Source organism: Gordionus sp. m RMFG-2023, chromosome 1 (genome assembly GCF_954871325.1).
Source record: "Gordionus sp. m RMFG-2023 chromosome 1, tfGorSpeb1-WG-v2, whole genome shotgun sequence".
NCBI classification, from domain to species: domain Eukaryota; kingdom Metazoa; phylum Nematomorpha; class Gordioida; order Chordodea; family Parachordodidae; genus Gordionus; species Gordionus sp. m RMFG-2023.
Genome location: NC_088775.1, coordinates 23,980,897 through 24,034,152, shown reverse-complemented (window position 1 = coordinate 24,034,152; position 53,256 = coordinate 23,980,897). Strand labels below are relative to the sequence as shown.

Here is a 53,256-nt window from a genome sequence, read left to right as displayed (position 1 = left end):
CGGGCTTCAAGTGAACTTTCTCTTGTCTGACCATTTTGATTTTGTAAGAGTAAGTTGATTCGAGGTCTTTTTTCGTTGTCGAGATTACCTTCTCGAGGTCATTCTCTACGTTACCCCCTAAGAACGTTTTTAATATGTTGTTGAAGGCGTGGAGCCACATACGCCCTAGCAGGGGGATCTTGTCACAATCCACCACTATGGCCACCAGCTATTTGTGAGTTACCTTCATACTTAACGTTCACATTATCAAGACCTAATATCTTGATGGCGCTGCCGTCATAACCAGTGAGTTTCATATCCGTCTTACGTATCGTGGTTATGCCTATAGTGTTAGCTGTCAGCTTCGGAAGTATAGTGTATATCATACCGGTGTCAACTTGCATCAGCGTGGGTATGTCGTTGATGCTCACCGTTACGTTGTATGCGTCATATCTGGTATCGTAAACCCTCAGATTGCACACTTCCAAATTCTGCAGATTATATTATTTAAGGTCTGTGTTTGAGTCGTCATCATCATCAATTACTTCGATGTTCATAGCATGGTTCGTATTCAATTGACAATCACGATCTTTGTAATCAGAAGATCTATTGTAAGTATTATTGTCATTTTTTTACTGGTTGGGCCTCGACGAATATTTCAGAAAACCATTAATATTTGAGGGTTGTGTCTGTGCTGACCACGACGGGGATAGTTGATTCGGTTATCACCTCTATAGCAGTCATCCCGTCAATCAGGGCTTTGATGATGGTCACAATGATAGTCTTGGCGATTGCCATGGACGTTGTAACCCCTAATGTTGTATCGATCGTCGTAGTAGTTATCGTTGCGATTATCGAAACGGTTGCGGTTATAGTAACAATTATCATAGCTTTGATCAAAACGATTGTCGTGGCAGTTTTTGTGCCGTCCATCGAATAGTTTGTCGTGGCCGATGTCGTAGCGTATCTTGTAACGTTCATCAAATCGTTTGTCGCGGCAATAGTCGCAGCGTACATCGTAACGTTCATCGAAATATTGTCCGGGGCGATTGTCATTAATGAACAGGGGTTACTTAAGAGATTTACCATGTGCGTGAGAGTCCTGAATGGGTTTTGTTATTACGTAACTATTTTTGACTCTGCCCACGTGATTAACCTCTTGTATTCTAGGTGATTCATCTAAATGAAACAATTTCATCACGCCCTTGATGTCACTTGGCTCAGTGGTGTCTTTCTCTAGACCTAGATTGGAAATATCTTCTATAGTCATAGAGCTCCTGACCGCTTTCCTAAAATCTTTGGACTTCGAAGCAACTCTCACTTTCTCAATAATGCGCTGAATGCCATTGAATTTGCATTCTTTATTGAGTCGTGCTACATGTGTGACTTAACCGAGAAGGTCTCCTCCTTACCTTGAGTGGCAGCATAAAATAATGACAGTTTGGCGTTCTCACTCTTCGATGGAAGTTGTAGCTTGAATTTGCCAAGCAGGGCAATTGGGTTTTAGGAGTCTGCCTCAGTGCAGATCGCTCCAATGTTATTGAATTTGTCATCTGGAAGACTTCGGAGAAACAAAGCGGCCTTTTCTCCGTTGGAGACCTTGCTGGTGTCGAATAAATTCTGCAATTTCTCTATGTAGACACTGTCATCGCTACTAAATTTGGGGAAATCCAGCTTGAGAAATTCAGTCATATATGTGGAATGTTCAAAGCATCCATCATAAGAGAATTATAATCGATAAAGGCCTAAAATAGAATAGATATACATTGCAAAATCAAGATCGAATTTTGATATAATACTTACGCAAAGTTCGGACGTAATTTGACCTCCATGTAAAAATTGTGTTAAATCCTCGTTCATATTTTATTTTGATTATAATTACATTTTATTTTATTTAAAATTATATTTTATTTAAAATTATATTTTATTTAAAATTATATTTTATTTGTAATCATAATTTACATTTTATTTTAAATGATAAATTACATTTTTTTTATCACCTTTCAACAAAAACAATTTCTCTTTATATATCTTCTTTTAAACAATAAAAAAAAATAACTAATTGTGTGAAATACAAATTGATATTAAAAAAAATGTAATGTTAAAATGATATAAAAAAAATGTTTATATAAAATTTTCACCGATTAAATTTAAATACAAAGTGAATAAAAAAAATGTCACATTAAAATGATATATAAAAAAATGTTAATATAAAATTTTGAACGAAAGGCATAATCACAATTATTCAACAGTAATCGATAAAATTATTGTAAGATATTAAATTTAAAAAGATTATCTTCCATTTTTAATGGTATATAAACGACTATACAGTTGATAATTATTGCATATCTAAAATATGCAATCATATGCTCTCAGCAGCTGTAGTAATAATCTTAAATTACATAGCCTCACAAATAATAGATGCTGGTTAATTTACAGTCATAGCCATGACACTCACGATGGTAACCCATATCAGAATTTATTATGTTAGAATTGATGAAACAAAAACAATAATAATCTTTAGAAGAAATTATGCAAATATATTGAAGCCTTGAGTTATTTACACGGCAAGGATGACATATTAAAATGAAACATTTTTTAACTATAAAATAAGAACCGTGATATCATGAAAGCAATTAAAATTTTATATATTGTCGCACCATCTCTAGTTGGTATATTATATCTTTAAATAATAGTAGTTTGTATTTGCAATAATATCTAAAATATATTCGTATTAAAAATTTAATGCAAAACTGTCTTAAAAATTAGCTTTCCTAAAAACACATAAAAAAAGAGAAGAAAAGATATTTAATTTATTACTTCCATTGTGGGATGAATAATAAGATGTTTAATTATAATATTATTTTAATTAAATAGATGGCGTTAAATAGTTGAATGCAAATTGTTACTTATATTTATTATCAAAAGCATTGATTAGTAAAATTTTAAAAATATTAACTGTAATATATTATATAACTGTCAAATACGTCTGCAAAAGTGGCATTTTACCTAATATTTTATAAATAATTAAATATAATAGAGGAGTATAAACTATATGTCTACTTACTTTTTATTAATAAATCTCTTATACTTATTTGGATTTGGACATTGAAAATAATTTTAGAAAGAGACATGATAATTAAATTTAAAAATCAATAATATAGTTGATTAGTGATGTTGAACTCGGCTAATTACAATTAAATTTGTTAATTTTCAAATAATAAATGATTATATTAATTTAATTAGGGTTATATAATTATTTAAACTAGTAGATACCGTCAAAAATGACGGAGAATGAGAATTTTATTCGTTTTTTTAAGAAAGATGTTACCTTTTATTTAAAAATCATATCCAATTTATATTATTTTTAAACCCCCCCCCTCCCCATTTAGGTCAAGTCCAACCAATGTCATTGAGTCCAACCCATTAGGACTAAGAGTGAAAACTTTGAGTCAAAATATATTTAAATGATCTTGTACCCAATTCAAAATTCTTTGTAAATATATTATTGATTACATAAGACTAGTGTTGCGTAATCGGCTAAAAACTAGGTTAATGATGCTTGGTACCTTAAGGTACCATCTATCAAATTTGAATTTTGTTCATTTTTCATTTGGATAGGCACTACCAAATATATTTATAATGTATATTTGAAAAATCGTGATTTTTGGAAAGCCTCTATGGCCTAGTAGGCAAGAACTTGGTTTACTTATCCCATGCTCCCGGGTTCGAATCCCAGGAATGATCATGTTTTTTTTCTTATTCTAACTTGGTGGTTCCATCCTTGGGGGGATAATATATAGTAGGCCGAACTCGACCACGTGATTCCGTATTAATATATTAAATAATAAGGATCTTATTACATTTTAGTAAATTTTGGTCGGTATTTAGCAAATTAGGTTGGCATTTAGAATATTTCCATACATTCACTTGGTAGTAAGCATCATTAACCTAAAAACTACGCCTAAGCCTAATAAGGCTAAGCCTAAAAATCGGCTAAGCCTATTAGCCTAAGCCTAAAAATCGGCTAAGCCTAATTAGGTAAGCCTAAAAATCGGCTAAAACTAAAAATCGGCTAAGCCTAATTAGGTTAAGCCTAAAAATCGGCTAAGCCTATATAAATCTGCTAAAAATTAGTCAAAATTCTGCATCGATGCTTAGTATTAATTATTATTTATTTTAGTAAAATAATTTATTTTAGTAAAATAATTTATTTTATTTATATTTAATGTAAATATTTTATTATTATCAACAAATAAACATGATATGATTTAATATTTTTTATTTATATTATTATATTTTCAAATGAAAATAAATTTATTTATTTGATGTTATTTTAATAAAAAAAATAATATGCTGCTATATTGTAAAATTGTAATATTCTTTTTAATATAATTTATTAGTGATTTTCACAATCTTCTTTATAAATACATCTGTTATTGAGGAATTATATTGTAAATTTTATTAGATAAATAAACAATCTTTTAGGTGAAATCTTTTATAATTTTTTTATCATTTTTTTTAAATTATCTTTTTTATTAAATGAGGTGGATTTTATGAAACTTTTTTGATGATTTTATATGATCTTTTTAAGGATAATATTTTAATGTGACAATTGTCATAATCGTTATTTTAGGCCATGACTAAAATACGAATTGCTATAAACTACGAATTGCCAGGTAAATTGCGAATTGCCATGTCTAAACTACGAATTGCGTAAATTAATGTTAAATTTAGATAAAATTATGGAAGATTGGATGACTAAACTACGAATTGCCGTATATAATGTTAAATTAAATAGAATAAACTACGAATTGCCGTATTTTATGTTAAATTAAAATGACTAAACTGCGAATTGCCGTATTTAATGTTAAAATAAAATGACTAAACTACGAATTGCCGTATCTAATCTTAAAATAAAGTGACTAAACTACGAATTGCCCTATCTAATCTTAAAATAAAGAGACTAAACTACGAATTGCCGTATTTAATATTAAAATAAAGTGACTAAACTACGAATTGCCGTATTTTATGTTAAATTAAAATGACTAAACTGCGAATTGCCGTTATATAATGTTAAATTAAAATGACTAAACCACGAATTGCCGTAATTAATGTTAAATTAAATTTTCTAAACAGTATATTATGTTAAATTAAAATGACTAAACTACGAATTGCGGTTTATAATGTTAAATTAAATTAAGTAAACTACGAATTGCCGTATTTAATGTTAAATTAAAATGACTAAACTACGAATTGCCGTAATTAATGTTAAATTAAATTTTCTAAACAGTATATGATGTTAAATTAAAATGACTAAACTGCGAATAGCCGTATTATATGTTAAATAAAAATGACTAAACTACGAATTGCGGTTGTTAATGTTAAATTAAAATTAGTAAACTACGAATTGCCATATTTAATGTTAAATTAAATAAACTACGAATTGCCGTAATTAATGTTAAATTTTCTAAACAGTATTTAATGATTAATTATAATGACTAAACTGCGAATTGCCGTTATATAATGTTAAATTAAAATGACTAAACTACTAATTGCCGTAATTAATGTTAAATTATATTTTCTAAACAGTATATGATGTTAAATTAAAATGACTAAACTGCCAATTGCCGTATTTAATGTTTAATTATAATGACTAAACTACGAATTGAGGTTGTTGATGTTAAATTATAATGAGTAAACTACGAATTGCCATATTTAATGTTAAATTAAAATGACTAAACTACGCATTGCCGTAATTAATGTTAAATTAAATTTTCTAAACAGTATATTATGTTAAATTAAAATGACTAATCTACGAATTGCGGTTTATAATGTTAAATTAAATTAAGTAAACTACGAATTGCCGTATTTAATGTTAAATTAAAATGTCTAAACAGTATATGATGTTAAAATAAAATGACTAAACTGCGAATTGCCGTTATATAATGTTAAATTATAATGACTAAACTACCAATTGCGGTTGTTAATGTTAAATTATAATGACTAAACAACGAATTGCTGTAATTAATGTTAAATTAAAATGACTAAACTACGAATTGCCGTATTTAATGTTAAAATAAAATGAATAAACTGCGAATTGCCGTATTTAATGATAAATTAAAATGAGTAAACTACGAATTGCCATATATAATGTTTAAATATAATGAATAAACTACGAATTGCGGTATTTAATGTTAAATTAAAATGAATAAATTACGAATTGCCGTATTTTATGTTAAATTAAAATGACTAAACTGCGAATTGCCGTATTTAATGTTAAAATAAAATGACTAAACTGCGAATTGCCGTATTTAATGTTAAAATAAAATGCCTAAACTGCGAATTGCCGTTATATAATGTTAAATTAAAATGACTAAACAACGAATTGCCGTAATTAATGTTAAATTAAATTTTCTAAACAGTATATTATGTTAAATTAAAATGACTAAACTACGAATTGCCATATTTAATGTTAAATTATAATGACTAAACTACGAATTGCGGTTTATAATCTTAAATTAAATTAAGTAAACTACGAATTGCCGTATTTATTGTTAAATTAAATTGTCTAAACAGTATATTATGTTAAATTAAAATGACTAAACTACGAATTGCGGTTTATAATGTTAAATTATATACACTAAACTACTAATTGTGATTGTTAATGTTAAATTATAATGACTAAACTACGAATTGCCGTATATAATGCTAAATTAAATTTTCTAAACAGTATATGATGTTAAATTAAAATGACTAAACTGCGAATTGCCGTATATAATGTTAAATTAAAATGACTAAACTACGAATTGCCGTAATTAATGTTAAATTATATTTTCTAAACAGTATATGATGTTAAATTAAAATGACTAAACTGCCAATTGCCGTATTTAATGTTTAATTATAATGACTAAACTACGAATTGCGGTTGTTGATGTTAAATTATAATGAGTAAACTACGAATTGCCATATTTAATGTTAAATTAAAATGACTAAGCTACGCATTGCCGTAATTAATGTTAAATTAAATTTTCTAAACAGTATATTATGTTAAATTAAAATGACTAATCTACGAATTGCGGTTTATAATGTTAAATTAAATTAAGTAAACTACGAATTGCCGTATTTAATGTTAAATTAAAATGTCTAAACAGTATATGATGTTAAAATAAAATGACTAAACTGCGAATTGCCGTTATATAATGTTAAATTATAATGACTAAACTACCAATTGCGGTTGTTAATGTTAAATTATAATGACTAAACTACGAATTGCTGTAATTAATGTTAAATTAAAATGACTAAACTACGAATTGCCGTATTTAATGTTAAAATAAAATGAATAAACTGCGAATTGCCGTATTTAATGATAAATTAAAATGAGTAAACTACGAATTGCCATATATAATGTTTAAATATAATGAATAAACTACGAATTGCGGTATTTAATGTTAAATTAAAATGAATAAATTACGAATTGCCGTATTTTATGTTAAATTAAAATGACTAAACTGCGAATTGCCGTATTTAATGTTAAAATAAAATGACTAAACTGCGAATTGCCGTATTTAATGTTAAAATAAAATGCCTAAACTGCGAATTGCAGCATTTAATGATAAATTAAAATTAGTAAACTACGAATTGCCGTTATATAATGTTAAATTAAAATGACTAAACAACGAATTGCCGTAATTAATGTTAAATTAAATTTTCTAAACAGTATATTATGTTAAATTAAAATGACTAAACTACGAATTGCCATATTTAATGTTAAATTATAATGACTAAACTACGAATTGCGGTTTATAATCTTAAATTAAATTAAGTAAACTACGAATTGCCGTATTTAATGTTAAATTAAATTGTCTAAACAGTATATGATGTTAAAATAAAATGACTAAACTGCGAATTGCCGTTATATAATGTTTAATTATATACACTAAACTACTAATTGCGATTGTTAATGTTAAATTATAATGACTAAACTACGAATTGCCGTATATAATGTTAAATTAAATTTTCTAAACAGTATATGATGTTAAATTAAAATGACTAAACTGCGAATTGCCGTATATAATGTTAAATTAAAATGACTAAACTACGAATTGCCGTAATTAATGTTAAATTAAATTTTCTAAACAGTATATAATGTTAAATTAAAATGACTAAACTGCGAATTGCCGTATTATATGTTAAATAAAAATGACTAAACTACGAATTGCGGTTGTTAATGTTAAATTAAAATTAGTAAACTTTGCCATATTTAATGTTAAATTAAAATAACTAAACTAAGAATTGCCGTATATAAGGTAAAATTAAAATAACTAAACTAAGAATTGCCGTAATTAACGTTATATTATGATAACTTAACTGTGATATAAACAAAATGATGATAATAAATAAACTTGGGCAATCAAATTAGATTTTATCAACTATTTTACCATACATTTACACTATATTTCCCTGAAAACAAAATTTAAACATTAACACCTATTATAATATATCATTTATAGACATAATCCTCTCTATATATCAAAAAAAGAGACTATTTAGATATTAATTAGGTTATTTATTTTACAATTTCAAAATATAAGAATAAAAAAAATGTAAATATATATTTAGAAAATAACATAATTATTGACCCATTATTTTTTAAATATATATATTTATTATAAATAATTAATTTAGTTCATAAATTTACAAAATATACATTCATTAATTTTCAAAAAATTACATAACTAAAATAGTAAAATATTTAATAAGTTGTTTTGATCATCATGCTGGGAACCTTTTTAACTCCATACGAAATTTTCATACGAGGCTTTTATGAATGCATTTTATAAAATATATATTTTGTGTCATAATTTTAAAATGAAAATGAGTTATACCATAAATCCTTTTGTCTTATTCGAAGCTCGGGTAGGTAGATCCGAATTACGCTTAGATTCATATATCAATTCCCTCTAATATTCTTTGTCGATCATTCTAATAACATATTAAAATGTCATATTTTTAAAATAAAATTAGTGAGTGGTATGCCATGGCTAAAAGAATCTCAATATTTCTAAATTTATTAATTCCCCTCTTATTTATCTTGTACACTATGTGTATTTTAATATAAATTAATATCTATAAACCTGAAAAATTATCTCAAATTATTAAAATATTTTACAAATATATTTTGCATTTAACATTAATTCAATTATATAGAGATAACAGAAATGTTAAAATAAATTTAATTCGGTGAGCGGGTCAAGTCATATTATTCAAAATTAGAACATATATAAATAAACAAATAATTATTTTATATTATAGGCGTGGTAGGACAATTTTTTAATGAGCAAATTTTTAAAACAAAAGACGTGGTAGCCGATTTTATTTAGAAATTATCTCAATGAAGACCTCTAATCTTCGATCATAATAAATCTCACTATATTCATATTATATATTATATCATATATTTATAAAGAAAAATAAATATAATACAAAAAATTAATTTACCATCATCGTTAGTACCATATTAATTTATCAGTGCTACATAACTATCTACGGTGGCCTTTTTCCCCTCATAATTTTTTTCACATTCAAATCACTTATTTTATGTCCCTATGACTTTTATCGGTATGGACATATATATCGTGCCTTCATCACATTTCTCATCATGGAAAATATAAATATTATCATCTGTAATCTTATATATAATTATATTAATATCTTGATACCTAACAAATTATCTCAAATTATTATAAATTAAACTTTGAATCTAATATTAAATCAATCAAATAATTATAGAGGTATATTACGGGCAGGTTACAATATATTTAAATATTTAGTAGGCGTCATATATATTTAAAAAATTCCCCATTAAGCCCTATAAACCTTGCTATATTGTTTTTGTTTATTCAATAAAATTATAAATAAATAAGAATATAATTTACCAAGATTTAATTGCCATAATGCCAGGGTCAATCGACAGATATCGAAACTATGTAAATCTTTGTCTCCTCATAGTTTTTATCCCCAATAAAAGCATTAATTTGGTGTCCCATATTCGATCTCGTCATAGAATACATTTTAGTGCTTTAATGACCTTTCTCGCCATAAATTATTTATTTTATCTCCTCATGATCTATCACGCCATCAAAAGCACATATGTTTTTCGTGATCCTTCACGCCATATTATTTAATAAACTTTATAATTTTTTTTTAAATTTTCTAGATCTTCTAAATTGAGATAGTTTTTTCGAACCTTTAGGTCTCATCAGCGTTATTTTACCATATGACGATGTAATATATTTAGAGATTGTTGTTGATTTATGATTATTTGAACCTACTTCAGCTGTAGATTCCTTTATAAATTTTAAAAGGGATACCCTATCATGTTTACTTAAATCAGAATCGATATAATAATCTCCTAGTCCAATTACTGCTCGTTCTAATTCTTTTTCATAGTAAAAGACTTGGTCGGATATAATGGTTATTAATGTATGCAAAGGAACAACCTTTTTTATCATCATCTTTAGGACACTATTCATTGATTCACTGTTGTTATTAGTATAAACTTGTGATATAAACTTGTTCTTTAAAGGTATATACACGTATTCATAAAGTTTTTTTTCGAAACTTTTAAACATATTCTTAAGAAATTTATCATATTTATTAACTATGCAAATATTTCGAAATTTTAACATTTTTTTTCTAAACATAATGTCATCAGTGGAATATATTATTCCATTTTCACCAAAAATCATATTACTTATATATTCTCTTAATCTCATAGGGACCCCTTGACTATTTTTCAAAGAGATTGACAAATTTCTCCTCATGTGAAGTGTGCATAATAAATGTTTGGAAGTATTAAAATTTTTACGTAAAGCCGAAACCATGGCAAATTCTTCGTCGGATCCGAAAATAATATTATCCACATTAATTTGGTGCTTTTTAAAAACACCCTGTAGCTCAGAAAAAAATATATTATATGTCCGGTAATCTGAATTACCGTGCAAAAATATTGGACCGAAAAATAATGGATGTACTTTATCTTTCAACCCCGTTTTACAAAGAGCTATATGCTTGAACACAGTAGGCGTCACAAAGAGTTCGCTTAAATTGTAGGTTTTATCAACGCTAAGAATACTTCGTTGCTTTCCCGTACAACAAAATTTTATATTTTCAAGCATTAAACGAGTATAAAGTACTATAGCTATAACTTTATCAGGTCTTATACATATATTTTTGATTATCGGATAATCATTTATATTATTTAAAATTAACAGAACTTGATCTGCGAAATTGCTACTATAATCGGTATCATTTTTGTGCAATTCGTTATATTTTAAGTTTCTTATTTGTTTTGTATTTCTTGGTATATTATATATATCTTTTGAAACTATAAATTCCTTGTAAATTTTTCTTGTAGGTTTATCTATAACAACCTTTTTAATTTTCTTTATAACGCTAGGAGGCGTACGAATATATATAATATTCTCATATTTCCTATTCCCATGCCTCAGTTTACCAGGATATATTCCTATGTATTCTACTAAGAAAGTAGGTTCTATTTTCAAAGAACTTTCATCTTGCAATATCTTCAAATATGATATTTTTTTCTATATTTTAGATCCTTTTTTAATGTACAACTATATTGACATAAGCAAACTACATTATTTAAATTAGGTTGAGGGTTTATAGTACATCTATGATTGGAATTATGTATTTTTCTTAATATGTAAAATACTTTATCTATCATTATATATGGACCTTTTCTTTCGCCATTTTCTAAATCAAAATAACGGTTACTACCACCCGTTTTTTTACCTGTCCATGCTCCACAATCATCGGGGAAACAACTTTTTAAACCATCCTTATTCATTTTTAAATTAATACTATTGTTTACAATAAAAAAAGTATTATTTTTAGTCCCTTGTGGAATTGATTCTAGAATATTTTCTGGTTTCAATAACATATTCAATAATTCATTGTATGTAAATCCTTTACAATGATTCTTAGTGTATATTACACTATCAATACAGTTATCATCTAGGGAATCATGCTTTATTAGCTTATTAACCTTCATATCTTCAAAAGACTTATTTAATAATTCTTCTTTTTTATGTAAACCTTTAGAAAGGATATCTGAATATTTCACAAGATCTTCATTTAAAATATCGGATATATTAGCGGTAAAAGCCACTAAATTTTTATCTTTTATAGGCGTGGAATGTATTATTCTTTTATTATTCCACAATCTTGGTGACGGCAATTCATAATCATAGTCATCGTATATCCTTTCCGATTTAATATCCTTTATATCTGTCAAATCGACTTTATATGGATATATTGGAACAATATCTATATACTTCACAGATTGTTCAAGTGAAATATATGATATATAATATATATCTAATATATCTGTTTTTATTATTTTCAATAAATCCTCATCTGAAATATCTGAGTAATCTTTTAATATTTCTTCATTAAATTCATTTGCTTGTGATGTTTTCAAATTATGGGTAATATTATATGGTATCGATTTAACCACGGTTTTATTATCATTTTTTTTAAATGGATATATACCTAAGAAATCAAATTCTTCGCTCGAAATATATGAACCATCATCAGAGAGTGTTGGTGGAGACTTTTGAAAATCATAATAAGTATGGTCATATATATATTTATCACATTCGATATCCAAAATATCTTTATCATCATTCTTTACCCTATATGTCTTACATACAGGTTGCAGATATATTATATGATTACATAGCATTATCCCTATTGAGGTTTTTGTCCATAAAATATTAATGCCCACTGGTTGCCATATAGGTACAGATCTTCCATAAACCTCACGATTATATGGATTATTATCTTTGGTTTCATGAGCAACAATCATTTCATTTAGGTGATAGGACCCAATTCCTATCTGTAAAGCTGCGCTTGCAGCATATAAATGAGCCATCTCGGCCCACCCTTCAATCGGCGTCAAAACGTCCTTTAATAATTGATCATAAATAGTGTCCCAAATATTTAGGTCATTGTATTTTTTGCTTAATATATATAGGGCAGAATTTATATCGTATGTTGACTTATAAAGTATCATTTCTATGGCAGTTACGCATCTTATATATAAATGATGAATTTCATCACCATAAATTGCCAATGAAAGCGCTCTATAGCAGCAGTTTCCATCTCCTATGCAAGACCTAGGTGAATACCTTTTAAGTAGTTCCGGGCGAAAAGCTTCAAGCAATTTTTTAGAAATTTTATCTAATTTCCCTACATATTGATTATCATTTTCACGAGAGGGATGCTTGTAGTACATGCTAATTAAGGCTAATTCATTGTTAGACGTTGATACATCAGGGGATATTTTTAATCTCATAAATGAGTCTTCTATTTTATAACAATATCTGCAAAAATATGGTGCTTGTAATAAAGCCCAAGTTCTATAAGATTTATCAGGTACACTGAGGCAACACTTATGAACCCATGTATCACAGGTCTTGCAAATACATGCGTCAGAATTGATAACTTTTTTACATTCTTTGCAGAGTAATTTCCTATTTAAATATAAAAATTGTTTATATTAATTGTATTTATATTTAAATCAGAGATGTAGGCCCAAGCCTAAGTCCGGTCCGGGTACACGAGTCGGGCCTTATTTTATTTTTTGTAATATACAAGGACAGCGCCTTAAATTTTTTTTAAATATTCAGGCCGGGGTTATATTTATCCAAAATTAATATGTTATTTTCAATAATTCAATATTTATAAAGGTTTCATTTATATTGATCATTTATTATAAGGTTAAATATTCCTGTTATTATACAATCAGAAGAACCAATTTCTAATGTGAATCATACGTTTATTGTATATAAACATAAGCAAAGAATCATACATTCATCTAATTGTGCTACGTAAAACGATATTATAATGAATAAAGAACAATAAAGGTATTTTTTATTTTCCCCTTTAAATTTCCTAATTTATATGGTTCCATGTCAGTTTGGCCCATAGTCATCACTTTAGCGCGGCGACAATTCGGCGCTTATATATTACAGTTGCAATTTATTATAAATTTATTGGTATAAAAAAAGGATCATTAAATAGAAGTCATTTTAAATGTTGGTCCTATTAATTATTTCTTCATTTTTTTTACAAATAACTTTTACTTACTAAATGTGTGATATCAATTAAAAATTTAATAATATTTTAAAAAAATTAATAACCAATATTTATAACCACTTCCTTGCTGGACCAATTTACCACATTATAAGGTATTTTGATTATTAGCCAATATTATGTAAGCCTGAATATTTTGCGCAGTAGGAAAATTTTGGACTTCCATCTCGAATCTTACATATTATTATGGCCAAAATCTTAATCGACCGTTTTTAAAAGTAGACCCAAATCGGCCGTTTAAGAACACTAATGTTGATCCAATAAAATTAAAATTAAGACTGACTCATTTTAGATTTATTAAAAATCTAAAAAATATTTCTATTAATCATTTAAAAAAATATAAAGTATGCTTAGGCTAATTTTTCCTATTATAAAATAATAAAAAACGAATTTACCAACATTTTTTTATTTTTATATAAATCAACTATAGAAAATATAAATATACTATATAAAACATGCTAAATAATTAACATTAATTGCAAATTAAAATTATATGCGATCCCCCTTAAATAATCATTAATCGGCGATTTAAATAGTCAGATACAATTAATATAATATTTTAAGCTATATCCCGATACACCTAGCTTGATCTCGGGTGGGATATTAGAAATATATGTTGTCTAAAATTAGACGGGAAAAGGGGGATTTAATATTAAACATAATGTTGGTTTACTATCTTATCGTTTTTATCAAAGGGGTATAATGTTTTTTTAAACTTTTATAATATCATTTTCAATTAGTAAATTTATAATTTCAACAGCCATAATATAAATAAATTGCGCGTTAATTCGTTTTTATAATATAAAAAATTGGTCTTGGCACCGGGCCGATTTGGGTCTATTTTTAAAAACGGTTGATTAAAATTTTAGCCAAAATATTTTGTTTGATAGAGGTCCAAACCTTTCTTACAACTATCCGCATCCAGGCTTATATAATAATGGCTACAAATCATAATAGATTAGACTGGGGTTATATAAATCCCGGGGCTTGGCATACCACTTAATAAGGTTAAAATTGTATCCTTATATAGTTTTTATTAGTTTACATCTATAGACAATAAATCTGTTGAAATATTTTATTTATTACCAAATTTATATAAAAAATAAAATATTTATGAATTTTTCAAAAACTTTTTACATGACAGAATTTTAATTTCAATTAAAATATATAATCATTTTTATGTAAATTAATTCTTAGCAAAGTTTAAATACTCTACTATAATTTGGGAAAGTTTTATGAGTATTTATTATATCTAGATATTACTTCAACCATGATTAGTCAATTTAGAGCTAGACCGGCTTGCTAAACCATACACGTCTCTTATGGCAGTTAATAAAAAAAATTCAAAAATCATAATCTCTCCTTAAGAGTCCATTTTCCATAATGCATAGTGTATTTGGAACAATCAATCTTTAAAAATAGCACTCTCAAGATATTTACTCAGTAAAATTTGTTAAACAGTGAATATGGAAGGGATATAAATATTGGAATGTCCTAACGTTCCCCTGTCCTAAGAATACCCCACCCCGGTCTCCCCTATTATTCTTAAAGAAAAGGAAAATAATTATACGCCCCCCCCCCGCACCATCTTTAAAAAGTTTTATTGCTTTCCATAATTAAAATAAAATATTTGTTTATTAATCTTTATATTAATTAATTAATTTTTTACATATTATTTTCTATTATTTATAAGCATATTAATTCAAAAAATTTCAAGAAAGCCCTTTAATTTTTTTTAAATATACCCGGGCCGTGCCGGACCTAAAAAAATATTTTTTTAATATATAACCAGGCCTAAAATTTTTAAATCCCGGCCGGGCCTGGTCATAGTGATGGTATAAATCGAAAATGGCGTCCAAGATAGAGATATTCACGGTATTATATAGGGTAGTATAAAATTACAGCTAGTTTTTTTAAAAACTGATAATAAAACCTTCTTAAAAGATGGAGGAATCATTTGTTGAACACCAAAAGTATATTGGTCTTAATGGGTCAAGATAAAGAACTGGTACTAATAAACTAATATCATTGTTCCTAAATAGAATAATAAAACTAAAATAATAAATTCCCCATTCGAATCATCGAAAATGATTTTATTTTCCTGAACATAGTTGGGCAATTACAATATTTTGAGCTATTTAAGCCAATTTTTAGCCGAAGGTTTACCTCAGGGGTTTTCTTATAAATATAGACCCCATCACCTAGACTCGTCCTTTACGGGGAGAGATTGCCCTTTAGTTGAATATATCTTTAGATTAGCTATCGATTGATACCCTATGTGAGACATAACCTATTTCATAAGGCCAATAAAACAACATTAATAAAATTATAAAGAAATAAAAAGAAACGCGCGTAAAACGCTTTTAAATATAAGATTCCTATTTATCACGGTTCAAACGTGATAATACCGTATAGTCCCGAATAGTTATGATCCCTTTAAAAATTACGACATATATATAACCTTCTTGTGTATTTAATTTTAAAATGAAATGAGGTGGTTTGCCAAAAGATTTACCATACCCCAGTCTCCCCTGCAGGTACTAATAATACCTAAGCATTTTAAATTGAACAAATACTAAATTTTCTCTAATTATAAAAGATAAATTTTGCAAAAATATCTAAAATTAGTCATATATCACACGATTCTCATATGATAAACACTATATTTATTTATAAATTTTGAAATAAAATATCATATATATTATTAATTTTATAATAAATATAAATTAATTTTTCATATTAATATCATGAGATGTCGTAGCTTCTGATTTATTTTCTTTTTTATTCCATGGAGCATTCGGGAGGGTGCGGCATTTTGTCACGTAATGTTGTTTTCCACAATACCAGCAATCTGGTATTGTGGATCTTAGTCTTTTAGTTGTAGGTTTATACTTATTATAATGTATAGATGTCTGGTGCCTTTATATATTTTTTTAAAAAATTTTATTATAATATATCGTTAAATTATAATATTACCTAGGCTTAGATTGAACCTCTTGAAGTTTCGTTTTAGTAATTGTATAGAGGCATCCATCTAGGATAAAAGTGGTGGTCGACGAGTTTCTGTTCACTACATATATTTGATGTAATTAAAAATAGGTTATAAGTAGGTGCGGGGATTTTTTTTTACTAAGAAATATGAAACTAGTAAGAATTATCACGAATTATTTAAATAAAATAAAATTTAAAAATAAGGGTTACATGTCAATACCGCGAAAATTTTAAGATATAATTTGTCAATGAACATAAACAAATACAAATTAGGATTTATATTTTAATTAGGATTCATATTTTAATTAGGATTTATATTTTAATTAGGATTTATATTTTAATTAGTATTTATATTTTATTTTGGGACAAGAAAAAATCTTTTTTTATTTTTAAAATTTTATCATATTATTTTATCGCCCAGCGTTGAATAATTTTTTTTAAGATTATTTTATCCATTTTTTTATTCAAGGGTATTCCGAGAATTTACATGACGGCACCTGGCTTCTTATTTGTTTTAAACTTAAAGCTATAAAATAAATGATTTTGACGATTACAATAGATTTAATAAGATGGAGGTCTAATCAATTCAATGTTCCCCTTCATCTTAGCTTATTTAAAAATTTCTATGCCTCCAGATATGTATGAAGATGGGAAGGGGGGTGTGGGGGGGGGTGGTTGTATCTATATGAACCATTTATTTTTTAAAAAATATTTTTGAAAAATTTTAATTATATTATATTTATAGATAAAAAAAAACTTTTTACTATAATAAAAAGAAAAAATTATCAACATGTTTTTTTCGCGCTGGATAGGGTTAATCATATGATTAACTAGAGGCTATTTGAATCAAGGCTAGCTGAATCAATTAAATTATGCTTAAAATTATGATATAATAATTATTCATTGGCTACTATTATAGCTTTAAATTAATTTTATATGATAATTATTATAATTATAAAAAAAATTTAAAAATAAATTAAAAACTTAAACATTTTTTAAAATTAATAAAATGTCATATTTTGACATTTTCATATAAATTATTTAGATGCAAATGATGTATTATATCAATAAAACATAGTCCATTAAAAATAGAAGAATAATAATTATAATCATCTATGTTAGAGACTTACTAAATCAATGGAATCTACAAGCCCCGGTTTTGGGGCTTGTTGGAGAAAAATTTTACTTTTATTAGAATCAATAAAATATTAAAAATATTTATTAATGTATAACTTTAGGTAAATGTTTGCTGGGCTATATCATAGTATTCTATAAATTCAAATGCTACAATTATTTTCAGGCTTATGATGATTTTGACAAAAACGCGAATAGCCCTAGTCCCTACTGTTGGAAGAAAGTTGATTATGAGATCAAAAATAGATTATTTACCGGTTGACTAAAATACTTTACTTTTTTAAATCTTTATAACTCTAAAACGCGTCATCGTTCTTTTTATGAAATCTATTTTATTGTGTATCTTAATAATCTCAAAATATTTTAAAAATGTAGTAGGGACACTCATCTTTTTAAAAATTTCTCCTAAATCATAAACTATAACATAAAAATTTTTCCGTATTATAAAAGAAATCTCATTATTAAATGCCACTAACAATAAGCATTTACGGTAATTTGTAAATTAATTATTTTATCAAGAGAAGATCTGATAATGATAAAATTATGCCGTAGGGCCTAATATTTTTAAAAAAAATTATGGCTGGGTCGGGCTGTTATCATATAATTATATATTTTAAAAATATTCCAAGAAATAAGACGCAATATTTTTTATTTGTATATTTTTTGACAGACTTTTAAAATATTTATAAAATTCCTTCTTTATTTATTTCAAAATAATTATATAAAAATTTACAAATGCTAGAAAAATAAAATAATGCAGCTCACTATTTTTAAGAAAAAAAAATGAGATCGTTTATAACCCAAATAAATGAATTTTTAATATATCATGCAGCACTTACATCTGCAAATATTACTTCCACAAAAGACTTCCCAACCTTTTTCAGATGGTGATAGAAAAAAAAATTTGTTAGATTTTTATTATGAAGATGTTAAAGTATCTTATGATGCCTTAATAGGAATAACTATGTTTATAAGATTAACTATAGTTGATATAGTCCCCAAAAATGCTATGGATGCTCTGCATTATTTCAAACACATTTTAGATTAAATTCCCAATGTATTAAAAGGGTTTATAAACTCTTCCCATTAGTAAACTAATGAGAGAACACTAATAAAATCAAATTTATAAAATTTTACATTGGATTTTTTTCCTATATATATGATGATTTAGGGGTAGTGTTGTTAAACTACCTAACTTTAGTCAACTATAAAATAGTGTAGCCATGTTTTTATTCAAAAATATTAGAATCAATCTTCAAGTTGAGACTTAACTTAGAGACTTTTAATTCTACTTTTTAGTCTAAAAGCTCGACTAAGTCATGATAGAGATGGTGAAAGTTAGGTAATTTAACAACACTATTTTGGGGTGGCAAAAAATTATATTAATTTTTATCTTTCATAATTTGTAAAGGATTAAAACGTTACTTTTGCAGGTACGAATCATAAATATTTCAACTGTCCGATAGAAATAAATATTTAGGCCGTATAAGCATTATATAATTATAAAGTTTAAGTAAAAAAAATATCCCTTAAATTCATATAATCTAGAAAAAAAAAATAGGAAAAATATTTATAAAATTACTTTTTTGATGAATATTTTCGGATAAAATTACACAAGAAAAAAAATTAAAATATAAAAAAAATTTATTCTATTAAATTTTATAATAAATTTATTTATAAACAACTTTAAAATAAAAACTTTTATTAATTAAAGTGTATTAAACAAAATTACAACCTCAACCAGGCATCCACTACCCTCTCTCCCTTTTCATTTTATTTTAACAACATTTTACATTCCCTTTTACGGCCTGGCTGAGAATACATGGACCATTATAATATACACTGGGAAAAAAACGAAAGGGGAAAAAAACGAAAGGGGAAAAAAATCAAACGTACCGCAAGAAAATCAAACGTACCACAAAAAAATCAAACGTACCGCAAGAAAAATTATTTCTTATCTTATAACACATAAAAACTTACACAAAAATAACTCTCCTTTTTACAATAAGCATTTTACCGTTCATTCCACTTTTTCTTTTAAATTTTAATGTACCACAACAGCGGTATTACTTTTCTTTCTGTTATATAAAATCATTTAAAACAATTCACAATCTTTGCAAATAAAAAAACAATAAAATTGCAAAGTCATGTAACTAATAACTGACATTGAAAGCAGTCTTGATTGTTATGCTTGATATAATTTATTTGTATAAATAGCCCCAGTAGCACCACTTTGATTAAGATCATATTTTGAAGTATTTATATTATCAATTTTGTTCGGGTAAATTGTTATTCTATAAAATAGGATTTTTTCTTTTATATAAGATGATTTTTGTGTGGTAAAATTGTATATTAATCTTTTTTTAAAAAATAGAAAAAGTGTAAAAAGTTACTTTTGAAGGTATACCATTTGTTAAATTTAAAAATAATAAGATTTTATGTTTTAAAGCTATAAAATTAATAATTTTGACGATTACAAAAGATTTAATAAGATAGAGGTCTCAATCCAATGTTCCCCTTCATCTAATCATATTTAAAAATTTTTAAAAATTATCAACATATTTTTTTAGCGCTGGAAAGGGTTAATCATATCAGTAACTATGAGCTAGTAGAATTAGGTCGAATTAATTATATTATGCTTAAAAATATGATATAATAAGTATTCATTGGCTATTATACCTTTAAATTCTATTTTTTTCCCTTTAACTTTCACCTTTTCTGGTGGTTGATTTTCAAAAGAATTAGAAAAAAAAATTAAAAAATTCTTTAAAACTTAAACATTTTTTAAAATAAAATATCACATTTTGAAATTTTTTATGAATTATTTATATATAAATGGTGTATTATTGATAATAACAATTATCCTATAGACTTAATAAACCAATATAATCTACAAGCCTGGGGTTTGGGGCTTATTGGGGCAAAAATTAACTTTTACTAGAATCAATCTTAAAATATAAAATATTAAAATATTTATTAATAGGGTCTTTTGTAAAAAACGACTTAATCTAATCGTTAAAAAAATTGAGTATACCAAATTCCACATATTTTTTAATAAAATACGAATTTCATAAATAACAAGTGACGTGTTTTAGAGGTAAATAATTTTAAAACGCTACTTTAAATAAATATAGACAATTAAGCTGGTTCTCTGGTTTTTTGGAACTTAATAAATGGGTTAAATATAATTTGTCAAATATAAATCACTATTTCATTGTGATAATGTTAATTGTAATGCATTCGCGATATTGCATTCGCTGTAATGTATTCGCTCTAATACATTCGCGATAATGTATTCGCGGTATTACATTCGCTCTAATGCATTCGCTATAATTCATTTGCTATAATACATTCGCTATAATGCATTCGCGATAATGCATTTGCGATAATTCATTCGCTATAATGCATTCGCGATAATATTTTCGCGGTAATGCATTCGCGCTAATATATTCCCTATGATACATTCGCGGTAATGCATTCGCTATAATATCTTTTCGCGGTAATCGACATTCGCGATAACATTCGCGATAATACATTTCGCGCTAAAAGTTTTGCGGTATTGACGTGATACGATTATTTATACCCATATCGATATTTTGTTTTAATAAAAATATTCATGACCCCCAGACCTAGACACGCCCAGGAAGAGTTTGACCTCCTGTTGAGCTGATTTTTTTATTAGCTCTCAATTGATATCCTTAGACGTTTTTAGGAGAAACTGTACGTATACGACCAATAACCTTATAACCATTATAGAGAGGTTTCCGTGATAAGATATTATATATCCGTATTTGGGAAAAAATTATCAAAATTTTTATGGATTGGACTGGACTCGGAAAATATTCCTCAAAATATAGACTTGGATCTTGCTTGGGAAAATCCTTTAAAAACCATTATGGGCTGTGCTAGGAAAAAATTTTCAAAATTATTATGGGTTTAGCTGGGCTTGAGAAATTTTTTTTTTTAAATTATAAGGTTAGGGACCCTTATAATTTTTTTCTAAATATTGTGACCTAGTAAATCGCGATTCATCTCATATTAATATTTTGAATATATAGATAAAGATGTCATATTTTTTATCTAGTATAAAATAATGCGATAAAATGAACTAGTTATTTTAATAAAAATCTCGCTGTCAATCAAAAATTTGATGATACGTGAGAATAATATATTTTAAAAATTATAGCTTTTCAAATTTTTTAAATATGTTAAAATTTTATCAAGGGCAATTTTTTTTTCTTGTATTTTTTTAAATATCGATCGATAAGGCCTTTTTCAATTTATAGTCAACAGTTGTTATTATTTTTTTTTTGAAATTTATAAAATATTTTTTTAAAAAGAATTTCAAAAATATATAATCATCGAAGTAATTTGACTATAATAAACATTTACATTTATTAAAATAGTGCAGAGCAGATCCGGGTCAAATGAATTTATGCCGAGCCAAAATAAAAAATCTGAGCTGTTCATAATATTTTGCATAGTATCAAAGACACTAGGTATTCGATTCGTTTATTTTATAAATATTGCTTTGTTTAATTATCACTAAACCTGGGTTCAGGATAAGTTTATAAGATTATACATTATATTTAATTTTGAAATTTTTTAGGTGTTGATATGAACTTTAACTATTACAGGGAAAAGAAAATAAAGATATAACATCTTAATTATATTATATATATATATATATATCTTAAAATCCTTATTAATATTATATTGAATTTACCTTAGATAAATATAGATTTAATTATTGTTAATTTTATTCTATATAAAATTATTAATAATTTTTATCATAATCCTGATATGGGGGCATTAAATAATTTCGCGATCATTGTTATTTTAATGGAGGAATATTGGATGCGGTTATTATCAATTTCTTCTTGGAATATAGTAGGAAATACTAAATGTAATTTATAAATGCTAAGCTTGAGATATACACAAAATCATAAATATCCTTTTATTAAATTCTTATTACCATGAAGAAATACATATAAATCTATTTTAAACTGGGTTAAGTTCTAATTAGATGTTTTTGACAAATACATTTTGTCAGGTCTACGTGAAAATAATGGTAAGAAAAAAAATTCAAAATTAAATTATATCATGAAAAATGTTGGTCATAACGTGCCAAATTCTAATATTCTAACAATTTGAAAATAACTCAAGACTTATTTTCTGAAATATACAATGATCCCTATATTCGAATGCATATATTATTGCAGTTGGATTTTTTTATTGGAGATATTCTTTATCATATTATTTTACAATGCTATCATTAATCATATATCTCGATTCCACATCATTTATTATCTATTTTAATCTTTTCCATATTCCTAAACATTACATTTGGAGGCATGCGAGGTTTATAAAAGGAGTTCGAAAGCTGATAAACTTTAAAATGTTGCAGTTCGTTTATTATCCATATATTCATTGGTTATAATTAGAATCTTAATTTATTTGATCGGCGAAATTTTGTAGGTGTAATGTAAAGTTGCTACGCTTTAATAAACATCTTTCTATATTCGATGTTCATAAAATTCAAAAATGGATCACATTATTATTATTAAATTCTTATTACCATGAAGAAATACATATAAATCTATTTTAAACTGGGTTAAGTTCTAATTAGATGTTTTTGACAAATACATTTTGTCAGGTCTACGTGAAAATAATGGTAAGAAAAAAAATTCAAAATTAAATTATATCATGAAAAATGTTGGTCATAACGTGCCAAATTCTAATATTCTAACAATTTGAAAATAACTCAAGACTTATTTTCTGAAATATACAATAATCCCTATATTCGAATGCATATATTACTGCAGTTGGATTTTTTTATTGGAGATATTCTTTATCATTTTATTTTACAATGCAATCATTAATCATATATCTCGATTCCACATCATTTATTATCTATTTTAATCTTTTCCATATTCCTAAACATTACATTTGGAGGCATGCGAGGTTTATAAAAGGAGTTCGAAAGCTGATAAACTTTAAAATGTTGCAGTTCGTTTATTATCCATATATTCATTGGTTATAATAAGCATCTTAATTTATTTGATCGGCGAAATTTTGTAGGTGTAATGTAAAGTTGCTACGCTTTAATAAACATCTTTCTATATTCGATGTTCATAAAATTCAAAAATGGATCACATTATTATTATTATTAAATTCTTATTACCATGAAGAAATACATATAAATCTATTTTAAACTGGGTTAAGTTCTAATTAGATGTTTTTGACAAATACATTTTGTCAGGTCTACGTGAAAATAATGGTAAGAAAAAAAATTCAAAATTAAATTTTATCATGAAAAATGTTGGTCATAACGTGCCAAATTCTAATATTCTAACAATTTGAAAATAACTCAAGACTTATTTTCTGAAATATACAATAATCCCTATATTCGAATGCATATATTATTGCAGTTAATTTAATTATCCATTCATATTGGCGATAAGCTTTATCATTATTATCCTTATGCAACATCATTTATCATCAATTTATTTGAATCTACTATATCATAATATAATTTATATATAGGGCATGAGCTGGTATTTGGAGAATTATCTAGATTTGGTAGATATTTTACTATCTGTCAGTGATAAAGTAGGAAAAAGAAAGTTTTGTGAAAGCCAAAGGCGTATAATTTTGAGAATTATAAAGTTTTGCTGTCAGTGGCTGACATTTAATATATATAAAATATTATTTTATTATATTATTTATATAAAATAATATTTTATTATTTAAAGGTCATTCCTCGTCAATCGATCACCTACCGGCCGACCCCTTTTAAATTTGTTAAATTTATGGAATTATTTAGATAGGTTACATAAATTAGAAAGCCATTTATTTTAGTTCGCTAGCACACCTGGTTCCATGGATAAGAGGCTCAATGGTGCAAAAAAGAGCCATTTTGGAATCTGTAAAATATAAAATATTTATATCTCAAAAATTAATTATAGTAAAAAGGTACATAATATATAAAATTATAAGTAATCATAAAACAATAAACATTGGCAAGGGAGTTTGTTTTCGAAATTTTTTTTATCTTTTTATTTTAACACCTTTGTTAAAAATATATATACTATGTCATAACCTTGGCGAAGCTTTTGAGACTTTCGATTTATCAAAAATTGGAAAAAATAGATTACCCTATAGGAAATTACAAATTTCAGGTTAAAATTTTGTTATTACCAATAACAGTATATTTTCACTTTTTATATTAAAAAATTTCCAATTTCTATTAAATATACCAAAAACTGAGGGGCAGTGTGGATACATGCCCATTAGACTGAAATCAAATTTACGATATTAACTATCTTTAATTTAATTTTTTATTAATATTTTAGAAATATAGATAGATAATCATATTCTATCCATAATTTAAAATTTGCAGTCTGTTCAATTTGTATAAAATTTAGCCTCAATTTTATTCTGAGAAATTGGATGATACGTATGAAATCTTTGCGTTTCAGGTATTGCACGCGCTTTATTGAATCTCTCTTCTAAAATTATTAGCTCTTTCTCATATTCGTTTTTCATAATGTAAGAGAAATCTATTTTAAAAAAAATTATAATATATATTAATAAATAAATCTTATACCTTTAATATTTTCCTTACAATAGGCAAAAAAGTCTTTTGGACAAGTTATTTGTTCGAGGCTCATACTCAGGAATTTGGTCTTGGGGGGGGGGGCTTTATCATTCATTTACTTACTTATCTTAATAATTCATGAAATTTTTAAGAATTTTAAAAGGGATCGGCCGAAAATGTTTGATCGATTTGACATGGAATGGCAGAAATAAAATATTATTTTATTATTAGATATAAAAATGATGAATAAAAAAGTCAATAAGCGTATATTAGATTACAAAAATATAATATTATTATCCACTGGATTGGATTTCTAGTGATATATAAAAATATTTATTGTATAACAGCATGATTCACTTTAGTCGTTTTAATTTAACATAAAATACGGCAATTCGTAGTTTATTCATTTTAACTTTATATAAATCATCCTATTTCGCAACATTTTATCATAATATCATTAATTTGCGCAATTCGTAGTTTAGTCATTGCAATTCGCAATTTGCCTGGCAATTCGTAGTTTTTAGCAATTCGTATTTTAGACTATATCATAAACAATGACATCTATTTGAATCGGTTATTAGGAGATTTATAAAGATAAATTTGGTGGAGTTTTCTAGTAAATCATGGTTAAATTATGAAATAAATAAGGAGAGTGGAGATAATCAGCCAATAAAATCCAACAGTCTAAAATAAAGTAATAATAAATAGTGCACCAATAATGATAAATGATTATATTTATAATTACGAATATATTTCTTTTTGTTTTGAATTATTTTGATATTGTAAATAAAAGTATAATATATGTATTGCTAATAGTTTTAAAAAAATCCTCGAGACCCATTTAGTTAAATTGGTTTAACTGAATATCTTAAATTGAAATATATAGTTAAAATTATAAATTATGGAATATCTTCAAATAATTTTTTTAAAAATATTTATTATCTTATCCGTTAGCCGAATGTTTTTAATTATTTTAAGCAGCTATTTACAGACCTCCAAAACTTGCTTGATATTATTTTTTAATAATATATAGAAGTCTACAGGAGAATAGTAATATATTTTATTTAAATGAATGATAAACATAATTTCAAAAATAAAATATTACAATGCCATAAACGGGTTACAACAACGAGTATTATTATTGGCTACTGATTAGATGTAAGTTCGTTGTCTTGGTAATTATAAGCTATATCACATGGATTCTTTCATATTTATAAATATAATTTTTTAATATAAGTAGATGATCCTTACAACGCTCGTACATTTAACATTTCAACTAGCGTTTAAAAATGCTAATAATATATTCCTAGCAATGGTTTTCAGCTGTATATTGTTCAAAAGAAAAACCACCATTCTTAACCAAAAATCATAAAGGTTTAGATTAAACATTTTTATATAAAAGAATTTTAGCTGGCAGGGTCCTATCTATGCTATATTAAAATTAAAATTCAGAAGAACATCACAAAAAAACAATTTATTAGCTTAAATACTTTTTAAATCTCACATCTTGAGAATTAATATTTAATTATATTAATTGTAAAAATATTTAGCTGTGATTAAATGTCAAATGCAAAGTATATTTCACAAATAATATTTTTTAATAATTTGAGATAATTTATCAGGTTTATAGATATTATTTTATAATAAAGGAGAAATAAGGTGATTTTATTTACAAAACGTTCATTTCTATAGTAAACTATTTAAATTTACTAATTTAATATTTATAAAATAAAATTGAGATAGAATTTTTACATTTATGATTATAATTTTTTAATATGTTAGTAGAACTATGGATATCCTGAGCTTGCAACAAGAAAAAAAATTGCTATTAATATTCCTTTTTTATTTATAAAATATGCTATAAAATATATTAATTTATATATGCTGTATTTAACATTTAGCGACAAAGAAGTCCCCTATCAAAAATCACAAGGAAATCCAAACAGATATCAATAATGTTTGTAAATTTATAAATTAAATTATTTATATAACTCATTTTTATTTTAAGTAAATTTATAATGTGCATTCATAACATAAAAAACAAAAAATCGGATGAAAATTATTAATGCATCTATATTTTGTAAATTTATGAACTAAATAAATTATTTATAATAAATATATATATTGAAATTAAATAAAATTAGTCAATAATTATAATTTTTTCTAAATATATATATTTACATTTTTTTGATTCATATATTATTAAATTGTAAAATAAAATATCTCTTTAATATGTTATGTTATTTTTAATAATCTAAATTTTTTTCAATATATAGAGAGGATTATGTCTATAAACGCTAATAATTGCAACAAATTTTATAAATAAAATAGGAAAATGTTTAAATTTTGTATTAAGGCAGAGATAGTATGAATGTAGGGTAATATAGTTGATAAAATCTTATATTTTTGACCAATTAAAACGATTAGCTATTATCATTATTTTCTATCAAAATCTAAATGTAATGTTAATTAAGGCAATTCGCAGTTTAGTCATTTTAATTTAACATTAATACCGCAATTCGTAGTTTAGTCATTTTAATTTAACATAATATACGGTAATACGCAGTTTTGTAATTTAAATTTTACATATATTGTATTTAATTTGACAAAAATTAAGGCAATTCGTATTTTAGTAATTATAATTTAACATTAACGCATTTCGAATAATTTGACGTTATATATTACAATTCGCAGTTTACCCATTATAATTTTACATCATATACTGTTTATAAAATTTAATATGTTTAGACAATTTAATATAATATTAAATATGTCAATTCATAGTTTAATCATTTTAATTAAACATTAAAACCTCAATTCGTAGTTTAGTCATTTTATTTTAACATTAAAACGGCAATTCGTAGTTTAGTCACTTTATTTTAACATTAAACACTGCAATTCGTAGTTTAGTCATTTTAATTTAACATAAAATTAGGCAATTCATAATTTAGTCATTTTATTTTAACAATAAATATGGCAATTTGTAGTTTAGTCATTTTAATCAAACATAAAATACGGCAATTCGTAGTTAAGTCATGACAATTTATTATTAATTACCGCAATTCGTAGTTTAGTAATTTTATTTAACATTAAATATGACAATTCGCAGTTGGGTATTTAACATAAATTCGGCAATTCGTAGTTTAGTCACTTTATTTTAACATTAAATACGGCATTCGTAGTTTAAATTTAACATTAAATACGGCAATTCGCAATTTAGTCATTATAATTTAAGATTAGACACGGCAATTCGCTGTTTAGTAATTATATTATAACATTAATTATCGCAATTGGTAGTTTACTCATTATAATTCAATCATTAATTACCTAAATTCGTAGTTTAGTCAATATATTTTAACATTATATAGTGCAATTCGCACTTTTTAGTCATATTATTTTACTCATTACGGCAATTCGTAGTTTAGTCATTTTAATTTAACAGTAATTACCGCAATTCGTAGTTTATTTTAACAATAAAACGGCAATTCGTAGTTTAGTCACTTTATTTTAACATTAGGGCAATTCGCAGTTTAGTCATTTTAATTTAAGATTAGATAGGGCAATTCGCAGTTTAGTCATTTTAATTTTACATAAAATACGGCAATTCGTAGTTTAGTCACTTTATTTTAACATTAAATACGGCAATTCGCAGTTTAGTCATTTTAATTTAAGATTTGATGCTGCAATTCGCAGTTTAGTCAATTTTACATAAAATACTGCAATTCGTAGTTTAGTCACCTTATTTAAGATTAGATACGGCAAATCGTAGTTTAGTCACTTTATTTAAGATTAGATACGGCAATTCGTAGTTTAGTCACTTAATTTTAACATTAAATACGGCAATTCGCAGTTTAGTCATTTTAATTTAACATAAAATACGGCAATTCGTAGTATATTCACTTTATTTTAAGATTAAATACAGCAATTCGCAGTTTAGTCATTTTAATTTATGATTAGATACGGCAATTCGTAGTTTAGTCACTTTATTTTAAGATTAGATACGGCAATTCGTAGTTTAGTCACTTTATTATAATATTAAATACGGCAATTCGTAGTTTAGTCACTTAATTTTGCCATTAAATACGGCAATTCGCAGTTTAGTCATTTTAATTTAACATAAAATACGGCAATTGGTAGTTTAGTCACTATATTTTAACATTAAATACAGCAATTCGCAGTTTAGTCATTTTATGATTAGATACGGCAATTCGTAGTTTAGTCATTTTAATTTAACATAAAATACGGCAATTCGTAGTTTAGTCACTTTATTTTAATATTAAATACGGCATTTCGTAGTTTAGTCTCTTTATTTTAAGATTAGATACGGCAATTCGTAGTTTAGTCACTTTATTTTAAGATTAGATACGGCAATTCGTAGTTTAGTCACTTTATTTTAAGATTAGATACGGCAATTCGTAGTTTAGTCACTTTATTATAATATTAAATACGGCAATTCGTAGTTTAGTCATGGTAGTTTAGTCACTATATTTTAACATTAAATACAGCAATTCGCAGTTTAGTCATTTTAATTTATGATTAGATACGGCAATTCGTAGTTTAGTCACTTTATTTTAACATTAGATACGGCAATTCGTAGTTTAGTCACTTTATTATAATATTAAATACGGCAATTCGTAGTTTAGTCACTTTATTTTAACATTAAATACGGCAATTCTAACAAAGGTAAATATTTAAAACTTTGTATGACATATATAAGAAAAGATATATTTCAATTATAAGCATCTTTATTAGGTTTTTTTTTCAAAATAGAATTATATTCCTCAAATTTTTTGAAAGATTTAATGATTCATACTCACATCACAAATGACAAAAACAAAAGAATTAGTCATTTTAATTTAACATAAAATACGGCAATTCGTAGTTTAGTCACTTAATTTTAATATTAAATACGACAATTCGTAGTTTAGTCTCTTTATTTTAAGATTAGATACGGCAATTCGTAGTTTAGTCACTTTATTTTAAGATTAGATACGGCAATTCGTAGTTTAGTCACTTTATTTTAAGATTAGATACGGCAATTCGTAGTTTAGTCATTTTATTTTAACATTAAATACGGCAATTCGCAGTTTAGTCATTTTAATTTAACATAAAATACGGCAATTCGTAGTTTAGTCACTTAACTTTAACATTAAATACGGCAATTCGTAGTTTAGTCATCCTATTTTACAGCATTTTATCAAATTTATCATTATATACGGCAATTCGTAGTTTATAATGGCAATTCGCAATTTACCTGGCAATTCGTAAATTCGTAGTTTACTTAATTTAATTTAACATTATAAACCGCAATTCGTAGTTTAGTCATTTTAATTTAACATAATATACTGTTTAGAAAATTTAATTTAACATTAATTACGGCAATTCGTAGTTTAGTCATTTTAATTTAACATTATATAACGGCAATTCGCAGTTTAGTCATTTTAATTTAACATAAAATACGGCAATTCGTAGTTTAGTCACTTTATTTTAATATTAAATACGGCAATTCGTAGTTTAGTCTCTTTATTTTAAGATTAGATACGGCAATTCGTAGTTTAGTCACTTTATTTTAAGATTAGATACGGCAATTCGTAGTTTAGTCATTTTATTTTAACATTAAATACGGCAATTCGCAGTTTAGTCATTTTAATTTAACATAAAATACGGCAATTCGTAGTTTATTCTATTTAATTTAACATTATATACGGCAATTCGTAGTTTAGTCATCCAATCTTCCATAATTTTATCTAAATTTAACATTAATTTACGCAATTCGTAGTTTAGACATGGCAATTCGCAATTTACCTGGCAATTCGTAGTTTATAGCAATTCGTATTTTAGTCATGGCCTTATTTTATAAGTTTTTTGAATTTTTTTGATGACAATATGTTAAAATAAGTATTAATAACATGTTCAAATAAAAATTTAGTGAAGATGTACCATAGAAAATTGACAATTGTCATAATCGTTATTTTTAAAGTTTTTTGAATTTTTTTGAAGAAAATATGTTAAAATAAGTATTAAAAACATGTTTAAATAAAAATTTAGTGAAGATGTACCATAGAAAAGTGACAATTGTCATAATCGTTATTTTATAAGTTTTTTTAATTTTTTGAAGAAAATATGTTAAAATAAGTATTAAAAACATGTTTAAATAAAAATTTAGTGAAGATGTACATAGAAAAGTGATAATTGTCATAATCGTTATTTTATAAGTTTTTTGAATTTTTTTGAAGAAGAAATTTTAAAATAAGTATTAATAACATGTGTAAATATAAATTTAGTGAAGAAGTACCAATGAAAAGTGACATTTATCATAATTGTTATTTTTAAAGTTTTTTGAATTTTTTTGAAGAAAATATGTTAAAATAAATATTAAAAACATGTTTAAATTAAAATTTAGTGAAGATGTGCCATAGAAAAGTGACAATTGTCATAATCGTTATTTTTAATTTTTTAAATTTTTTTGACAAAAATATGTTAAAATAAGTATTAATAACATGTGTAAATATAAATTTAGTGAAGATGTACCAATGAAAAGTGACATTTGTCATAATCGTTATTTTATAAGTTTTTTGAATTTTTTTGAAGAAAATAGGTTAAAATAAGTATTAATAACATGTGTAAATATAAATTTAGTGAAGATGTACCAATGAAAAGTGACATTTGTCATAATCGTTATTTTTAAAGTTTTTTGAATTTTTTTGAAGAAAATATGTTAAAATAAGTAGTAAAAACATGTTTAAATAAAAACTTAGTGAAGATGTTCTATAGAAAAGTGACAATTATCATAATCGTTATTTTATAAGTTTTTGGAATTTTTTTGAAGAAAATATGTTAAAATAAGTATTAAAAACATGTTTAAATAAAAATTTAGTGAAGATGTACCATAGAAAAGTGACAATTGTCATAATCGTTATTTTATAAGTTTTTTGAATTTTTAGAAAATATGTTAAAATAAGTATTGATAACATGTTTAAATAAAATTTAGTGAAGATGTACCATAGAAAATTGACATTGTCATAATGGTTATTTTTAAAGTTTTTTGAATTTTTTTGACGAAAATATGTTAAAATAAGTATTAATAACATGTGTAAATATAAATTTAGTGAAGACAATGAAAAGTGACAATTGTCATATTCGTTATTTTTTAAATTTTTTTGACGAAAATATGTTAAAATAAGTATTAATAACATGTGTAAATATAAATTTAGTGAAGATGTACCAATGAAAAGTGACAATTGTCATAATCGTTATTATTAAAGTTTTTTGAATTTTTTTGACGAAAATATTTTAAAATATGTATATATAACATGTTTAAATAAAAATTTAATGAAGATGTACTCTAGATAAGCGACAATTGTCATAATCATTATTTTTCAAGTTTTTTGATTTTTGTTGACGAAAATATGTTAAAATGAGTAATAATAACATGTTTAAATAAAAATTTAGTGAAGATGTACTATAGAAAAGTGACAATTGTCATAATCGTTATTTTTAAAATTTCTTTGATGTAAATGGGTAAAAATATAGATTGTAAAATTAAAATTGCCTGAGTATATGCCATAGAAAAACATATGGTAATAATAGATTCTTCCCCAAAAACAGGAGCAAATTGGCATTTTATTACATTTGTTCATCGGGTCAGAAATTAATATGCAAAATTTATATCATAATATCTAATCCTAAGTTAGAAATTATTATTTTTTTACCAATTTTCACCCGACAATCTTGTTTAAAATTTGGATAAACTTTTTTTTCTATTTTAAAATCAATATCGATGCAAGTTAACTATTTTCGTCAAAAAAAATCTAAAAACTTTAAAAATAACGATTATGACAATTGTCGCTTATCTAGAGTACATCTTCACTAAATTTTTATTTTAACATGTTATCAATACTTATTTTAAAATATCTTTGTCAATAAAATTCAAAAAACTTTAAAAATAACGATTATGACAATTGTCACTTTTCATTGGTACATCTTCACTAAATTTATATTTACACATGTTATTAATACTTATTTTAACATATTTTTGTCAAAAAAATTTAAAAAATTAAAAATAACGATTATGACAATTGTCACTTTTCTATGGCACATCTTCACTAAATTTTAATTTAAACATGTTTTTAATATTTATTTTAACATATTTTCTTCAAAAAAATTCAAAAAACTTTAAAAATAACAATTATGATAAATGTCACTTTTCATTGGTACTTCTTCACTAAATTTATATTTACACATGTTATTAATACTTATTTTAACATTTCTTCTTCAAAAAAATTAAAAAAACTTTAAAATTAACGATTATGACAAATGTCACTTTTCATTGGTACATCTTCATTAAATTTATATTTACACATGTTATTAATACTTATTTTAACATATTTTCGTAAAAAAAATTCAAAAAATTACAAATAGCGATTATGACAATTGTCAGTTTTCTATGGTACATCTTCATTAAATTTATATTTACACATGTTATTAATACTTATTTTAACATATTTTCGTCAAAAAAATTCAAAAAACTTTAAAAATAACGATTATGACAATTGTCACTTTTCTATGGTACATCTTCACTAAATTTATATTTACACATGTTATTAATACTTATTTTAACATATTTTCGTCAAAAAAATTCAAAAAACTTTAAAAATAGCGATTATGACAATTGTCACTTTTCATTGGTATATCTTCACTAAGTTTATATTTACACATGTTATTAATACTTATTTTAACATATTTTCGTCAAAAAAATTAAAAAAACTTTAAAAATAACGATTATGACAATTGTCACTTTTCTATGGTACATCTTCACTAAATTTATATTTACACATGTTATTAATACTTATTTTAACAAATTTTCGTCAAAAAAATTCAAAAAACTTTAAAATTAACCATTATGACAATTGTCACTTTTTGGTACATCTTCACTAAATTTATATTTACACATGTTATTAATTCTTATTTTAACATATTTTCGTCAAAAAAATTCGAAAAACTTTAAAAATAACGATTATGACAATTGTCACTTTTCATTGGTGCATCTTCACTAAATTTGTATTTACACATGTTATTAATACTTATTTTAACATACTTCCTTCAAAAAAATTCAAAAAACTTATAAAAGAACGATTATGACAATTGTCACATTAAAATATTATCCTTAAAAAGATCATATAAAATAACATCAAAAAAGTTTCATAAAATCCACCTTATTTAATAATAAATAGATAATTTTAAAAAAATGATAAAAGATTTCACCTAAAAGATTGTTTATTTATCTAATAAAATTTACAATATAATTCCTCAATAAAAGATGTATTTACAAAGAAGATTGTGAAAATCACTAATAAATTATATTATAAAGAATATTACATTTTTACAATATAGCAGCATATTATTTTTTTTATTAAAAAAACATCAAATAAATAAATTTATTTTCATTTCAAAATATAATAATATAAATAAAAAATATTAAATCATATCATGTTTATTTGTTGATAATAATAAAATATTTACATTAAATATAAATAAAATAAAATATTTTACTAAATTAAATAAATAATAATTAATGCTAAGCATCGATGCAGAATTTTGACTAATTTATTTTAGCCAATTTTTAGGCTTAGCCCATTTTTAGGCTTAGCCGATTTTTAGGCTTAGCCAATTTTTAGGCTTAGCAGATTTTTAGGCCTAGCCTAATTAGGTTTAGCCAATTTTTAGGCTTAGCCTAATTAGGCTTAGCCGATTTTTAGGCTATACCTAATTAGGCTTAGCCGATTTTTCCACCTAAAATCTCGGCTAAGCCGTTTTTAGTCGGCTAAAATTAGCCGATTACGCAACACTACATAAGACTAACATTTAACATTAAAAAATTTCTAGCCAGTCCAAGCTCATAATTACCAAGCGTCCAAGACCTTATAATTTTTAAAAAAATCTCAAGCCTAGCTCAACCCATAATAAATTTGAAAAAATTTTTTTCTTAGCCCGGTGTAGCGTGATTAATTAACTCCCATTATCACATACATCGGAGTTAAGAAATTACTATGATAGATTAACTCCCCCTTTGATAAATAGTGTTAAGGAGGGAGTTGATTAATAACAAAGATATTAATTACAATTTGATAGGGAGAATTATATGATCATGCAGTTTTTTTTTAATATTACTGAAATTCTTTTAATTTTCGAATTTAAATTTTGAATCGATTTTTAATTTTATTTATCTAATTTGTGTAATCATACATCCTATTCAAAAACTAACTTGTTCACGTAAAAAGTAAAATATTTTATTATTTTAATATAAAAATATTAAATAGTGAATCTCGATGTTATCAATTATATTTATAATTAACTTAAATGCAAAACCTACCCAACCTCCTATGTCGGCGATCATGGCTTAAAAAGAAACCTTAGAGTAAAATGTGCCAAGTTTTTCTTAGAGAATGACAAATTATACCATCACCTACATAATGCTGAAGTTATCTCACTCTTTAGCCAGCAACAAAAACTTTTAGTCTCATTCCATATAGGATGTGAGACAAATCTCACAGAAATGCCATTATCAGGTCACTTTGGAATCAACAAGACATATGATAAACTGGTTGAAAGATATATTTACACTATTTATAGCATAATTTTATAAACTGGTTAAAGTATTGTTTCTAAATTTTTATGAATATTACTGATAAATTCCACAATTTATAAGCTAGGATACAGTACTCAATATAAAATTCTCTTTCAATTAATAGAATATTGATTTAAAATATTGCTTAAATTTAGCCTGATATCACCCAAAAAGCTTGCAACACTTCTAAAATGTACTTTAACATAATCAGGTAGTAAATATTGCTCAGTTTTAACCTGATATGACCCAAAAAGCTTGCACCACTTTTAGAAAGAATTTATAACTTTAAAAACTTATACATCAAGCAGTACCAATATACTCAGCTCTTTCAATTGATAGGAAAAAAATTTTAAATTTAACCTTTAACAATTTCTTTTAACATGCTTAAAACTTTAAAAAACGATATTGCATTTCAATTATGTCTTTTAGATATTGGTGGCAAGGAATGCGGCAAGATGTCTTTGACTTTGTTATTAAAAAATTTCATGGGCGAATAATAAACCCACTTATATTGGGTATAGATTAATATATTTGTCTGTAACAATGTGGCCATAGATAATATTTCTACCTCTGTTGTCCAGACACCGTTTCCCATAATATTTCTGTTAACTAAGTATTCCTCTACAGGATATCCTATAAATTTTCCCATTTCCAATTTGAAATCTTCGCTCCTCATAAAAAGAACGCATTCCTCCCTAAGGCAATTATAATTTTCCTGGCTATTTGATATCTCTTGACTTATACACCTATAAACATGGAAAATAAATAAATATTATATATAGATACTAACCTAAAAAAACAGTTCCCATCACCCACAATATGATCGGTTGTAAAAATCTCTTTTAATATACCACATTATCTTGGGATAACGTCCAATTACTTTGAAATTGAACCGTTTAGAGTGATATACCTTCCAGTTCCTTGTTGTGGGCAGAAAAAGTTCACCAATTTTCTTTGGTATTATTGCTTCCACAATAATTTCGTCATCTAAATTTGATAATTAAATAATAACATATATTACTACCCTGATCTTGTACACCTATATATCCTTACTCTCTCATACTTTTAAAAGCTCTTATTGGATCTTCACCAAATGTATCTGTATCCAAAAAAATATATTAAATAATTTTATTATACCCTTTCTCTTGACACATTTATTTTAGTATCCTCCTTTTTAATTTCCAACCCTAGAATTTTAGATTTATCAAAAATAAAATTTTTCCAATTTTTAAAAAATAAAACTTTCTCCTGAAACTTTTATTCCACAGGACATTTCTTCAAATAGTGCATCTTCTAATGGAAATATAATAATTAAAAATATATTTTCCTTTTTTCCAAATGCATTTGTTTAACTTCTCCTTCTCCAACTATAGTTTTAAGAAACCTACAAACTTAATTATTTGTTCAATATTATTTTATGAATAAACTGATATTACCTTGATCTTGAACACCCTCTATAGTTTCACAATGTGCAATTTTTTTGACTGTATCTTTACCATTAAAAAAAGTTATATTCATATATTAAAAATAGTACCTTTGTTCCCCTCTCTATAGTGCTTTAAATTACTTATATTAACCTTAATATGTAAATTTTTCCTGTTGAAGAGGATAATTCTACATTTCCTAAATATGTATAAATATTTTGTTAAAAAATAATAAATTTACTATTAACAATTTTAACAATTGTATAAGGACCTACCCAAGGCTGCAAAATTTTCTCTCCTTTCCTGTCAGCCCGACGATTATTCCACATAACACAAGCACTTTATCATTTATGTGATAAAGTGCATTCTTAGCAGCATTACGAGTTTTATAATCTCGTTGCTGCTTAAGCTGAGCCTTTATAATATTTTTTGTTGCAGTCTTGAATATGCTGCCCTTCTTTGGAAATTGCTGTCATGTATCAGAAAGATCGTCAAGATCTGTTTCTGGTTCTCTATCATCCTTAAATAATAAAAATAAATATTTATTATGTATAATAATTTTATACAAATAATGATATATATATATATCATACCTCACAGGGCAGTAAAGCTTTCCTGCCATACATCATAGGGGTAAATTTTGAGAATTCATGCCTTGATGTATTGTAGGCAAATACAATACCAGGGAGAACTCCAGGCCATTCTTTCTGATTGCCTTTTGTACACTTCAAAAGGGAATTTTGAAGAGTACGATTGGCTCTCTCTACCATGCCATTAGCCTGAGGATGGTAGGCACTTGTTACTCTCTGCTGGGCTCCCACGAGTTTGTGATATTCATTGCTCACTTGATTTACAAACTCGCGCCCCTGATCATTAATTTGGACCTATAAATATTTCATCAACCTTGACTCTGCCATGCCTGCATAACAGTGAGTATAAAAAGAGGGTCACTGAGTGGGCTGTCTTATCCTTTATAGGCTGTGCTTCGATATATTTTGAAAAATAATCAACAGCAACATATTTGAACCCATCAATGCTCTCTGGCAATGAACATAGGTCTACCCCTATTTGTGTCCATACCTTAGATAAAATAGGAATAGACTGCATTTCCAAACTTGTTTTGTCAAATCGGGAATTGTATCTTTGACATAGGTCGCATGATTTTACAAAGTCAATGACATCTTGCCGCATTTCTTGCCACTAATATCTAAAAGACATAATTGAAATGCTATATTGTTTTTTAAAGTTTTAAGCATGTTAAAAGAAATTTGTTAAAGGTTAAATTTAAAATTTTTTTCCTATCAATTGAAAGAGCTGAGTATATTGGTACTGCTTGATGTATAAGTTTTTAAAGTTATAAATTCTTTCTAAAAGTGGTGCAAGCTTTTTGGGTCATATCAGGTTAAAACTGAGCAATATTTACTACCTGATTACGTTAAAGTACATTTTAGAAGTGTTGCAAGCTTTTTGGGTGATATCAGGCTATATTTAAGCAATATTTTAAAACAATATTCTATTAATTGAAAGAGAATTTTATATTGAGTACTGTATCCTAGCTTATAAATTGTGGAATTTATCAGTAATATTCATAAAAATTTAGAAACAATACTTAAACCAGTTTATGAAATTTTATAAATAGTGTAAATATACCTTTCAACTAGTTTATCATATGTCTTGTTGATTCCAAAGTGACCTGATAATGACATTTCTGTAAGATTTGTCTCACATCCTCCATGGAATGAGACTAAAAGTTTTTGTTGCTGGCTAAAGAGTGAGATAACTTCAGCATTATGTAGGTGATGGTATAATTTGTCATTCTCTAAGAAAAACTTGGCACATTTGACTCTAAGGTTTCTTTTTAAGCCATAATCGCCGACATAGGAGGTTGGGTAGGTTTTGCATTTAAGGTAATTATAAATATCATTGATAACATCGAGATTCACTATTTAATATTTTTATATTTTTATATTAAAATAATAAAATATTTTACTTTTTACTTGAACAAGTTACTTTTTGAATAGGATGTCTGATTTCACAAATTAGATAAATAAAATTAAAATTCGATTCAAAATTTAAATTCGAAAATCAAATTTAATATCAAAAATTAAATTTACAAGAATTTCAGTAATATTAAAAAAAACTGCATGATCATATAACTCTCCCTATCAATTTACATTGTGATTAATATCTTTGTTATTAATCAACTCCCTCCTTTACACTATTTATCAAAGGGGGAGTTAATCTATCATAGTGATTAGTTAACTCAGAGGTATGTGATAAGAGGAGTTAATTAACCACGCTACACCGGCCCATAATAATTTGTAAAAGATATTCCCAAGTCAGGTGCAAGCAAATATTAATCTTGAGGAATATTTTCCAAGCCCAGTCCAACACATATTAATTTTCAAAATTTTTCCCAAACCCGGAGATAGTTAAATTTCTAAATAATTTATCAGGGGAAATCTCGGATTTACCAATTAGTGGGTTAACTCCTTTTATCAAAAAATTTGATAAGGGCTATCTATACAGGGTTGCCATGTCTCCCCCCCCCCATCAGTGGGAGTCTCACACATTTTTTTAGTTTACCCACATACATCTCACTCCCACAAAAAGCTCCCACAATTTTTTAATTTCTCCCACAATTTTTTTTTAGCATTTTAATGTTTTTAATATATAAATAATAATTTTGAGAGACTATTTGATTATTTTTATATTTTTAAAATAAATTTTAAATATTTATTCGAAAAATATGTCTAGTTCTTTTATTTTATTTTTCCGCTCTAAAATATATTTTTTATAAAATTCTCCACTCGACATTTTCAAAATTTTTGTGTTAGAAAGAATAGAAGTTAGAACAGTATGTATAATTATTATAAATATATTTTAAATTACTTAATATATTTTATATCGTTATCTAGAATTGCAGTGCTCCACTCGACATTTTCAAAATTTTTGTGTTAGAAGAATAGAACTTTTAGAAGTGGATATTATATCCCATATACCAAACAGATTTAAGTAATAAAATGTTCTATTTTGCTAAAAAAAAATTTCGAGGATGAAATGTCAGAAGCATATTTGGGATTAGTTTCACATGTAGGAAATCTACTTCATGTAGTTAATATTCAGTTGCAATCAGAAGATTCTTTATTGATAAAGATTCACAAAATCATGCTACAGCTCTGTTCATCTCTACAGTTAAAAATAGATAATAAATTTTATGGCACTATTGCTAAAAATATCATATTAAAATGTTCAAATATTACTATAATTAACGTATTTTTAAATGAAGCAAATATTTTTATAAAGACAATTTTGGAATATTTACAATCAAGATTTGATTTTAATAACTCTATTTACAAGTGTATAAATATTATGACCTTGGAATAGAAACCATCATTTGATGGTTTTTGTAATTTAATAAATATATTAAAATTACCGATAGACATTGAAGCCTTGTTTGAAGAGATTGTAATTTTTTCCATTTTTTATGATTCGCCAGAATACTTAAAGTTAGATGGTCTAAAAGCAGAGGAAAAATAAGTGGAATTTTTTCGTAATAACGATAAATCCCCATGCTTGGAAAAATTTTGCGAGTATGTTTTCTCCTTACCTCATTCTAATGCCTCATCGGAGCGCATTTTTAACCTGATGAGGACTGCCTGGAGAAAGGAGAGAAATCGAATTGCTTTAAAAACATTAGAGGCCGAGTTAATGGTTAAACAAAATTATAAAATGTAATGCCAGGAATTTTATAAATATCTTAATAACGACGGTAAACGTTTAGTTCCATTATTTAAATCTCAAATAAAATATAATTAACTATAACTATTTGACTTTCTATATTTTATAAAATCTTATTTATACATTTGCATAAAATCAAATAAATTTATTTTTTACATTGTAAAATTAATATTTTGAATATTTTGGCAAATCATAAAAATAAAGAAGCATTACAATCTCCTCAAACATGACATCATATTAAATCTTATTAAAATTATCCGATAATAGTAATAATATTCTTACTTTGGTATTTCTGCAGCATATAGTGAACCTTTATTAAATTATATTCTTCTGATTGCAACTGCATGTTAACAGCATATAGTAGATTTCCTATATGTAAAATTCCTAAATATACTTCTGCCATTTATTTTTTAAAATTTTTTTCAAAATATTAGGACAGCTTTTATAATCTATTTATTTTTTAAAGGTTTGTAAAATTTTAAAATTCTACGATGGCGCGTATTAGGAGGAACCTGTCAACCAACATTATGCTGACTCAATTCTGTAAATACCTTCTGGTTTTTGCCAAATTCACTGAGGAATTATCAGATCAGAAAGCTGCCATGCAATTCATTGGTAATGCCAAATCTGCCATATTTACCATTATATATGGTTAGCTATGTCTTTGGATATTTCATATCTGGAGAAATTTTTTTTAATAGTTTTATTGAAATGACATTAATTTTGTTGAAATAGGGGAGGATCAAGGGAAATGTTTTGATATCTCCTTATTAGAAGCATCTGTTAGAATTGCATATGTTTGCACATCTTTCAAATCGTCAAGAATTGACCTTCTGGATTTATATCCTAAAACATTGATGATAGCCTTGCTCATTTGTGTTCTACAAAGTATACTTTTCATTTATATTAGTCGTTAGATATTATGGGGAAAGATTCTACCAACATTGTGATGTTAAGTAGCTCTCTGAATGTTGTACTGCATGATAGGTATTTACCATTTCCGCAACTGTAGTTGCATCTGTATTATTTCTTATTTTTGAAGAATATTTTTGTTTTGCAATAGATGTTGATAGACTGCCCTGTACTGATTTATGCTTTGAAGATTTTTGATGCCTCAAAATATCATATTCCCTTCCCCCATTGTATTAACTAAATACTGTAGAACAACTTCCCCGCACTGATTATAATTTTTTTTTTTTTATAAAATCTTATTTATACATTAGCATAAAATATATTTTTTTACATTGTAAAATTACAATTTTTTTATAAAATTTTATTTGTTTACATTCTTTTGTATTTAAAAAAGATCGTTGGTTATTATTTTTAAACAAAATTAATATATTATAATAAATCAATATGTTATTTTAATAATAAAGATAGTATTTAAGAAATTTTGTGTCGTACTATAATTACCTATTTTGAAAAATAGTTGCGCATTTTATTTTGGAAAATAGTTACCTATTTTATTTTGAAAAAGAGTTGGATATTTTATTTTGAAAAATAGTTGGCTATTTTATTTTAAAAAATAATTACCTATTTTATTTTGAAAAATAGATTCGATTTTATATTTATAAAAAATAATAAGCGGATAACTAGGCCCGCAAAAATTTTTTTTTTAGCAATTTTCATATTTCACCCACAATTTTTATATTACTCCCACAAAATACCGAATTTCTGCCACAATTTGAAAATTTTGACCTGGCAACCCTGGTAACAACCAACGTTGCAACCGGGGGGATAGCATTAACTCTTTATTATCCTTCTTAAATAAATGAATTAACGGCTTATGATCCATGTAAATTATAAATCTTTTACCTATCAAATATTCACGACATTTGGTAAATCCAAAGATAACCGCTAGGGCTTCTTGTTCAATAACCGAATATCTAGTTTCCACTTCCCTGAAAACTCTCGAAAAAAATATGATGGGTCTTTCCACACCATCCATTAAATGTAACAATGCACCTCCAACCCCCTTGTTGGATGCATCAACCGCCAATATGATCTCTAAATCATTGTTAAAACATACTAAATCACCAATTTTTTCCTTTAAAATCTCAAAAGCATTTTTCTGTTCAATTTTCCACACAAAATGAACACCTTTTTTATACAATGGAGATGCCACTTTTGCAAAATCCTCCACAAAACGATGATAATAATTTACCATACCCAAAAATGATTGCAACTCCGCCTTATTGGTTGGCGGATTCATATTCGTTATATTTTTTAAATTTTTTTCAAGAGGTTTCACCTCCATTCCATTTATCCGATGTCCTAAGTAGATAACTTCCGTTACCCCAAGAACACTCTTTTCTTTGCTGGCCCTCAGACCCTTATCACGAATTCGCTTGAAAACCTCTTCCAAACGTTGATTATGTTGCTCTGGTGTTATACCAGTCACCAACACATCATACATATAATAATAAACTCCTTCAAGGCCCTGGAAAACTGATGCCATAGTACGCTGAAATATCGGCGCTTACACACTTAATCCAAACGGTAGCCTACAAAAGGCAAATAATCCTTTCGGAGACGTTATTGTAAATAATTTATGGATTTCTTCTTTCAAAGGCAACTGCAAATAAGCAGAAGAAAAATCCACCTTGGAAAAATACTTGGCACCTTTTAAACTGGCCAAAATCTCCTCAATCCTAGGCAATGGATATTTTACCTCCACGACCCATCTATTTAAGGTTACACGGAAATCAGCACATAGCCTTAACTTTCCATTCGATTTTCTAACAGGTACCAATGGTGTGGCCCACTCACTATATTCCACAGAAATAATGATGCCATCTCTAACCCATTGATCTAATTCTTCATCGATTTCCCTTTTCCACTCAAAAGGAACTCTTCGGCAAGCCAAAAAGATGGGTGAAAAACCCTCTTTAAGTTTAACGTCTACTTGATGATCATTTAAACGTCCTAATTTTTCTTCAAAAATTATACCATATTTTCTAACCAAAATAGGTATAGCAAAATCGATTTTTTTTAATCCATCGATTTCAATTTCCATAAATTGATCCCTATCAATTTTACCACTTATTTCGGTATGATCAGACCTGATCACTACCTTTTCGGGAGTTTCAATAAAATTATTATTAACGACAATCCTATTTTCATCGTTCAATAATTTAGACATCCCTTCTTTCTGAAGTTCATTTTACTATCCGCCATTAATTTTCTTTTAACATTATCACTAGCCAATTCGCTATCAATAATAAATAAATTCCAATAATTATTATAGGGTCCAATTGTGGTAATCCAATCCCACCCCATAATAGTTTCCACGGCTTTTCCTACTATCCATAAATCTAAACTTATGGTAGTATCATTAAAAACCACATCCCATTGAGTTTTACCCAATTCAATTTCAGAACCATCGAACTGTTTTAAACACATATTTTCCTTTATAATTACGCCATTAGGCCAATATTTATAAAAATTTTCACAAGACATTATAGAAATGCTCGCACCAGTGTCAAATAGCTTATCAATATACCTGCAGTCAATTCTCAATTTAACCCTAGGACATTGACCCGGTCTATTTATTCCATCAGTCCTTAAAATTTCATAAATTTTAAGGGGCTGATCGCTATCTATTCCCTCTGAAATATCCATTTCATTAGAATTTAAATTTCCTTAAATTCAACTCGAAATTTCGAGGCTTTTTACTAATATGACTATATTTTTTAATAATATCCCGAGGATATTTCTCCCATTTAAAATTATCAACATTTTTTTTATTTGTATATTTCACAATGCTCCCAGGATATTTTTCCCATTTAAAAGCATTATATTTCATTATATTCAGATTATGACTATAATCAACCGTTTTAACTTTATCCTCATGATAACCAACATTTTCATTAAAACCATTAAAATTATGAGAATCCCATCTCTTTTAATTATTATAATATACTTTCTTAAAATTTATCTTTCCCTGTATTTTAACTGCTATATGATTACATTTGCTATCATATAGTCAGTGTAAAGCACAATTTATAGCTATATGTCCCGTCTCTTTACATTTAAACCATACACGAGACCCACCCAAATTCGATTGCAACGAATCAACTTTATTTACATCTAGGCCTGAAATCTTCCTTACGTTGGAATTTTCTCCACTAGATTTTTGCAATGGAAAACCCATTCTAAAATTCTGTTCCTTTACAATACAGGTTTTAGAATAATGACCCTTGTAACCGCACCTATTACAAATTATGTCAGCAACAATCTTTGGAAAACTCTTTCCATTCGAAATAATTCTATCACCGAATTGTTTCTTGTCCCCTTGATTACTCATATTAATCAACCTAGATACATCACTATAAATATCTTTAATAGATTCTTTTATCTTTTAATTCCTGGAGGATAACCACTAATCTCTCCACAAATTCCGAATGATCATCGTTATTATCTTTCATCGTTTCAACCATTCCTGGTTTGCCGTTCTTGATTTCATTTAAAATTCCATTTAAACTACTTTCCAAGTCCGAAATTCTCTTAAAACAATTAGCCGACACCAGAGTGTCATTTTTCCAATAACCATATACCTTGGTCGCAACCAAAGTACATTTTCCACATAAAAATTTCAAAAGTATATATATTAAATATATAATTATTATTAATCCTAATGTAACTAAGTGATGGCCTATATCCAATTCATTAATGTTCTGATACAAGATTTTATAACCCATATCCTTAAAGATGGCAATTTTATTAATAAAAGTAGGCTCTACTTATCGAGATACACAACCATCGCATATTACGAATTTTTAATCTAAAATTACGTTATTACAAAAAGTTATATTATATTATAAAGCCTGGGTGTTACTCGAACTAACCTAAACAAAAAAAAATATTTTTCAAACTATTTTGTTAATTAAAATTCTAAAAAAAATTTAAGCAACAAAAACGTTATTATTGCGTTGTGTCCTAAGGTAACATATAATATGTAAAATAAAAATGTGGTTTTTACCTTATAATAACGAATAACTCTTGAATCTCCAGGTTCGAATGGTCAACACTTTTTAAGTATCGTAACAAAACTAATCGTAGAAAAGAAATAATATATTTTATTCCTTTATTTATTGATAAAAATCAGCAAAGAATTGACACAAAAAGAATCGTAGCAATATATTAACTTATCAATTTATAAAAATAATTTTTTCTTTTAAGTTTCAAAACTTTTATAATAATCAATAATTTTTTAAAAAAAATATATTTCCAAAAAAAATATATTATTATAATAATAATTATTATTTTTTTACATTAAATAGTAATAATTTTTTTCTCCAATCAGATGTATACAATCCATCTGATTGACGTTTAATGAGAATATATGTTTTTAACATACTAGGACACATGTTATCAATACTTATTTTAACAAATTTTCGTCAAAAAAATTCAAAAAACTTTGAAAATAACGATTATGACAATTGTCACTTTTCTATGGTACATCTTCACTAAATTTTTATTTAAACATGTTATCAATTATTTTAATCTATTTTCATCAAAAAAATTCAAAAGACTTTAAAAATAACGATTGACAATTGTCACTTTTCTAAGGTACATCTTCACTAAATTTTATTTAAACATGTTATCAATACTTATTTTAACATATTTTCGTCAAAAAAAATAAAAAAACTTTAAAAATAACGATATGAAAATTGTCACTTTTCTACGGTACATCTTCACTAAATTTTATTTAAACATGTTATCAATGCTTATTTTAGCCTCTTTTTGTCAAAAAACTTTAAAATCTTATGACAATTGTCACTTATAAATGATACATCTTCACTAAATTTTTATTTAAACATGTTATCAATACTTATTTTAGCCTATTTACGTCAAAAAAATTTAAAAACTACGATTATGACAATTGTCACTTATCTATGGTACATCTTCACTCAATTTTATTTAAACATGTTATCAATACTTATTTTAACATATTTTCGTCAAAAAAATTCAAAAAACTTTGAAAATAACGATTATGACAATTGTCACTTTTCTATGGTACATCTTTACTAAATTTTTATTTAAACATGTTATCAATACTTATTTTAATCTATTTTTGTCAAAAAAAATTCAAAAAACTTATAAAATAACGATTATGACAATTATCACTTTTCTATGTACATCTTCACTAAATTTTTATTTAAACATGTTTTTAATACTTATTTTAACATATTTTCTTCAAAAAATTAAAAAAACTTATAAAATAACGATTATGACAATTGCCACTTTTCTATGGTACATCTTCACTAAATTTTTATTTAAACATCTTATTAATACTTATTTTAACATATTTTCTTCAAAAAAATTCAAAAAACTTATAAAACAACGATTATGACAATTGTCAATTTTCTATGGCACATCTTCACTAAATTTTTATTTAAACATGTTATTAATACTTATTTTAACATATTGTCGTCAAAAAAATTCTAAAAACTTATGACAATTGACACTTTTCATTGGTACATCTTCACTAAATTTATATTTACACATATTATTAATACTTATTTTAACATATTTTCTTCAAAAAAATTCAAAAAACTTATAAAATAACGATTATGACAATTGTCACATTAAAATATTATCCTTAAAAAGATCATATAAAATCATCAAAAAAGTTTCATAAAATCCACCTCATTTAATAAAAAAATAGATAATTTTAAAAAAATGATAAAAAAATTATAAAAGATTTCACCTAAAAGATTGTTTATTTATCTAATAAAATTTACAATATAATTCCTCAATAAAAGATGTATTTACAAAGAAGATTGTGAAAATCACTAATAAATTGTATTAAAAAGAATATTACATTTTTACAATATAGCAGCATATTATTTTTTTATCAAAAAAACATCAAATAAATAAATTTATTTTCATTTCAAAATAAAACAATATAAATAAAAATTATTAAATCATATCATGTTTATTTGTTGATAATAATAAAATATTTACATTAAATATAAATAAAATAAATTATTTTACTAAAATAAATAAATAATAATTAATGCTAGGCATCGATGCAGAATTTTTGACTAATTTATTTTAGCCAATTTTTAGGCTTAGCCGATTTTTAGAATTAGCCTAATTAGGTTTAGCCGATTTTCAGGCTTAGCCTTATTAGGCTTAGGCGTAGTTTTTAGCCGATTACGCAACACTATACCACGATTATAGCTGCTTTATTTGAGTCTTGCTTACTTGGATTTTCTTCTCAAAATATTTCACCTATAAAAAAAGTAAATAAATAAAAATTTTTATGAATTATAAATATTATTTACCAGGATATAATAGTTGCTTTTTATTTGAGTCTTGCTTTTATAAAAAATAAATTAATTAATAAAAATAAATAAATACGTAGCTATGACATGTCGTAGCGATGATATGACGTCACAATGTCGTAGTGGACATCCGAAAATTATAATATAGATAATAAAAGTCAATTAAGATTCAACTGTTAATGCTAAATTAATTTTAGTGAGGATATATTTTTAACACAGAATTTGATCGCAAGCTGACATAGTGAAAATATAATTTATATGTATTAATCAAATCTAATAATTAAAATAGTATTCATTTATTAAAAATTTTGATAGTCTTATTAATTTTTAAATAATAAAATTAAATCTATTATAAAAGAAGTTCAGGGAGCAATTAAAAAAATTTATTTTTAGTTCAAGGGGATATTAAGGAGTCATTAAAAAAAAAATTTCGCTTCAGGGGGCTCGAGCTCCTGCGCCCTCCCCCTAGCGACGCCACTGACTTAGGCATTTTCTTTAATCTTCTTCGAATTATTCAACCTCTGCATTTTTATATCTTATATCTTAGAGCAGTAATAATTTCTCTAATTCTTTTGATGAGATTTTCAACAAAGGATACCATTTTAATACCATCTACTGTAACCAGATTGTGTAAACCATCATATTCACCTGATCAAACACCTTTTCTAACATTAGGCCCGGCATCTGTGACCATTTGTATTTTTTTCTTTTTTAAATTAAATTCTTTTTCTATTTTATATATCTCAGTTAGAATAGTCTCAGCTATGTGTTTTTGGGTTATATAATGAGTAGCTAAAGTAAAGTAAATCATTTCAAAATTATCATTTATTAAATGAACTGTAAATGTAATATAGTTTCTTCTTCTGTATTGATCCGTCCACATATCAAATGTAATTGAGCAAAATTTTGGCCCTGAGTTAATTTGTTCTTGTACATGTGCTTTCATTGATAAATAAACATCATTAAGAGCAGTACGGCTTAGTGTTGTCCTGTTTACCAAATCAAATTAGAATTGATAACTTGATATTTCTAAAATAAGTATTTTGAAATTTATAACAGAAAATCATTATATCTTCAATTTATATCAGAAAACAAATTAGGGAGAATTTATCAAGAAGAAATAAATTTGTTAAAAATTTATTCTGGCTTGCAAAGCTAAACAGAGCTGATTAGGACAAATGAATATGCAATTGTCCAATATTATTTAAATCACACATGTCTATGTGTAATCATATTGTTAGCATGGCTATGAAATTCAACTATTCTAAATTTTCCTCAGTAGGCAATGCTATTTATAGAACAAAAACGACATAAAGGTAGACCTATTATTAAAATAGATAATATATTTATAAATTTGATACCTTCGAAGAATCTTTCATTCCTATATTATCAATTTATTGAAAAGGTAATAAGTCAGCACAACATAATAACATATAATTTCTTGCTAGAAACCATTTTTTAGAGGTTTTAGAATTTGTCTGGAATTTTGGTTTGGATATAAAATATTTTTTTAAATTTTGCGATTTTAATGAAGTATCTGCTTTAATATTATGTTCAGAAGTTAAGTGTTTTAACAAATTTCCTGTGCTATGGTTTATTGAAAAGTTTTGAATTTTATAGCTAGATTATATTTTTTAATTTATTAAAGATTTTGGCTATATATGAGGAAATAATATTTAAAAAAGATATACTGTGAAAATGGCTTATTTGAATCATCATCGTCTCCAATAGCCTATTTTAAGCAACAATTGCAGTAAAATTTGTCAGAATTTATGGAAATTGTTTTATTATCTCTTTTTAAGTGTAAGTAACCAAAAAATTTCCAGACTATAGATTTTTTATTATCCAGAGTTAGGCTACTACAATTATTTATAGAATTATTAAATGTAGATGCATCCATTTTAAAAATATGTAAATTTATGGTAACTTTTGGAATTTTAGATTTTTGATTGATTGAATTCTATAATGACGTCAATATAATTATTATTTTAAAATAGTAGAAGATAAAAATTCATCCAAATCCTGACTGGCATTAATAAAATTACAACAGTGATGTACCAATTATTAGAATAAAAAGATATAAAATATGAAAGTAATTTCTGCGCCGGCGTAATTTTTTAAACGGCGGCCTTTTCGGCGTAACCAAAAAAGGTCGGCGGCATTTAAATAAATAAATAAATAGCCAAACCAGCCATTAAAATAATTTTTAAAATTAGGTGGACGGGTTAAACAAAATTTATAGATAGGTAGGTCGGTCAAATTTTTTATAAAAATAAGTGAGCGCATGGGCGGGTTAAATAATTTCAAAATAACGAGTGGGCGAGCTTTTTGCCTAAAAACTTGCCCAATGCAGACCTCTAATTTAAATATTCAATATTCATCTTAGTTTTTAAATCTTAGTTAAAATCTTTTATTTGAAAATTGTTTTTTTTTTAAATTTTAATTTTTTTTTCTCCCACTTTATTTTATTATACTAGTAAAAAGCCCGTCAAAAATAACGGCGAATGAAAATTTTATTCGTTTTTTACGATAGACTTTACCTTATATTTAAAAATCATATCCAATTTATATTATTTTTAACCCCCACCCCCATTCAGCTCATGTCCAACCAATTCATTGAGTTGAACCCATTAGGACTAAGAGTGGAAACTATTTTTTGAGTCAAAATATGTTTAAATAAGCTTTTACCCCATATCAAAATTCTTTGTAAAAATATTACTGGTTACATAAGACTAACATTTAACATTAAAAAATTTTAAGCCAGGTTCAAGCTCACAATATTTGGAAAAAATTCCAAGCGTCCAAGACCTTATAATTTTTAAATAATTTCTCAAGCCCAGCTCAACCCATAATAATTTTAATTTTTTCCTAGCCAGACCAATATAAATTTGTAAAAGATATTCCCAAGTCAGGTGCAAGCCAATATTAATTTTGATGAATACCATTCCAACCCATAATAATCTTGAAAATTTTTTCTAAGCCCAGAGATAGTTAAATTTCTAATTAATTTATCATCACATGAAGGAAATCTCCGATTTACCAATTAGTCTACGGGTTGACTCCTAGTTATATATGCACGTAAATTTCGCAATATTGGAAACTGGAAAAGCCTGGGCAAACTACTTATTAGAGAATCATGACAGAATCAGGTCTGCCCTAATATTATTATATGAAATATCAAATCTTACTTCGTTTTATTAGAAATAATCCCAAAAATTAAGTTATGGAGAAAAATATGGATTGAAATTATGTTTACTGAAGCATTTCTAATAAAATTTATTTTTTATAATGATTAATGTTTGTATCATTATTTTTTTATCTATAAAATAAAAATAAATGATTCTTATACTTTTTTATACTGTGATCAATTAAAATTATATCTAAAAAATAAATTGTTGTTTATTATATTGGGTTATTGTTGTTTTTCAGATAAATTTAGTGTATGTCTTGCATTTCCGGAATTATTTATCAAAAAATTTGATTAGGGCTATCTATATCTTTATGTTAAGTAAAAAAAAATTCTATCTATTTATATAACAGAAATGCAATTCAATACTAATGAAACTTATATACAATTTATTTATATATTTTAAGGAATTTGTTTTTCTTGTCACATAAATTTAAGCTAATTTTTTAAAAAAATGATGTCACATTTTGTAGGTTACTGAAAACTATTTTTTGAATCAAAATATATTTCTTTATAAAAACATTAATGTACATACGACTAACATTTAAGATTAAAAAATCCCAAGTTAGGTTCGGGCCTACAATATTTGGAAAAAATTTCCAAGCATCCAAGACCTTAATAATTTTAAAAAAATTTCTCAAACCCAGCTCAATCCCTAATATTTTGAAAACCAAGCCAATATTAATTTTGAGGAATATTTTTAAAACCCAATCCAACCCATAATAATTTTGAAAAATTATTCCGAAGCCCGGAGATATTAAATTTCTAATTAATGAAGGGGAAATCTCTGATTGAGAATCATGACAAAATCAGGTTTGCCCTAATATTATTATAAGAAATAACAAATCTTATTATTGTAAATAACCAAAAATTAAGTTATAGAGAAAAATATGGATTAAAATTGTAGTCACTGCAACAATTCTAATAATTTATTTTTATAATACTTAATGATTAATGTTTGCATCATTATTTGTTATCCATGAAATAAAAATAAATGATTCTTATACTTTTTTGTACTATGATCAAGGTTATAATTATATTTTGATTTTATAAATTTATAAAATGCTTTTAAAAAAAAAATTTTGAAATTTAAATGACGA

The 53,256-nt window shown here is 25.7% G+C and overlaps 1 protein-coding gene across 1 annotated transcript; it reads right to left on the bottom strand.

Annotated features, from left to right (window-relative positions):
- Nucleotides 1–8,626: 8,626 nt before the first annotated feature.
- Nucleotides 8,627–15,481, bottom strand: LOC135930933 (uncharacterized). The gene is made up of 4 exons (XM_065467736.1): nt 9,918–15,481; nt 9,481–9,634; nt 8,868–8,964; nt 8,627–8,800 (listed from the first exon to the last, which is right to left on the bottom strand). Exon 1 carries the CDS (start codon nt 13,358–13,360, stop codon nt 11,570–11,572), a length of 1,791 nt encoding a protein of 596 aa, XP_065323808.1. The 5' UTR covers nt 13,361–15,481; the 3' UTR covers nt 8,627–8,800; nt 8,868–8,964; nt 9,481–9,634; nt 9,918–11,569.
- Nucleotides 15,482–53,256: the final 37,775 nt, after the last annotated feature.

Excerpts from the sequence above, each read along its gene's own strand:
- LOC135930933 (XM_065467736.1), bottom strand. The coding sequence starts at position 13,360 with ATGAGATTAAAAATATCCCCTGATGTATCAACGTCTAACAATGAATTA.